Raw genomic sequence first — 50,782 nt, 5'->3', positions numbered from 1 at the left:
GCTGTTCTTCAAAAATCGAAAGTTGCCATCTTGAATACGAAGGAATGTTAAATCATTTTTTGAAACATTGCTTAGCCCTCAAAACCACAAATCACATGACAAATTTGATTCCATTTTCTTTAGCAGTTCCCCAGCTAGACGGCATCCATAAATTACGTAACGCTCATAGGGGGAAGGGGAGTATCCTCGAGCGTTACGATTTGTTACATAGGTGAGGGGGGGAGGTAAGATCAGCGTATCATAACAAAAATCTCTGAAGACACTCTCTAAAAACGAACAGTTTTATTAAGCAAATTCTTCTACAGCGTTACGTAATTTTCATGGGGGGTAGGTGTCGGGGTTACGTTTCGTATTAGGGCCCTGCCTTCCAGAAGCAGAAGGGGTTTCGAACCACTATGAAAAAAATTCTTGCTCCCAAAAACCACCACTTGCCAAATTTGGTTCAACTTATTTGATCAGTTCTTGAATTGTGGATAAATTTGTGTTTCATTTGTATGGAAGCCCTTCCTTTCAGAAGAGGGAGGGGTGTCGAACCATTATCACTTACCAAATTTAATTCCATTTGCTTGATTAGTTCTCGAGTCGTGCATAAATTTGTGTTTCATTTGTATGGGACCTTTTCCTTCCAGTGTTCAGAACTATCTTAATCACTTTTAACGGCCTCTAAAACACTTAGGTGACATCCATTAGGTTGTTACGCTGATTTTGATCAAGTTTTACTCTCCATTCTCCCCATTGTCACGTTTTATCACACATCAACGACCTCCCTTGGTGGTATCGATTTTTGGCCTCTGTGCATTATCACGATTACGAACATATCTAAATTGGTTGGTATTTGGTTATTTTAGGTTGTTTTTCAAAAACCGGAAGTTGTAACCATGGAATTCAATATTGTGGCTAAGGTCGATTTGATTTTTGAGCATCATCCAGATCATTTTTGACTGTTTTTCGAAAATCGAATGTCGCCTTCTTGTGAAAAATCAATGGCGGCTGAAGTTAATATCCGTCTTCAAAGCATCATCTTGAATCCAGAAATATCCATATTTAGCGGCTTTCGTCTAGTAAGGCCGTTTTCTATCCCAGTACTCATGTTGGATGATATTTGGCCTTGTTTTCAACTCTAATTGCTCGATATCTGCGTTCAGGACAATAATATAATAGAACTGTAGTAAGCATCATAAAATCACAACTCTCCAAGTTTTGGTGGGCGCTTAGCTAATTTTTTAAAAATTGTCTGAGTTATTGGCATTTGAAATTGGACAATTGTCGTGACGCTCGTCGTTAGACTTAATTCTACGTCAAAAAATTAAGAACTATATAGGGTAAGGAACGACTTAAGCAGTGGCGCTTATTTTAATCAGTCGAAGAAAAAAGGTCTCAAATTCCTGAATTTTGATCAATATCGACAATTTCAATAATGGAAACGATGGAAACGAAAACTTTGGTTGTTTAGCTGTCTTACGAATACAAGAAATACCGTTAATCACAAAGAAATCTGTGAACAAACAGCAATTGAAACAAATCGACCTACACTGCAGCCATTCAGGAGCCATTTCGGGTGCTGAAAAAAAACGCCTGCAAAACAGATGGAAACTGCCTAAAAGAGATTCGGGGTGAATGGAATAGTGTCCCTCGATTGGTAACTTCAACCGATTATTGTTGAAGTTTGCTAACTTAGTTTTACATTCTGAAAACATGTTCTGACAGAGAAGAAGATAGAGAACAGATTGATATACTTCTGATTGAATTTCACCCAACACATCTCGAGTATTTCGTCTCAATACACAGGCGGTTCCTAAAGCTGCTTAGAATATGTTCCCAACCCTATAATCGAGTAGCAAATATTGTGCACCCAGAAAGTGAAGGTTCGCGGTTTGCACGTACGCTAAACTGGGATCAAGCGGTTTGAAAATGCTGCCTGTTTTCATTATGATGAAACGGTATAGGAAGCAGAAATGGTTGACTTTGAATTTTCAAAGGCACGAGATTCATAATAAAGGAAACGAAAAGCATGGTAAAAGTGGCTGAATATCCTGACACTACAGGTGAAAATTACGTGCTCTAGTTCTCATTTGTCAATAAGAGGGCGTAGTATGCGAAATAGTTTTCAAAATCAAGTTACCGTGTTTTCCCTTATATTCCCTGAAATATAACATCAATTTCCCTGATATTTTTCAGAATTCAGCACAAAAAAGTGCAATGAGAATGAAATTCCACTGAAAAAAGTATTCGATCAGATATAAAACCGGACCCGAATTAGCCTTTTATGCTTAAAAAATCAGTTTTTGCGCGCTAAAGAGCCGATTGAAGAAGAAACGCATATCGGGTAAAAAAATTTCCCTGATTATTTTTAAGTTTTCCTTGATATTCTCTGACTTCCCTGATCGAGAAATGAACTCCCTGGCATAAGCTGGTTTTCCATGTTTTCGCAACCCTGGCGGTAGAGACACTGATTTTTTATTAAGTGAAATAGTTTGCTGGTTCCAGTTTTCTCCGTCGCATATTTCGCTTTGATTAATTTCCCCGCTTAGGATCCTGTGAATAAACTTTTATTAACATTTTGAGCGAGCAAATCAAATCAAACACCTTGCGAATACCGAAATCAATCGATTTATTTTTGGACAGCAATGCGATCATACTGATTAGCGTGCACAATGCTGAAAATGTTATCACAGTCTGCTCGCAACGAAAATCAATGAAAGGTCGTAAAAACGGCTGAAACGTGTGTAATGATGGTAAAACCAATTATATTCCTCTTGATCTTTTTGTCAAATAAATATGAAGGTACAAAAACGCTGGTAAGCACGCTAAAGCACGTGGAACATCTTTCTCCTGTCATGGCAACCAAATAAATAATTTTAGGAAAATTCTACTAATCATCAGTCTTTTTCATATATAAATCTTTACTCAGCATTTTTTTTCGCCAATATTTGCACAAAACCTTGACATTATCTCTACCTCTATTAGTTTTCTCACTGGAAATAAAATAAACAAAACATAAATCTCTTACCGTTCAGCATTCATCTCGGAGGTCACTGGCAAATGACTCCTACTGTGCCAAATGTGACTCAGTGGGTGATGGAGTGTGGCTAACTTTTCTCTCTATTTCACTGGATTCTCCGCACTCGTACTGCTGCTGTCTTTTCAACACTTGCACACATACGCACCGAAAAATGCACTGGGCGCAGCAGTTTCGTGTTCTTTTTTCTGCTTGGCTTCTTCTGATTCCTCACTTCACTTACCACCGCAATTGCACCACACTATGCTTTGCGACTATCAGGCGACCGCGCGGCGACGCCTGCGCACAGACACACATACAACACACACACGCACACGAAATCGATATGATTATATGCGTGAGTCAGTTAGTGAGGTACAAGTTTGAAGCTCACCTGAAAGAAACAAGAAAATAGAAAGAGAAAAAAGATCAGATCAGCGCAAAACAACCGTTCCATTGTTTGACGTCTGTGACACAGAGATAACTGCAACGAACGGAGATAAGCTTATACAAAGAAGAACAAGAAAACGAGAGGATTCCAACACAACTCCGATTATTACATTAACAAATAGAGGGAAAACAAAGTGTGAAAAATCCACACTGAAGCACAAGCGACAGCTCGTTATAAAATTGATAAACAAGCCGGTCGCAATTGGTCAGCCGTATAAATGATAACGCTCAATTGCATCATCATCATCGTCGTCATCTTCCTAGCAGGAAGAAGAGCACTCCGATTGCTGGCGTCGTAATGCCGCAGCTGTTGTGTCGAGCTAAGCTGCCTAACTTAAATGTTGACGTGAACGAAAGTTTCGATCGGGTAATATTGTACGTGAAAATAATGAAAAATTGTGCGCAAACAGTATTTGTGTTTTTCGGCATTAGAGGTAACAAACATGTCACTCCAATTAACAACCAAGATTAAGTCGAGCTTTGAGTATGGTATGGTATGGTATGACGGATTATCAAAAATCGTCAGCAAAATATTTCATGCGTGGCCCGAGAAAAATATCCGATCACATTGTTTCAGTGAATGGTAATACCGTTTGATATTGACATTTAACGTATTACAAAAAGAACACAATACCGTCAGGCTAATGACATTCTGAGGCGTCAAAAGAAGCGAAGCGTTGAGTGTATTAGAAGCGGAATAAACAGAAGCGTTGGGTGAAGCTTCCTATGACATACTGGAGCGAGCGTCGCAAATGCGTTGTGTTGTCATATTCCTAGACTACAGCAGCGGTTTCGTTTAAATGAAATATGAATTCGTCCAATGAAGATTTGTTTGCTTCTTCAAGCACGGTAAATCACGTTTTTAGTAAACATAGAGATTTTTTCTATGAAGTAGAATAATATTTCTGAAGTCAGTTGCGCTACAGACGTAGTAAGAAATACAAGAAATTATTCTGAATTTTAAACCCGCTGAACCCGAGTAACGTGCAACTAGTTTATGATATCTGTTAAGCTTTGAATAACCCCTGTGAGCACAGCTAGTTACTCAGCGGCTGGCGTTTCGCGACTAAAGAAGTTCAGTATGTTAGGCATGCAATATCAATCAAAAATACTAGTGTTATTTTCCTGACGACCTGAAAATTTTTCCCGATATTTTCTATATTTAAGACCAAAATAAGGCGAACATAAAGCACCTGGCGTTATCTGGTTTATTCTGCACATGGTGTTACTGCACTAACATTTTTTAAACATTTTAACATTTTGTAAACGAAAATGTATTCTATTTGCTTTTTTTCAATTACCAAACTAAAACAAAGCAAATGTAAAGCACCTTGCGATGAAAGATTTTGTCTGAACAAGGTATTACCGCGTAAGTATACGCGCGTCAAAACACTACTCGTTCTGTTTCGCCGCCTCTACCGACGCGTCGTTGCCGCTTGAGTATGACCGGTTTGAGCGTTTCATATAGACGTTCGAAGAAGTAGCTCGGACGCTTTTGCGACGCTTCTTGCTTCGCTTCATTTGACGCCTCAGTATGTCAATAGCCTTAGGGTAGTTTGGGGTAATTTGGACCCCTGGTGCTTTATCTTGGAAAGTATTACATTTTTAGGTTCCATGTACTACTTCATCCTTTCCTTGAACTATTAAACCCTAACTAATATAAAAATTTCATGGTTTGCTGTGACAGGTGCACCGCAGTGCCAATGTAAACAAAGGAAACATCAGAAGTTGAATTTGCTGTAAGTTTTACGCTTGTGTATTTAAGGTTTTTTGAAAACTTCTTCGATGTTTTCAGTCTAATGAGCTTTGCAGCTGTGTTTGTCTAGTAAAAGAGTACATTTTAATGAAAGATTGCGATAAGTTTGATCGAAAATAGTGGAAGGAATTGAGTATTCAGAAAGGCGTCCTATATGGGGTAAAATGGACAGTTTTTTTGGGGTGATATGGTCAGGCGAGTTTTAAGTAAATTCTTTTGTCGGACTGATGCCGCGGGCATATAAAAACGAACGGATAGACGGCGGTGTACAAACAATGAACTGTAAAAAGTATTGCAGTCAATCTGGGATGATTTATCTGTACAAAAAGTGTTTTCAATGCCCCGCAGAGTGGCGGGTTTCTGAACAAAAATTGGGAAAACCTAAATTTTTTTTTCTAAAATGCTTGAAAATGACGTGTAATGCCAGTTTTTGGGTGCTGAACTCATTTCTGATGTCCGAAAATGTTGTTCCCCCAAAATGCCGTTAAAACTTTTTTATTATCAGATTATTTTTTTGTTTAGATCATGTTCAACATTGGTATACTTGTTCTTTATCGAAAAACTTTATACCCGTATTTTTTTTGTTTGGTCCTTAGTGTGATCCATTTTGAATTTAAGTTGCCAAAAATCGGCAATCATTTTTCAAAAAATTGTGACTTTTGAGCCGTTGGACCGATTAAAAGATTTAATGGAAAATTTAAGGTATTTGATAGGCCCTTCAAGGAAAAATAAGAAATCGTACATCAACGTACATTCGATATATATTTTCCCGTTTTGCGAATTTGGGATTAACGGATTTGGAACGACGATATGCAAACCGGGACCCAAAAATTCGAAAAATACGGTTAACTTCATATAGGCTGTTGATTATCCGATCATTCCGAACTGTTTCACGAGCCTGTACGGTACACAAGAGTTCGGAAAAATAACATAAATTTCCCCTCAACACGAAACTCATTGATACAAAATCAGATCAAAATCGAGGGAATTAGGTAATCGAAGTTAAGCTCAAAATTGTGATTTTCGAACATAAAAATCATTGAAATTTTTTGACACAGCAACATTCAAAGCGCTGCCAAAAGTTGGTATATCATCCGATTCTCATGAAACTTACATCACACATACACTGACACACACATACACACACATACACACACATAGACAGACACACACAATCACACACACATACACACGCACACAGTCACACACACTCACACACGCACACACACACACACACACACACACACACACACACACGCACACACACACACACAAACGCGCGTGTGCGACATACGATCGCATACTCAGTTTCTAGTATGAATAATTGGAGAAGGGGAATTTTTTTGGCCTACTGTGGAACCACTGTGCAATGCCTAAGAATTGCAGTTATCATTCCGTATGCCTGATACCACCTTCTACTGTGTATTAAGCAACTATTGATACTATAAAACACACATTTTTTACCCTGTCCACATCACCCCAAACACTGTCCATATTACCCCAATAGCTGTTGACCAGTGTTACCATTACCATAATGTAACTGAACTAACGACAAGATTACTCGATCGTCTATAGAAACCATCTTCCCATATTTCTGCCAGAGGATCGGATGTTCGCACAAAAACAACGCTCTCGCGCGGATCACCATTGCATTCACATTGTGTGCCATAGTCTCGTAATGACTCATTATTGGGTTCAATCAACCTAAATCATAGATTTCATCTCGCCTTGCAGGGGCGCTCGGCTCTATTCGTTGCGTAAAGTTCTTCATCATGTACACGACATCTTTGCACGCCACCGCATGCATCATACGAGAGGCGAACTCACATCTACAACACAGCTTGGCTGCTGCTTGCTTGATCCCGCCATGTTAAAAAAGCCGGTCGGGTCAGCCGCGAGGAGGGCTTTGCTTGCCGGGTGCTGTTGTGGAAGTTGATTTATATGAAAGAGGATTTTTTATTGTTATTATTAGAACCGGCAGCTCTTTATTAAAGCCGGACGCTCTTGCGGCACAGTTCGATTGACTTTTTGCGCTTCATTACCAAGCGATATTGAACGTTTAAATCGCAGCGTATTTTTGAATTGAGCAATTCAAATCAACAACCAATAAGTCTGTCCAATATCCACAATAGCTGTGGCTGGTATTCTACATAAATTTAATAGAGTTTTCTCCTTTGTTTCAATGAGAAAAGCGAAAATTCAATCATTATTTCAGCTTGCTCTGCCCGAGACCTCGAAAGAATACAGAATAAAACATAACTTAACCGAATATCGGTGTAAATATATGCACGAAATCACTTCTTTCCTAGGCTTACTTTTTCAAATCCAACAAATGTTGTTACGGACTACAAAACTTGTTATTGCTTTGCTTAAAAATTCAAAAAAATATTCAGTTTTAGATCTAAAGTCCATATCACATATCAGCAACGTTTAACTCAAATCGGGAGATGGCGGCATATTTTCTTAACCGCCCTAAACATTTATTTCATTCAATAATTTAATTTATCAATAAACCTTTCTCGTAGATCGTTATTGATCAGTTTACGTTTATTAAATGTTCAGGGTGTAGTGTTCATTTGATGGTTGTTACCATTAATGGTGTTCCTTTGTTTTGACAGAATAAGTTGCTGTGGACGCAGTACTCGATCGGGTATATTAATTCTCATGCGCTCTAGCAAGATGGTACTATCGATTTCTTCACGCAAAATATTAGCACCAAATACAGCATGATTAATGCCAGTCATCAAGCGGCTCTATACCTGGTATATCGATGTTCGTAGGGTGGCAGGTCATTCAGATTTTTAATGTTTTTTTAATGCACGACGAATTACCTTGTGCTTGATGGATTCAATTCTGGATTTCCACACAATTTCATATGGTGACCAAACGACCAATGCAAATTCTAGTGTTGGTCGAACTAGCGAGCAATGAAGCGTACATAAACAGGTTGGATCACTGAAGTCGTGTAACATTTTCAATACAAATCCTGGTTGAAGATTGACTTTGTTCATGTTAGTAGAAAAACGTAGCATGAATGGGCAAGCATAACGTAGTTGTAGAGAGTTGGTCTTTTGAGTTGCCGATATGATTCCACAACACGTCTACACACTCAACTTCTTCTTTTTAATTGTTAACGGAGACTTTAAATTTTATAATTCATTCGTCTCTGTTACTTAACTTCAGGAAGTTTACCTTGCACCATTGAACGAAGTTATCCAGTAGCTTTTGGAATTCCCTGCAATCGGTTTGATTTCGTATAAGGTAGATTTTCATAAGCATAAATGAGTATTCGCAAGAAGTATTGTCACATCATTGAAAATTGGTACAAACAGCTGTGGGCCCAAACTACTTTCTTGAGGCACGCCAGAGGACGTGATAAAATTTTCATATACTCTTGATCCGACTTTTACGTAATGCGGTCTGTTGCTCTAGTATGAACGGAGCCAATTGCAAATTCTATGAGAAATTTCTGGACGGAGTAGCTTAGCAAGAAGAAGGTCATGATTAACCTAAGCTTCACCGTCTATGCGCCGATACAAAATGGTGTAAATTCGCACAGGTTAGTGTCCATGGAACGCTCGAGATATAATCTAAGTTGGGAGATCCTAATATAATTTCTACAAGAGCTGAACAGCATATCCTTGATAATGATTTGGAAGTATTTCGATCCAGCTGACAAGTAAGTCATTTCACAATAGTTAAAGATATGACAAATCTTTCATGCAGAGATAAACATTTGATGTCGGATCTTTTTAAAATCGCCTGGAAAAAAGCGCTGCACTTTTTAAAGACGCAAAGAGATTCCTCTTCGACGCAAAGAGATTCCGTCGCGTCTAGCTGATAGGACATAGACCCTCCCAGTCCCTCCCAATGTACAATGGACACTGGCCTCAAAAATAATAATAAAGTAATAAAATTAACATTGGAAGTCGATTGACATTTCCAAATTCTCATACATATAATCACACGCATGAAAAATGAACCGAAAAAGAATATGGCTCTTACCGCGGCTTAAAAATATACACCGTGTCCAATACATTCTCATACATTTTTTTAAATCATTGTTGTGATAAATTGGTAGCACATATGCACAAATATGTATTACTATATTACTGTCAACTGTAGTATTTTGAAGAAAATGCCCAGTGATGCTCCGAGGCAGCATATAAAAGTTAATGGAACAATCGTAAGCACAACAAACTATTTTATGTCAAGATATGATGCTTATAATTCTTGGTGCTCTAGAGTCACCATGAGCGGGAAAGGGTTAAGTGTCCATTGTTCATCGACGATGAAACAATTTCGTGCCGAAGTGATAAAAAGGTTTTTGTAAGGTGAGCGCCCAGGCCATAATTTCAAAAGCTTAAAAAAACTGGGAGTAAAGAGTGATTATTCCTCACTGGATGACCGGAAGGGATCCGGTCGGCCACATTCAGCTAGGACTAAGCAAGTGGTTAAGATCGTAAGAGAACGAATTCGACGAAAATCACACTGCTCTGTACGTAAAATGGCCGCTGATCTTAATGTGTCCAAATCCACCATACACAATGTGTTGAAACAAGACCTGAGATGCTAAGCTTTCAAGAAACGTAAAGTTCACGGAGTATCAGCAGCTTCGAAGACAAAAAAGTACGAAAAAACTACTCTCCTACTATCGCGGCACGCCGGAAAAGAATTCATCTTTTCGAATGAAAAATTATTTGTTCTGCAACAGTCTCACAATGTCCAAAATGGTAGATTGTGGGCTTACTCTTCGCAGAATACCCCGGACAGTGACAGAAACGCGCCTCGGTTCCAAAGTGTCGCTTCAGTGATGGTTTGGGGAGGTATTTGCAAGCGAGGGAAGCTACCGCTTGTTTTCATTGAGAAAGCCGTTAAAATTAACGCTATTTATTACAAAACGGAAATTTTGGAGAAAGTTCTAAAGCCAAGCGTAGATAGAATGTACGGAGAAGATCATTATGTGTTTCAACAGGACGGAGCACCCTCTCACACAACGAATCTGGTTCAGAACTGGTGTTAGGAGAATTTGACCGACTTTTTTGCCGAAAATGAATGGCCTCCCAGTTCATTAGATCTGAATCCCTTGGACTACTTCGTATGGTCATACATGTTGTCGAAGATAAACGTGCACAGGATACCAACATTGGCCCGATTCAAAACCGTAATCCTTCGTATATGGGACGAAATGAATGAGAAGTCGTTCGTGCCGCCTGCGACGGATTTGAGAAACGTTTGAAGCTCATCAAAAGGGTTAAAGGTGGAGTTATTCCAAAACACTTGTTGTAATTTATTAATAATATAGTACCTTTCAAATCGAACAATAATTGATAAAATCGGAACAGCTGTTGTAAAATAAATGTAGTTTCAATTTGTATGAGAATATATTGGACACGGTGTAGAAGCAAAATAATCTCCAACTGTTAGAAGACAGAACGACTAGAAAACTACATGGTAAAAATTTAGCCAAAAAGCTTACAACAGGCAAAAGTTAACACAGCCATACAAACCCATTTTTTGTCAGGCATCCATTCCATGGCGATCACAAGACCAATCTTTCTTGAATAAGTTTCCTCGAATACCTAACCAAGAAAGACTAGTCATCTGACACGGAAGAGATGGCTAACAAGTCCCGGATTGGATGGTTTAATCTCACCCCCACTGGCACAATCTCACACCGGCTGACGGTACATCAAGTTAAATTCAAAATGCATAAAAACTCTCGCAAATGTAGCTTGAAACATCTGAAAACACTTCGAAATACTTGAAAGAATAAAAAGGAATAAATTTCGAATTCAGCTCAAAATGGTTAAAAAATGTCTCGGAATGCTAGAAAAAGCCAGCGGTGAAAATAATGACTTAGGACTAGGGGAAAAATGTACTGAACGATGACAGTTTTATGATGACATCCGAGGGCGTCCCTCTATTACAGTGTTGGTATTGGCAAAATAAAGACAGCCGACAGATGAAATTTACTACATACACGAATGTTTTTTTCTCTTGGCTGTTCACCTTATTCCCATAAAGACGATAGCATGTATGGTTGTATATAACATTCGGTATGCGATACACACATCCTTCAGTGCACAGCCGCTCTATTGCCGAGTTTGCTTTTCTTTATACGAAGGCTGTTGGTAAGGTGCTGAGCAGTCCTTACGCTTCTTCTTCCCACAGTCTTTTTTAACATACGACGAACATTTTTCATACGACATTCATCATAGGCAAATAAAAAAAAGAGAGTGAAAATGTCCCCGCTGGATTCGGGCTGTTACCAAAACGCGCTGTTCGTGTAGTGCGGACACGAACGTCTGTATAAAAACAGCTTCTTCTCTTTTCTACATTCGCAATCCAGAACACATCCTCCAAATAATGCCGAATCTACTCACGGAGTACATTTTTCGTTTCCTTATGTGATGCTCTGTTTCCAACACGCTCTCAATGTGACTACTGGTCTGCTAGCGCGAATAGGTATCACAAACAAATAGCAACAGCAAACACATCCTTAGAAAACAGTAAAAAAAAGACTGTACCATTGGGATGCCTGCTTAGGATGCTTTATTTAGACATAGAATCATGATATATGATCAAAAATTAGCCAAAAAAGGCTACAAAATGGTTCTTAAATACATAGGACAGCGGTTCTCAACCTGGGGTACGCGTACCCCTGGGGGTACTCGAAAGGCTTCAGGGGGTACGCGAAAGAAAAATCAGTAATGGCGGACAAACCAATTTTTCTTTGAAATACTTCATTTGTTTTTCAATCTTGCTCTTAAAACATGACTGTAGCAATCAAACAAACCATAGTTCAATTTTAAACCTAAACAAGACTACCACAACATGATCTACCACTACTCTCTCCCACTCTGCGAAAACATTACAGGCCAGGGGGTACAATCGATATGAAAAATATCACCAAGGGGTACGCGAACAAAAAAAGGTTGAGAATCGCTGAGATAGGAAACAGAAAAAAAAATAATAATTCGTCTCAAATTATACAAAAAGTAAACTAGGTATTCTGGATTAACTGAAAATGCTTGGGAGCGCTCCTGAAATCAATAAAAAAGGAATGACCGTAAATTTCGTACAAATCAATAAATAAACTCCAATGAGTGGAAAAGACTATGAAGAAAATGATACAAATTCAGCCTAATGGTTGAAGAGCGCTTCTAAATGAAAGATTCATTTCGGCTTACGATACAAAATTTACTAACTTCACTCTAATTAAGTCAGTCTTCGACCGATGCCAACTAAGCAATTTCATAAGAAATGTCTCAATTTTATTATTTTGTTGTTCTCATTTTTGATTTGGCTAGAACTTTGCATGGAAGTTGTTTTTGTGCTAACATTATGTATTGGTGATAACAAAATTTTTGAGCCAGAACAGTTTGTTCGATCGTTACCCGAAAACCTTTTTTTTTTTGTATATTTTTATATTATAAAAATATTATTATCTCCAACTTTGCCGAGGACGTCACACCGATCGAACAAATTGTTCTGGCTTTGAAAATAGTTGAAATCATCAGTACCATTTTCACACAAACCCCTTTGAAAATTATAATTGAGATATTTCTTTTTAAACGGCTTAGTTGAAATCGATCGAAGACTAACGAAGTGAGAATGAAGTAATTTTGTATATCACCATTTTCGTTTCCAAAGTGGCTATAAGACCCCAAAAGTATTTGTGATCATCAATACACAGATTTGAAGGCTGCATTTAACCGTATTGACCACAAGATTCTCTTACGAAAACTCGCACGGCTTGGCGCTTCTCGGAAACTAACGGAATGGCTCAGTTCATATTTGTGCAACAGAGTCCTCCGTATCCAAATTGAGTCCTGCTACTCGTCACAGCTCACCGACTTTTCCTGGGTTCCTCAAGGCAGCAATTTGGGACCATTGCTGTTCACTTTATTCTTTAACGACATCATCTTGCTGCTTGGAGTCGACTGCAAGTTGGTGTTTGCTGATGACCTTAAATTATTTGTAGTAGTTCAATCAGTTGCTGACGTTCGCAAGTACTGTTAGACACGTTTGTTGACTGGTGTCGACGAAATTGGCTTGACCTTAGTTTTCTCAAATTACAAGTCATGACGTTTCACCGAAAAAGTAGTCCAATACTTTTCAACTACCAAATCGACGGGCATTCACTCAAGAGAGTGGACCATGTCAACGACCTTGGTATCCTACTTGATGCTAAGCTCACTTTTAATCAACATCGCTCGGCTGTTATCTCAAAAGCTACACGTCAATTGGGATTTATTACAAAAATTGCTCGAGACTTCGAAAAACGCCGATGCTTAAAAACGCTTCTGATCCAATGTTTCTCTAATTTAGTCTCCTCTTCAGCTAGTGTGGAACGTGTGCAGAAAAGTTTTCCTCGATTTGTACTGCGAGATCTACTTTGACGGGATCCTATAAATCTTCCGCCGTATCCTGACCGTTGTCGTCTACTCGGCCTTGACACAGTGGAACGATGAAAGAAAATTCAACAACCTGTATTCATTGTTAAGATAATAAACAACGAAATTGGCACCCCGAAAACGCTATTTATGGTCAAAAGAAGACTAAATAATACCTCACTTTTATGATTTTGACCGCACAACATTTAATCAGACATTTATCAGTTAAAATAGCTCATTTTTTCACTGTATGGACTTCTTCACTGCGACCAGAATCGTTGATCTGTTGTGAGATATGCTCGGGTGTCTGCTCTATTCCACACTTTTATTATTAGCAATACCGCTATTCAGAAGTGACATGCTAATTATTTAGACGTGCTGGTGCGTAATATGATTGTATCCTTCCTTTTTTCCGTTCGTTGCGCGTCCTTCTGGTTAATTTTATTATAAGCGTGACTTATTTTGTTAAAAAGAAATCATACACGCGTAACCACATCAATATTGCGTCTTTCTAGAGCATCCTTTGTACTGTTTCGGAACCAGTACAACGGATGTGTGTTGTTCATTTGGTGCTCTAGCATATGTTTATTGTATTGGACGGCTCAAAATCAAAACACTTTTGAAGTATTAACCGGTGCCAGTATTGCCATGATGATTCGTACTGGTAGGCTGGCAATACTTTCCAGAATGCTGCTATCGTTAAAGCAGTGCAAGCAGTAATCAATACTGATGATTTTGGTACTGACTAGGTTAACGCAAATATGAACTGATCGTTTCATTATCATGAATCCGGTCATTCGAAAACATCGTCGAATCAATAGCAATTAAAAAGACATTGGATTTTTTGAAAAAAATTTGCATTTAACGACGACTCTGGTTATATTCATATGCATTCGGTTCCACGTTACTGGCACCAGTGTCAGTAAATTCTGTTGCAACAAGGCTCGCTATTGGCTGTTTCGGTTGCTGACGGTGATTAGGGATGCACGAGCCTTTGATACGTACCGACTCGCGAAAGTTACCAGCGCCCCAAGTCTACCGAAACACCACGATTTTGTGTATTTTTTTACATATTCTGTTTTCGATCTCTGTCAATGTATTCATCACGCAACTGTTGCGTTATCCTTTTGACGCAAGATTTTTTTTGATGATCGAAAACAAAGCTGTCTGAGTTCTAGGGCATTGCTAAAACTTGTTTTTATTTTTATAGTGAAACTTTCGGTTATAAAAGATGAAAAACGTTGAATAGAAATTAGCGAAACAGAAATCAACGAAAGAGAAAAAACAAAAATCTATTTCCTTCCTGTTGTACCAATTGCTTGAGTGCTGGAAACAACGCTTTTGAAGATTGTCCTTGCAGTTGAGTCATTCACGAAGTTTCCAAATGAGTGGTTTTCATACTCGAATAAGCATCGCCTATGATATTAACAAAATCTCACAAACAATAAACATACACCGAAGTGTCCATCAAATTTTTCATGGAAAAAAAAACTTTTCCGCGAAGGTTCGTCTTTGACTAGGTTATAATAGCTACCCAACAGCATTGCAGATTAATGTTATCATCAGATTCCTCAAAGGCTAGATAACACTGTTTAAAATAATTTAGGTTTTTTTAGGATTTTTTTAGGAATGACGGTATAGCAATACACATTTCTATGAACTGATTCTTCGCAGGCAGAGAAATGCCGTACAATGAAAAAAAATCAAAGAGATTTAAAGCTCCAATCAAGGTGGCCCACTTACAACTCAAACGAACAACCAAATCACTAGTTCCATTTCGTTGCTTCGGGTCGATCCACTCAATAATCAATTCAATGGTGCATCGTGGTTTCCGCTTTTCCCGCGCTGATAAAATTTGCTGATTAGATTAGTTCGTGCTCGCGCGGCTACTGGTTATCTCGTAACAGCAAAAAAAAAAAAAAAACTTTCAATGCGCACGCCCTATGATACGGTCCAAATTCACCATTTATTCGTTTGTTCGTCAATTCGTCTGAGCATTATGGAGGTTGTTTTGGCGTTTGCAACCGGCTGTTATCACTGTTAAAACAAACTGAGCTGGTGAGCCCAGCTCGCACACTACCCTTGACAACTTATCATCATGTTTTTTGTCACCTTACTGCCGCCCTGGGATACGACCAGAACAACCCATGTGAATGGCGAGGCTTTGTCACAATTGAAACGATAAGATACCATTCGTAGATAGCGAGACAAGCAGTATCCTATGACTAGTTTCCATCCTACTTTGGTGTCAAGTTGATTATGCTGCTGGGTAAACTTATAGTCTATTGCCAAAAATTACGACCACGAGAATCGACGAGTCGATTTCAGCAAAGTAGAAGACAAAATTGTTGCTTAAGGTTGAGTCATACAAATAACAACCGTGTGCAATAATAATATCTGATACGCATCGAAGTTTTGACCTGAGAACGCGGTTTCTCGTAAGCAAAATAACCGCACGACCAAAATTTATATCCAAGTCTGACGGGGGTTTAGCGTCGCTATCAAGAATAAAGGCAAGCAAGAAAAAATCGTGTACATGTGCTTCCGGATTTGCCATTCAAAAGGGCAGTTACCTCGGAGCGGGTAATACACCAGCGTTTCGTAGCGAATTCTTTTCCATCGGCAATCTAAAATTCTGTACACGGCTCGTAGCCCACACCCTCGAAGAAGCGTTCGCCGGTGTAGATTTATAGATGTTTCAATGAACCTTACCGCTGCTGATAAGTTACGACATCCGTGAATAGTTGCTGTTGGGCGCAGGTACCCATCTCTGCCCTGGGAGGTGATAGTGTCTAAAAATAGTGCAAAAATTATGTCTACTGCGGAGAAACATCAAGACGAAGCGTCCCTCGAAGACGTCTTCTGCTGAATCATCGGTGATGCTAGTCACGTCGCTTTCCGGTGGATTCTTCTCACAATATTACTCATTGCCCACTATTGGTATGCGTACTGTCTGTGCAACTTTGTTGCGAACTGTATGGGCTCTTTTATTATTTTGCTTTGCACCCGCGTTTGTTTGTTTGCTTGCAGTCGTAATATGCGCAACAATCTTCCGTTTTTTTTGTTTTCTTCGTTTCAGCAGCAACGCAACGAAACGAAAATTCTCTCTTCTCGTCGGTTTGTGTGTTGATGCATCGCCGCTGCTATTGCACAGTCCCGGGTCCGTTCGTATTGGTTTAGTAGGCGTGAGCCGTGTCATCCCAACTAACCTGTCGGACCGTGTTTCGACTCGCTTGCCCACCAACAACATGTGGGTCCATCACCTGGAGGATGCCGGCTGTCTCTCTGCGTGCGGTGCCGTCGAAACCGGTTATGCGTCGCTGCTACAAGGTGTGTTGTATTGAGCAGGAGCTGTTCCTCTCGAAGTATAAATATAGGGTTGATCTAATGAATGAAAACCAATATGCTCAGAATCAATTTGTTTTCAACTAGATAAGATACGTTCGAAAAAGGTTGTTTTTTTAGGTGCTAAAAGCACAAATGACTTCCAATTTTCTTTACTGTGTTTAGTTTTAGTAGCTAGTATGACCCCTAATATGAACACAACTAGCTTATTAAGATTTTCTTATCATATCTCAAAGGGTTTAAAAATCCTTGTTGAAAAATTATCTCCTACAGTTGTATGGAGCAATTCGAATGCCGAGGAAATGTCTAACTTCTCCGCAATCTGACATCTCAAATTGTGGCGACAGTGTTTCCTTTAGCTGCTCTTTATAGTTGGTGTTGTTTCCCATGACGTAGAGTACGCCATCTTTGATGATTCTGATGTATGAGCAGTAATCATGTTTAGAACGAATGAACTTGTTATCCAAGAACAGCCGATTGAGATCTTCATTCCAGCATCTAGGACTCTGCTAGAGTCCGTACAGCGACTTCCCTAACATGCATACTACGTTGGTCGGAGCTTTTACTTTTTTTGGAACTGCTATATACACATCTTCCTTAAGCTGTCCTCACAAGAAAGCATCACATTTGATTGATGAGCATGGAATTGTTTTAGGATCGACACTGGCAGTGCTGTCCTTATAGTGCTCAGTTCCGCCACGGGAGCATATGTTTTACCATAGTCCACGCCAGCCTGCTGTTGGAATCCCTTAGCGAGCACACGAGCCTTATAGCGGATGGAGTTGCCTAATTCGTCCTCATTGATTCGAAACACCCATTTTGACTGTAACAACTTAGTTTCTTCTGGATGGTTCACAAGTCGCCAAACTTTATTGGAGTGCAAGGCACCCAGCTCATCCAGAATGCTGCATCTGATCGACCGAGGATTTCATCGAACGTTGTTGGGACATCTAGAGTACGAAGATATTTGACGGCTAAAACTACTTCCGATGTAGTTAACATTAATTTTGATTTACCGCAAAACAGGCGCTCCCGTTTACGAAGCCTTGTAGAGGTTTCAAAGGAACTTATTCTTCATTCAGAGGGCGAAAGGAGCGCAGAGCTTGAAGTTTCACCGGTTGTCGTTGTCGAGGATATATACGCAGTTAATAATCCTCTAACAAAGAAATCCGTAACTTACGGGGGAGCTTGCGCTCCCGTTCGCTGTGCCTCTTGGTCGCCATGTCAAGGCTATGACCATGATCTAGTTGCTAAACGCGGCTAGTGTGTTGGAAGTCGTTTCTGGTTCAACATTTACTTGACCAGCTGATTCGACAGCATCATCAAAATTTTCCCCCCTTTCGTATTGGAATCCGAAAACAATCAACGGAGGTAGGGGGGAATGGTATCCGACTTGGACATGTACGGAAAACTGTCCTCATCGAATCTCACATCTTCTGCCACGAGCAAGCGCTGGGTGTCTATGTACCAGAGTCTATACCCATTGGGTGCATAACCAACCATTACCGATAACTGACTCTTCGAATCTAGCTTTTTACACTGCTGTACAAGAACTAATCGTATGCGTTGCAGCCAAATATTCGTAGCCTCGTTCCACATACGTTTGGGTATCTTGGACTCGATTAACATCATTCGTACTTTCTCGATGAGCGTTCGGTTGAACTTTCGGAGACTCCGTTCTGTTGCGGAGTGTATGCCACGGTTGGTTCTATCTGGATACCCTTTTCAGCATAGAATCGTGCCTGGTCCTTCGAGCAGTACTCTCAGCATTGGTCCACGATGAGTTTTGAGGCTCGATGACCCGTTGCAGCCGTAACCTTTGATTCAAAGGCACCAAACTTTTCAAACAGCTTTGATTTTTTCTTCATAATGAAGAGGACTGCAAAGTGCGTGAAATCGTCAATAAAAGTGATGAAATAACTATAGTAATCCCATGCGGTTCGTGTGATTGATCCACACACGTCAGAGTGAATTCGTTTCAATGGTCTTTCGGCGCTTACTAGTGTAGCACTGAATGGTTCCTGGCACTGTTGCCTAAGAACACAGAACACGAGTATCGCAAAATTTAAGTTAACCTGGTTTCACGAAAATACCTGATACCATTTTCGTCAGCTAACACAGGTTTTGAGCTCAAGGTGACCTAGTCTGCGATGCCACCGATTTTTCAGCATTACACTTGTTTTTTTTTTTTGGAGCAAATCATCCATTTCTCATGGGACACACACGTACTGTTTCGCCATTGTGGATCATTTCAGCTTTTGCACAAATCTAAAACGTATATGACGTTTTCCACAGTACACTAAACACCGAAATTGTTTAACTCCGATAACTTTTCCTTTGTGCCAAGCTACTATTGACTGGTCGTCCTTTTCAATAAAGATGATGAAGGGTTTCTTCATTCTTTCGAGAGTCACAAAACATTTCTTCTGGTTCACGAGTTGATCACTAGCTCCAGAATCCAGCTTAACGGTTATCTTTCTTCCGCCGCTACTTTCAGGTGCTCTGCCACTCATGTACGCCACAGCTTTTCCGTCACTTACCACAGCTCTTTCGCCACTTGCGACATTCGCTTCGGTGTTGATTTTGCTTCGACAGTCCTTAGCCATGTGTCCATTTTTGTTGCACCGATTGCATTCACCTGAGAAGTTCCGGGGTTTCCGGACTCCAATAAATGCCGACAGCTTTTTTTATGCACTTCGGTTATCCAATCAGATTTATTTATATCTTCTGCCAGTAATCTTTCGCGAACGGTATCAAGAGTCAACTTGTCTTCTTCAATGTTTTTAACGCGGTGAATAACAGGTTGTAAGATTCCAGGAGCGTAACGAAGAGCTGCAAAACAAGATCGTCTTCTTCTAGTATCGCCCCGACAGACTTCAGTTTCAGGATGAGCTCGTCAAAAATTTTTCAATGGTTCTTGATTGATTCATCTTCTGATATTTTGACTTTTGCGAGCTGCTTACGTATGGGCGTTCATAATGGAACCGACTTCTTTGCGTAGAAACCTTCTAAAGTGGTCAGAATTCCCTTTGTCGTTTTTTTCCGTTGATCGAAGCCAGTAAATCGTCGTGGCATTGTCCATGTCTCGTGCCCGGAGAGGACTACCGGTCTTATGAGCGTCTTGTACATGATGCACTTGATAAGGGGGATAAGTTAACCAGACCTCAACGACTTGTGGAGTCCTTAGTAGGCTCGACTTCAAGCTACGTCTGCGAATTTCTCTGCTGCCCTCTGGTCCACGTCGTCAGCGAAGCAGATGAACTGACTGAATTTAATGAAGATCGTGCGCTTGTTGAAGCCCGAACGTTCCATGACATCTCCAATCTCAATGTTGAACAGGAGGCAGGAAAAACCATTGCCTTGTCAAAGTTTGTTTTTGTTTTAACTAGCTTGGTAACGCACCCTTCACTTAGCACCGAACACCGTTCATCACGGCCTTAATCAGTCTTTTTTAGTTTCATAGGGAAACCATTTTCGTCCATAACTTTCCATATTTCTACACAGTTGATAGTGTCGTAAGCGGCCTTCAAATCGATGAGTGGATGGTGCGTGGAGACTTGGTTTTGTGACTTTTTTGGAGGATTTGCCGCAGTGTAAAGATTTGGTCCGTTGTCGATCACCCATCCACAAAACCGGTTTGATAATTTCCCTTCTTGCTAGCGGCTAGGTGATGTAAGAGACTACTTTGAAGACTGCGTTGGGAATAATGATCGCTCGGTAGCTCTAACATTCCACCTTGTCGCCTTTCTTGCGCCCCCCCCCCCCCCCCTTACACTCCTCTGGTAGCTGTTCTGTATCCCAGATCCTGACTATCAACGGTATGTCTCACTCATCCGCTGTCTACCTCATCCACTGTGTTGACGAAATCGTTGCTCCTACCGTCTTAGTTCTCTGTCTCTACGCCATAGATGTTCATTGTAGTGCTGCTTCCACCTGTCGATTACCTCACGTTCATCCGTCAAGATTTCGCTATCTTTATCCCTACACATTTCAGCTTGTGGCGCAAAACCTGCGCGGGATGCGTTTAGTTTCTTATTGAATCTACGTGTTTCGTGAGAACGATACAGCTGCTCCATTTCCTCACACTTCAGCTCTTCCAGGCGGTGCTTTTCGTCCCGAAATAGATGGGTCTGCTGTCTTCGTTTCTGTTTGTATCGACTCACGTTATGACGGGTCCATAGCTGCGCAGCATTCTTTTCGTCTAGAATCGTTTGACACTCCTCCTAGTAAAAATAAACGAACCATAAAGTTTCATAAATTTGTTCATAAGTGAATAGCTCGAATAACTTGTTGTAACTTGATGAGATAATGAGATATACAGTAGGAAGTTAGCAAATACCATTAGAGTCCAAGGGTATAAATGAATCAACATTTTTCTAGATGAACGACAAAACTTGCAACATCAAAATACCACAGCACATCGCGTGGAAATAATTCCTAGTGTAATTCAATGCAGTCATCCTAACAACAGTTACATAGCGGTACGCATAACATAAGAAAATTCCTCCAGAGTGGAAAACTCAAACACTGAGGTGTATTATCGAACGGTAGCAATATGTATTAAATAGAAATTTCAATCAATATTTTCGACTTGGTTGTCTAAATTATTTAACAGTCACATCGTGATATATTAGTACATTTGTTTTGACTCAATAATTTGGCGCGTTCATAAACACATCGGCTCTCTAAACAAAACGAGGAAACAAATCGTTGGAAATCGGATAGGTTAGTAGTACATAGTTGTTCAGATACATGTGGCATGCATTCACCTTGTCTGTCGTGCGACGTCACGCTCGCGGCCTTCACGCTGCTGTTGTTCCTTGTTTGGAGCTTCGCGACGCTGCATTTTCCGAATTTCGATTACAGATTAAGATTTGCGAGTCGAGTCTTCTTCCGCTTAACAGTAGTCGGATTCTGTCACACACGTACGACGATCGATCTGATAGCGTTAGATTTTTTTCCCGCACACACACAGCACTGCGTTATCTGCTCGATAATACACTGTCGGGTTTTCTCATGATTAGGAATTAAACGAATATTTTTTCTCCGGCTATTTTCCTTTGCAACTTTACATATAATACAATTACTCACAGGATCTTCCTCACCAAGCGTACTGGCAACGGATTCCGAGGAAACTGTCTATATTCACTCTAGAGGCAAGCAATAACGGAACGCGATCGCAGAAGATAATATTTACAATATGATACGGTACATGTTCACTGTTTCTTTTTTTATTCAGCATTTACAATGCATGATTTGTAACACACTTAGCTCTATACAGGCAATTTATTGACACTCTAGAGAGAAGACACTCTAGGGAGAGAGAGAGAACACACGTACATCACCAGCTAAAATACTTCCTTTCCGTTGATCCTTTTCGCTTGGTTAAAATGAATCGTCAGTCGCCAGTTTGTCGCGATAGAACTCGCTAGTATCCATGTGTTTGTGAAGTTTCATTCGAGAAAGACCCACTTTCTGCGTCACAGCACACAAACACTACCGCAGGGGCGAAGAAAATTGCATCAAATAGATACACTTCACGTAAACACACCCCGCCGCGTGATTCAACCGTATCATTCATCAATTAAAGTCCCAAACACTCGCACAGCGTTCAACTTGTTCTTTCGACAGAATCACTTTCACGTTATCATGTCTACTATGCCCAAGGAATTTTTATTTGTTCTACCATCCAAAAAAATCACTGCGCTTTTCCTTTTCGAATGAATTTTTCTTCAGTTCTTTGCGCATACACCCACTATCACCGTATATGTATGGGTATTTTACCTTCCGGACACGGGCTTGTGTGCGCTGTCAAAAGTTCAGAAAACTTCCCATGTCGTCCACACGTCTTGTTACACTCGTTTGCAGCACTTAACTCGCATATTTTTTAAACCGTACAAAATAAAAACGAACTAAACTGAATTCAATACCGACCCTCTTCTGCATGATTTTCCGTGTTCATGAAATCACTCCTTTTGGTTAATTTTTCCCAACTCACAAGCTCGGATCCCCATCAGTATTCGTGAGGTGAACTTCGTCTACTGACACACAACCCTGTGCACGGTATAAGATCTTTTTTTTAATATAGTTGTGTCGTTCAAGGTGGCGGCGCTAGTGTGTGATAGCAAATTAGCATTTTTCTGGAGACACCTATGCTGTTGCAGTCTTCGTCGTCTACACACAGATGTCCTGCAAGGAAAAGAAAACGAAAAAATATTAAAAGTTTGATTAGTTATTCACCAACCAGCAAATTAAGGTGTTAGATTTAAACTTTTAACTAGATAGGTACCGAAAAAAACTCCTTTTAAAAGCTGCTTCCGCAGCCAGACACGACCGACGATCAAAGGGGTCTCGCGAGCTGCACACACGAACCGACTTGAGAGAAGTAAGAAAATTGTGTGCGTTAATCAACTCTTCCAACATCGCCCACCGTATCGACACAACGACACGATAAAAAAAATGACAGCTACTGAACTGTCAGACAGTTGGATGGAATCCGATACCAACACTACGATAAAACACAAGAATGACATTTCTTTTGTGCAAGCCTACTCTGGTAGCTCAAAATTCAACCAGAATGGCACACACAAAACTCGGTTATCCAACGGAGCACACAAACGTAAACATTTCATGCTGTTTTATGCTTTTTTGTCTACTACCAGCAATGGAACACCTAAGCAGCTTCATGGCGGACCCAGGCTGAATGGAATGACTCGCTTGCTGTCTCGGGTGCAAAGGGTGCAACGCTACAAGCAGTCAGTCCGAACTATTGTAATGACGTGTGGGCTTTTCGCCATCACATATATCGAATCCGGACGTATGGTATAATGACTCCGTTAACCATCAACTTCCCCACGGCATGGGGTTGGCAGATGAGGTGAGTGAGAAAGGACGCTGCAAATCATGACATGATGTATAATACGCTTGTGTGAACAACAGATGAGAAAACACCCACACAGATCTGATGACCTGAAGAGGAAAATGCTGGCGGATTCGACCATGCTGCTCTTCGTGCGCCAGCTTTAGCAGGCGATACGCTTTTCTTTCCTCCATTGGAACGAAAAATCCACGAAGTGGGTCATACTTTAGGTGTATGCAAAAATTTTAGGTTCTTTTACGAGTTCTCACGGATGTTTTTAGCATTCTGCGGAGATTAGATATTTAAATTGGATTGGGTGAAAGGTAGAGACAATGCGATGGAGATGCGGTTTTGGGTTGTAAGAAACCATTACTATACAAAAATATCTGAGCTGTTGAGACAATAATGAATCAACCTTGAAAACGTCATTCACAAAAACAAGAGAGAAAAAAATTGATATAAATAAAATTGTTGACATGAGAAACAGAAAACAGCCACCAACTATTGTCTTGATAGTAAAATGTTGTATGGTTTTACGAATTGTTTTGGTTATGACTCGTAAAATGTTTAGAATTAAAACTCTAAGGCCTATACCATGCTGAATGCCAACGCGAGCGATCGGACGAGATTCTTGCCGTAGGTAAATAAACAGCCGTAAGTAGAGCTGTTCATTAACCTACGGCGAAAATCTCGCCCGATCGCTCGCGTTGGCGTTCAGCCTGGCAGAGGCCCAACACTCGCACTGCAAAGCACCATTTCTTGGCTGTACTCAGTTGTATGAGATGGCGCCATCACAAATTATTTCTTCAATACAAAAATTCGTCAGAGACGGTATGAAATTAGATTTCAATCTGTCCAAGGTGATATGGATGCGAATGCGCTCCCAGCTACATAAAATTTGCATTGAATAACTTTTCGGAGTCTTTTCTGAGTTGTCTTTACTTATACCGGCCAAATAGCAACAAGCCATTTGTTCACAATGGAAATGCATTCCAAATATTTTGAATTGAACCAGTGAAACGCTATGCTTTCTTACCAACCGAAATTACTTAACAATGCTCCTTTACACCACTCAAACCGTCTTCATTTTAACCAACTGATACAAATAGATAAGCGGAGACTCCAAGCCCGAAATAGGTTGCAGAAACAATAACAAAGGCATTAACAAACTGTCATCAGCCAGTGCAAACCCATTACTATCATCCGAAGAATTTCGTCTAGAAGACAAATAATCCAGAGCAAGCCCATAACAGAACGTTCTACGTCATGGCAGCAGAAAAGTTTTCGAAATTATTTTCCTAATTTTCCCTAACATTTATAAAACTGATTTCCCCGTTATTTTTCAACATTTAGCACAAAAAGCGCAGCGTAGATAAACGCAACTCTGAAATTCCAGTAAAAAAAGTATTGAACCGGATATAAAACCGAACAGCCTTTATACTGAACATAAAATTCATTTTGACGCTATTAAGCCTCTTAACAAACAATGGCGTCTCGGTTGAAATTTTTCCCCTGATTGTTTTTCAGTTTTCCCTGATTCCCCTTACAAAAAATCAATTTCTTGACATTCCCGGATTTTCCAGATTTGTGCCTAAGCTAATTTGCTATTTGAGCTAAACAATACTGCGATGTTTCAAACAACTACAGTGCTTTTTCGAATTTATCACGGTATAAAAGAATTACCGTGGATTTGACCATATGATAAAAATCTGTATTATTGAATACCACTGAAATTTAGAGTATTTTGAGCAGAACAACGCACCCTAATAGTTCAATAGATTTTATTATAAGTTTAAGAAATATTAAATAAAAAAATAGTTCATAATATTGTTCTTCAAAAAGTTTACTCGATGCAATTATAAATTCAATGTCAATTTTATTCTGTTCTGCCCCATTTTACAGCACAATTGAGAGAATTTAATGCTTGTTTATGTGAAACTGTGGAACCGTAAGATTCACTAGCATAACTGACATCATTTTCACCGATTTCAATCGGTGGCCCATGACACAGCGACAACAGCACCGTCAACATCATCTGAAAATTCGTCGCTTGAATCTTCTATTCCTAAGACTATTTTCACGGTTTCGCTATCCATCAATCCCTTTCCTATTTGTACTCTAAAGGAATTTCTTGTGTGTCACAGTCTAATATTCCAAGCCATTTAATCGGAGAAAGGTTATCTTTGTTAACGAATCGATAAATTAGTTTCTTCCAAGATCCACTGATAAATTCATCATCACAGCTTCCCAAGATTTGTTTAACCAAATTATAACCTAGAAGAAAAGAGATTTCAGAAAAAGTTTCACGCGTTTCAAAAATCTACATTCTGACACACACTCCTAAAATCCGTAACATTTCCTGTGTAGGCTAATCACGTCAAGTTCTCAAGTAATAGTAGAAAACTAGGATAGTATTCCAGTAAAATGAAACTGGTTTCATCAAAATTGATTAAATTTTCGTGAACAATTAAATTACCAGAACAATTTAAAAATTGACAAAATTTTACCTGTCTCAATCATTTTGCTTACCACCTGTATTTTGTCGAGTCCATTTGTACGTTGGAAGATCTCGGATTTTTTTTTATCTTAAGGTGAAACGGGACGCGGTCGCGATTAACTCTAATTTTGCAATCTAATTTTTTCTTGATTTATGAAGACTACGTACATGAAACTTTGATTATTTGTTTTAACAACAGTTGCATGCCTGAAGTAGCAATTTGAGTGCTGTTTATTTAGTGGAAGCCGAATTTTTTACGATCAAAATACAGAGGTAAAAAGAACTCTAACCTCAAAATTGTATAGAAAAAGGCCACAATCCCGTTTCACCTTAAATCACTACAATATGCACTACATCAAAGCTAACACACAGACAAACAGATGTGCCTCTTCGACAAAAACCTTAAAAATCTTCGACCTTATTCGAAACGTTACACTCATGCGCCACCATGTGAGCTTATTGAACATGAGATTGACTGGGTGGCCACTCAATATCAATTTTCGATTTCCCGGTTTTCCCGATGATATTTAATAAAATTTCCCGATGTTTTATTTTTAAAACATATGAGAAAAAAATCGATTTTCACGTGCTTTGCAAAAATAGTGTTACAAAACTATGAAAAACATTTCTCCTTCATCGTGTTTAGCTGTTCTTCGACGTTAGCAAGTACCTTCATAGTGATTTGCTGCACAATTTTCGCCCTCTTTATCTTCAAATCGTTGACAATCGCCTTCTCGCGCTTTCTTGCTTCCTTCTGCTTCTTTCTCTGTCAAGCTTCTGTATCAGGACGCCAATGAAATGCATGGGATAAATTTAAAAGTTGGGGCATTGAGGTTTTGTCTTTTCGAAAAATGTCCTTAGGCAAATTTTCAAGCGAACTTTGGGAAGAAGAGTCTTAGAGTGACCAATGAAAAAATGCACATAACACTGTCAAGATGCATTTTGCAAAATGCATGAAACATTGAGATTCTGTTCTTTCAAAACAATTTTTTTTTCTCGAAAAACTTCGATCCTGGGACTGGGACAAAATTTTCGAGCTGGGCCCAATGGAATGTATAAGAAATTTTATCATGGTCCGTAAAATAAATTCAACTGACACTCTGAATAAACAATTTGATAAAATTATTATTAGCTACTGCTTGTTTTTGCAAAATGCAGTAGTCAAAAGGTCGAGCACAGAATAAGAAAAACTATTTTTTTCTGCGAAAAACTTAATGTGGAGAATGTTGAAAATAACAGTCATGATTATTTTTATTATTAACAAAATTTCAGCAGATATTGACCTAGTTTCTGCAACATGACAGACGAACACAGTTTGTTCAAAATATTTATATATATTCTCTTTAAAGTATGTCACTTGCAAAGGCAATTAAAATAATCCGCAATATAAGTGTGCTGCTTGTGAATAAAATCATATCAAAAATCGAAAAGTACAAACCGGGTAGTTCCGTTTCGGTCCGGTTCGAAATAAAATCGCGACTCGAAGTTTCCGGTCCTATCTGACTTTTGACCGGATTCTACCCGATGCGATGTCGAACACTATTCACAAGAAATTTCAAATCGCCTCTCGCGACGCTGATTACTTTTAACTCCTTTTAAAATCTGACAATATATGTTATGGAACAGTAAATTTGTCCACCTGACCAAGCCTGAATTTATTTGACGTAGATCTTGCTGCGAAGCAGCTGTCGACTTTGGCTGAAACCAACAACCAGCTTTCCCCTAACCGGCAGAATCATGCCAGATAGGTCATCGTGCAAAAAAACAGGTTTTCATGTTGACATTTACTTAGAAACTGTTGAACAATTAAAACGGGCGACATAAAGGAAGATGATTTTCCCGGCGTGAAGCCTAATTTTCCGTTTTCCCGTATTTTTTCCCGGTGATTTGAAATTCCCGGCTTTTTCCCGTATTTCCCGGTAGAGTGGCCACCCTGGATTGAGCATGAGTATTGACGACCGCACATATCGTAGTTGCATCAACGTGATTGACCTGAGCTAGTGAAGTTGCACAGAGAACCACATAGATAGCTTTTGGAATGTTATACCATCTTCAATGAACAACAATTCAGTAACTCTCACTTTAGAAAGATGAATAACGGCGCCGGCCACGTCCTTACTGTCGTTGGGAAAAAATAGGGAGGATTGTTAGTTCGACAAACGTTGTTATGAGACCGAGTTCACCTCTGCATCACTACGAATGTCACATAAAGGGAATTTGTGTTAGTATGATGGGGTAGGTAAGATCAGGATTCGCCATGGTAGGCAATACGATCAAATATCTCAAAATCCCGCGCGCGACGAATAAATTTAAAAACATATAATAAATCTACAGATACAAAAGCTCAGCGCAACACTCAACGAGCTGAATTCGGCTGATTTGCAGCCACCGATTTTGTGTCCTGCAAGCGCCACCATGTGAGCTTATTACCTACTAACTTATATTCGTAAAGCGGTTTTTGTATTTGATAATGGGTGTGCACGCTTGCTTAAATCAACACAAGCGGCATTACACTAATGTCTTTGATAATAAATGTGCAGGCTTGCTTATAGCGAAACTAACGGCATTATTGCCCACTAAGCAAAATTTCAAAAATATCGTTATTTTTCTGGTCGATGAAATCGTCATCGAGTGTCACGTCTGTTTGTCTGTGGCTAACATGTCATAGTTAAAGTACACTAAGGTCGCTTTTTACGCGGATTCCGGAATTCACGCGTTTTTTTACGCGGATTCCGGAATAAACGCGGGTTTTTTACGCGGATTCCGGAATTTACGCAGTATTTTTTTGCGCGGATTTCGGTTTCTCTTCACTCGGATTGCAGAATCAACGCAGGTTTTTTTACGCGGATTCCGGAATTTTACGCGGTTTTTTTACGCGACATGTATCCCCCGCGTAAAAAGCGACTTTGGTGTATATGAGTGAATCGTGAATCGACATACTTCGGGTGCAAAATATCTTTCCATTCACGTCCTCTGCAAGGCCCGCTCACTGTAGTGAACCGTTTTGTTCAGCTCTATAATCAGAACAGTACACTCTTATAACATGATTAGAATATGTACATTCTCGAAAAAAAAAGACAGTTTTAAAATACACAACTAAAATTTCGAAAACCTTTTTGAGTTTCAGCAACATCATTTTTGAAATGATTGCTAACCAATTTGTGTTGGTTTGATGTTTGCGGGAAAAATGAACAAAAAATTGCCTACTTTTCATTGGTTTACCTTAACACTCACTGACAAAACCACCAATGCATCATCAATCATAGTAACAACAAGTCAGCAGAAAAATCAGTCGAACTCTAACCTAACAGTCGAACTCTAACCCCTGGCCTGGAGGTCGGTCCAACCGGCCAAACAGTGAAAATGTATCTGGTGGAGGACACCTGTCCACTGGTCTCGGAGCTGCAGGTAATGGCGCAGCGGCAGCGAGACCTGTCTCACTCTGGATGGCGACGACTGGCAGGGCACTTCGTATTTTACTTCCCCTAGGAAGGAAGTGAGCACCGAGGTGAAGATCATTTCAAACACCAAGCTCTTCAAAAAGGTGCTGCTGTGGCAGACAATCAGCGAGAATGAGATATCAAAGCCGCCCTCCTTTGGTCTAGACTGGCCATGAACGAAGAAATTAATAGTACGAAGTGTCTGCCGGAAGTTGCGTCGTTCATCAAGAAATACCATGAGGCCGAAGACATGGTATTTTGGCCGGATCTGGCGTCGGCCCATTACTCGAAGCGATCGTTGGAGGAGATGGAGCGGCTGAATATCGAACCTGTCCAACGTCCCCAAGTTGCGTTCCATCGAGGATTTCTGGGAAAACCTGAAGCGTAAGATATACTCCAGCAATGTTGTCAAGAAAACTGAAGAATTGATAAATAAAACGAAAAATGCCTACACGCATGTTTTCGTCCGTCATGGTGAATGCTCCGGTTAGCTGCCGGAGGGACGCTCGCAAGGGCGTAGAATTTTTTGCAAGTAAGCCAACATAATTACCTTTCACGGGAAATTTATCAAACTTAATTATTTTTTTACCACCATCTGAAAAAGTTCATTTTTTACCGCGAACGTTAAAACGATTATTTTCGTATAACGATTTTTTTGCGTATGTTTTAATCGTTTCGGAAAAAGGCAAAGGCTTCATTAGCTTTTTATTCGCTCATAAAATGCGATAGTGAGTAGCTTTTACCGTGCTTTGCACCAATATTTGATTCCGTTTGTCTTCCTTGCAAAAACTTTCGACGTTGAAAACATCTTACGGCAACATATATAGGGGTTCAATTTCAAAATGGAATCGTTGAGAACGTCAAAAAAAAGGATCACTTTCAAATGTTTAAAACTCAGTCAGTTTCTTCCATTCTTACAGCAATCGCTTGGAAAATCATCTATGCTCTCGCACAGATGCAGTAAATTGTAATTTGATTATTCGAACTATTGTACTATTGAAAATGGTCAAGCCTTGTCGAAACGCAGATGCCTAATGCTTGCTTTCCCTAACACGGTCGCCACAATATACCTAGTTAACCGGGAATGCACTTTCTATATGTATAATTCATGCCAAGACTGTACCGGTACCATACGGACGTTAAGTGCTGATCGTGGCGAAAAAAGAAAAGCCGGATTTCAAATTTCTGGCTGGTCGCGTTGCTACTTAAGCGCCCATCTATCTGGTAGCTGCTATGGAGTTTCTGGTAGCTGCAGGATTACTGGAAATGGCAGGAAATTCTGCTAGAGATAAATTAAACGATGAAACTTGTCAGTATTGTTTCTGTTGTGAATACAATAAAATGTAAAAATTATGTAATTGCAGTAGTTAAGATTTTTCATCAAAAAATTCAACAACGTGTTTGTGGCTCTGAGAAGGGCTGGTTGTAATTTGTTGGCTGGCACCAGATAGCATTTTATATAATATTTTAGGAAGACTTAGAATTCACCATGGGTGCGCAGAACGTTCGATTTTATACTGTTTTTGTCGCACTCGAGGACGATGAGAACTGTAACGCATTTCTCAGATGTTCACAAAGCAATTTATTTTACTTATCATACGTGTGCGTGAAACTCTGTCAAATTAAGAGCGTTTATACGCCAGAGAAACTATAACTCTAGCTCCCTCAACGGAGGATGGTATGATGCACATTGAATTAAAGTTCAAAATGTGGGAACATGAAATAAAGGCGGAGTAGAGAGCTGATCACCATCAAATTGATTAACCTCAATCGAGTGTATTCCCAAACCTGTTGCAAAAAAGACATTGACATAAGACAGGCTGTCGTATTCTACGTTAACTCTGCGGTCGTGTCTTAGAAACAACCTCTTTAACTATTGTGAAAGACCTCTTCAAACCCTGTGAAAGGTGTAACGAAAAAGCCCCTTTTTATATAACTTTCTTACTTCGTCTTTTCATGTCCCTAAAACTTGTGATATACTTTTTCTAATAGGAAATAGTTGCGGTAAATACAACCGACTTGAGGAAAAAACCCAGCAGCAACCGTTTTACAATTGTTTATGACCAATATAAAGCAGATTCAAATAGCAGAAAATTTAGCACTCCGGTACGGTTGTGTACGACCTTCGAAGTGTTTTAAAAAATATTTCATGTATCAACTTATTTAAAAACATTATAAATACTACAAGGTTTACAGCCCTATGGGTTGTAAGAAATGATGACGTGGGACTTAACGCTGCAATCAGAAGAATTTTTAATTACAAAGGTTACAGAGTGCGCAGACAGCATCAATTCGTTTGTTCAGTGACCTACGTATTTTTATTCTTACACGCAAAAGTTGAAGTCTTGTACAATCATTGTGTCTTCCCGATTCGCACAAATGTTGCACAGAAATCGCACAATAAATGTGTGAAACGCATAACGCAACAGTTGTACTGCGAATACATTGACATAGAATGAAATCAGAATATGTATCATATACCGACACTTTATTTCTCACGTCGAGTGTATTAGTGACTGCTACTCATGGAGCAGTGCAGGCAGCAAGCAACAACTTGTGAACTCACTAGATTTAAATAGCTATAATACTCGATCGATTTATCTCGATGGATTTGGTCATTAAAAAGTACCATTTAATGACTTGCAAAAAAAAAAGAAACAAAATTCTGTTCACAACATTTTGTAATCAACACTAGCTTCACCGCAAAACTAGCAAAACCTTCCATTCCACAAAGTCACAAAAGCGTTGCCGATTTTTATGGCAACACTTGTAAATTGTGAATAATTATTATTTGTCATTCTGTGCCCGCGCTTTTTTCTCAAGCGACGAGAGAAATCTCTCTCTCGCTCGTAGAATTTCCATGTATGGGCGACAAGACTAGACACGTCACATACAATTTGCAGGTTGCTCTTTCGCTTCTCGCTCGGTTCGGATTGCGACGCGCAGCGCGATGTCTCGTTGCTTCACGAAATGAGCGAGACACCCGAGCTGTACATACTTGATACCAGTGTTGTTAGTCTCACTCATACTGTCGGTGCGTGCTTGCTGTAATTCAGAGGAATGCATGAAAAAGAAAAATATCTCGAAAGCGTGTGTGCAAAAGACTTGAAAATCGTAGCATATGTCTCGTCCTCAAGCAGAAAGGAGGAGAATGGTTTTGCTTCTCGCTCGCTTTGCAATGCTGCTTGATACCAGTTGAAACTGTTTAGGTGTAGTAGTTTGGAGCTGCCAAATACATTGGAGAAACGCTAGAGCATTAATTGCGTTATGCCTAACACGCAATCATTGTACTGGTTCCGAATTACATCAACAATTGTGCTAAAAACGCACAATTTTGTACTGGTTTCGCACCATCCAACTTTTGCGTGTACTCTTCTCTTAAAGTCTCTTTTTACAAATATATTCAACAACACTTGTAAGAATTTCGTTTATACTTGGCGTTATCGTGCCTGTAGTGCTTTTTTTGTTCAAATGAAATTTTTTGACAAGGTACAAGCGTATCGTTGTTTTTGAAGAAGCACCAAGAATTTCTAGTAATGCATCTAAATCAGAATCAACTTTATTTCCTCATAAACCAAATCTAACAATACTTACGTTATCATAATGACGGTTCTTTCTTATTTAACTCTGATTACAATGTTGGAATGTAAAAAAAGATTCTACATAAATCTCAGTAAATGGACAAAAAATTCACAAACATTTGCCGGTTCTTACTCTTCTATGAATTTGTATATTTGAGAATTGTTACTTTCGACATAGATAGGCGACGAGATATCAGCGGCGCTTCGCTCCACATATACTGTACGGTATTATTGCTTTTACCAGCATGTTTTCTTTCAAGACATCAGCAGGCTTAGAAATTGCTAAATAATGGGGGTTGTTTCAAACTTTTCGAAAAACCTTTACCTTCGAGACATCGAATTAGTCTAAGTTTATGGAAGCAAACATAAATTGACCTATTGGGACGGGGAAACTCTGTCATGTTTCGATATTGATACAGAGAATATCACAGGGAATGGTCCATGTCTATTCATGTCGTCTGTGCTAGGCATGCTTGCATGTGATTGGTTCATTATTCGCGTAAATTTGTCCTTGAAACTTTTTAACAATTTTTACCACTGAGTAATGAAATAACAGTGATCCAACATTTTATCCATCCAACATTATATTGGTCATTGTTATCCACCATGTGGTTATACTGTTATCATCATTTGAAATCAGACGGGATATTTGCCAGTTTCATTTCCAATTCACAGAATGCATCCCAGTATAGGAAAAAAAAAAGACGTAGTCCCACATCAAATAAATCTTTTTTTATTTTGTAGAATAAAAAGGATTTCAGTTACTAATGTAAAACGAAGCATGCAGTGCTGAAATCTACGAAATTTACTCAGCAATCATTCTATAAAAACCATAGCGGCAGTTGCTGTAGTAAAGTGGAAACTGGTAGCACATTTCGAATAATTCCATCTTCTCCCGCCGACTCATTCGACTCAAGAATGTGAAAGCAGGTGGTATTTTTTATTATTTTTATAAGCAATTTTTACTGGTGTGTGCCGCCGCTCACCATCTCCTATGTACATACACTGGGGCGCACGCTGCTCCAACCGGTCGTCGACGGTACGAAAGCAAAACGATTCAGATGGGTCCGCGCGAATCGATTTGTGCTCGTTTCCGCTTGTATCCCAAGCTTGCTGTCTTTGCGCGCTTCGATGCAAATAAGGTCCACTTGTGGTGGTGCAAAAGTATAGTAGCCGAAAACAGATGCTCGTTAAATTCGGGATAAGCGATTTTGGATGTTTACTCCGTACTTTGGTAACACATTTGAATGCTAAAATCGTTTCATAGTCTGGTAAGATGCAGAGGCAGTTTAGTACCCTTTTTAATTGAGTTCGCTTGTTTTTCTTTAATATTGAAATAAAAAAAAAAATCTTTGTTATTGGTAATGCTTTTAAAAGCATTAACATTGTCAATAGTGCAAAGAATTATTCAATTCAAACAAAAAATTGGTTTTTAATGTATAAAAATAAGCTTGAAAAATAAATAATTTCTACTATTTGAACTTCAACTAAGTTTTTTTCAAATAAAACCAAAGTACTTCTACAATCCCTGTTGTAGAAAAGTACAACTTTTGCATTTATAAGCTTCAACTTAAGCACACCACTGAGTTACTCTGGTTAACGACCCAAAGCAGATCTTTGACGTCAGTAAACAATCTTTCTCATGAAACAGTTTTGCTCGCTTCAACAACACCTCTCTAGCTAGTCCATCTTGTTCCGTCGAAACAGCAGCCATCATAGAAAACAGTACCAACAGCGATTCGAGCAGTTTGCTGTTGCTCAATATTCATTCAAATTTTCCATTTTGATCGATTTTCATTCATCTTTCGCGATATCCAACTTCCCAGCCCCGAAAGTGTCTGCTAGTTGGAATTGAAAAATTGCGACAAATTCTCGGAAGCTTAAAAATTTAATTACCTTTAAAATCCACTCAGCCACCACCTTCTATCCGCCCTAGTTTTACCGTGTTCTTACGGTAATTTTCACTACACTTCGGGCCGCACTCGAATTGGTTCGGCCCTGATCCCGTTATGTTTCTACCTCTCACGACAGGCACTTTCCGATTCACTCGAAAACTTTTCACATCTTCTGGTGGCAAATTCACAATTGGTTTACAATTTCCGGTAGCCGGAAAAAGTCACTTCTGCACTCGGACACTGCGTTTTGGATTGGGGTAAAACGTATTAACTTTTGATACGGTTAACTGCGGCACTGGCCAACTGGATCGCGGAACAATCCGACGTGATCTCAGGGCTGGCTGTATCACTTCTGCTGGCTGCTGGTGCTGGCTAGAAGAGCCCACAAAAAGTTGCGGCGATCCGCATAAAAAACGAGAAAGCTTTCATCAAGCGTACTTACACTGTACCGCACAGCAGCATTGTATGCGTTTGGCCGAAGTGTATACGCAAAGGCTCGAGTGTGTAGGCGTGGCTGATGCCGGGGTGAAAATGTGCTCGAAATTACTGTATTTCGCAATTCGAGGGGTCTCGAAATCCATGAGGAAACTTAACTGCCATCTATAACCACAAAGTTATGTTTTTTTTTAGCAGGTCTCGCAAATGATTATAAGTTGATTTAGGAACGCTTGAAGTTTTTTCGATTCAATTTCGATTAGCTAATGTTAACAAATCGCTTCAAAAAAGATGTCTTGTTTTTCAAACAGATAAAATTTATCAGAATGATGGTGTTAAAAAAGGAATAGTTTTGTCTTCGCAGCACTAAAACAAAGTCGCAACTTTGACTAGCGATGCGACGTTCCACTGGCGAACTAACTGTCAGTGAAGTTCAGACGCGAGAAAAAAACATGAACAAAACAACGATTTTACCTCAGACTCCACTGCTTGAACATTTTAAATAATTTAATTATTGTAACTGTTACGCTCTTTGTATCCAATTCTCTACAATTCTATTCACAGCGGTGGATAGTATTATTTCCTGCAACGTTCGTCGAAAACATGCTTCTTCCAAAAAGGTATACCATTATATGGTTATTATTTTCTCGGAATGTCCCGAACGGAGTTGGCAAAGGTCTATGGGAGAGCTCTTTCAACCATTTGCAAATGGTTTTCGAAATATAAAAAAACGGATACTTCTCTCGGAAGCAGCGTGCTCAAGTGTACAAAATGTATGGAAATGAAATGCGCAGTGGATCGTTGAATTGTATCGGAAGGACCCGTTACCTTTCCTCGACGAAACTGAGCATAAATTTCAGCTTCATTTCCATCAGACGATCAGTGCATCGTTTATTTGTATAATTTCACATGAAGCGGGCTTGTCATGGAAAACCATAGAGCGTAGGGCAATACATATTCGAGACGACGAAATAATTCGTTTCGTTAAAGAGTTTTTGGCAATACCATGGGACGTTTTTAATCTCATCTCTCTCAATGAAATTTCCGTCGATAGCCGAGATATTCTGAGAAAAAATGACTCATTATTGTATTCCTCTAATAAAGATTTTCACATTTCTTTTCAAAAATCACAGGAGGGTTGTGTGCAAAGCCACGACCGCAAGGTTGAAGTAGAATACTTTTACAAGAAATATAATTCGGCTGCTTGCGTGTCAGTCTTTTTTGTAGTAAATAAATGAACGTAAAGTTTTCGAACGTTGTGAAATAGTGGAACTGGAAAAGTAGTTGTGACCTAATTATTTCCAGGTATACCATTCTACAACGTTCGAAAAATTTTATTTCATATGTCGTAATACGAAAGTACGAAAAATACATTTCATTCATTCTGGTCCCGCCTTTATTTTCAGTTCCTACAGATTTTCTCAGTTTCGTAACACGGATGTACAAAAACGATTTCTTGTGGACAATATGTCGAGCCGGACCGATAGAGCTCTTATTAAGGCAACAAAATAACATGTATTGTGTCGTGTTGCGCGGCTTGGAAGAAGAAAATGTTCCCGTCCCCGTGTCGCATGGATGCAGATGGTTGCGTGTTTGATATTGCCAATGGCAGACATGAGTATGAAGGTCGAAATTCTGCTGTGATGTCAAACTATAACCAGACAAACAGACGTGCGTTTGTTGGAAATCGGATTTGTTTCGTATATACCGCTTGTTAAGCACAGTATCAAAAAATCGTAATAAACATCACACTGCTGTGCATTTGCAGCAGCATCAAACCTCAGTTGCAGTTTATTAATAACCATTCATTATGCTCTTTCAAATACATTTAGTAGCCTTGAAAAAGGCCGATGGCTGCAATTGCAATTTTCATTCAATTATTGCATAAATGCTTCATGGTCAAATATACCCGCTGCAACTGCTACGCTATCCGTAGCCATGCCACAGTTGTGGCCGCTATACGCTGCCATTTGTATCCTCTGCCCCTGCATCACCTGGCCCAGCTGCTATCGATGCTGAGATCCGCTGCAACTAGTGCGCTATCCATTTCTATGCCACATCTGTGGCCGCTATCCGCTATCGCTGGTATCCACTGCACTGCTATTGCTGATGCTAGAGGATGACTGCTGTTGTCGCTGTCTAGAACTATTATGAGCGGCTTCGGCTGAAACAGGCTCTTATATAGGCCAAATAGCATATTTTAAATTGCAAAGTATATTATTCTGTCGACCGTGCTTGGGAAGCAAACATATAACGACCAATCAGAGGTCGAATTTTTCGTTTTGACAAGGCTTAACTATTTTCAATAGTACAATAGTTTGAATAATAAAATCACAATTATCTTCGTTTGGGAAGAATCTTAGAAGATTTTCCAATCTATTGCTGCAAGAACGAAGGAAATCCATCGAATACGATTTATTAGCATTTGAAATTGGACATAGTTTTCACTTTTTTCGGTTTTAGATTTTCATTTCACATCCCTATGTAGCCGAACTTACTGAGAGAAGTATTCTACTTCAAAAAAATTTATTATAAACATTTCAGATAAATATATTTGAGTATAGTTTTTTATTGTATTTTTAATTCTTTCGTATTATTCACACACCAAGATACCAACCGTTTAAAATAATTATTGATCATCAAAATAAAACCAATGCATACGTCTAGTTTTTGTTAAAAAGAGGAAAAATAAAAATGTCTATGCATAGACCTTTTTACGTACGAATGTGTTAGTGCCATTAGTTGAGGAAAATATATACAAATAGCTGTTTTGTTTGCAATGCTATGTTTTTAGCAGCTGGACAAATATTCAGTTGAACACTCATTATATGTTTTAAACTTGTTTTTTAATAAGTTTTTTCATTCGTGATCAGAAATCGGAAGAAACTACTAAACATATTCGACCAAAAATGGTAAAAAGTGATCAAAGTCGAAGCAACGAGATGCGATGAACTACATTTCGGAGGAAACAAAAGCAACCTTACACGGGTTTACATGTTTACTAGTGTGTGTAGGTGAAAAGTCACTTATCTCTATGGTCGATGTCTTGGCAATCGGTCACCGTAGACGAAAGACTCCCTTTAGTTTCATCGCATTCAGTCTGTTGGAGACTCCTTGGAGAATGTTCAAAGCACGTGAAACATCCTTCTCAAGCTCCACCACTTCCATCGTTGACAGCATTTGCCACAACCATCCACCGAAATGACACAGTCATCTACCGAAAATGTTTTGCCAGCTCCAGTGGCGGTGAACTGCACTGTTTCAGCTGCTCTTGCTCATGTGCAGGTGCCGAATTGATGAAGTTCGTCCAGAGCAACCATGAGCTGTAGTGGCCCTTAATGTTCGAATGTTTGCAACGCAATTCTTCTGCTAATGCTGCATCGTCGAGCGTCAAATGTGCTCCGCATCTATCAGGATTTTGAGGACAAATCAGTGTTCGTTGCAACTTTTGGTACTGCGAATGTGACTCAACATTCAGTGAGTACACGTAGATAAAAACATTTATGTTTCGTACTCGCCACGATTGAAGTAACCTGCTTGCCACCGAGTAGAGCTTTTTCTTGGTTTGATCCTGCAGCATTAAGAACTGATCGATGTCTTCAAATCCAGATCGTTGCTCTTCACTCCAGGCAGGTGTTTCGTCATTGAAGATTACCTTCCGATTGATCTGATGTTGTTCCAAATGCAGCGGAGAATACTTTCCACCGAATTTCCTGCGACATCTTTGAAAGTGATCTGTTTCGGACGTAATTTTGAACAAAAATTCGCTTTTAACTGAAACACACTTCCGGTCAGATCAATAAATAGTCAGATCTGATAAAAATATTTTTGATTCATTATATGGCAATAACAAATTAAAAAAATGACAGTCGAATGAGTGATATCTACTACAGATACTCACAGAGCGATAAGCGATGAAAAAACGGCTGATTTGGCAACTAGGTTTCACATATCAGAAGTACAAGATCTCTTCTCAAAGCACTATGTTGACTAACTTTTTTATTCGACTCGTATAACTGATGGTGACGATGGAAGTCCTGCACTGAAAAAACTGCGCACGCTTCATCCAAGTGTTTTATCAATTGGATATGAAAATGACTCCGCATTGTTCTTTGAAGAATTTTTTTTTATCGAATTCAATCATTTTTCACTTTCGTTTCAAGTTGTCGCACACATCAACTTACATCCATGTGCCGCACTTCATTTACGTATGATTCCAACATCCCTTTCAAGTGAATTTCACTTGAATCTGCCCCACTGTTTCATCACAGTGATTATCATGTGCGAAACACTTTCGGTTGATTTGTTTTGTTTTTATGTGTCAAATGAAGTGCCAATTGTGCTGAAAAGTATAAAAATGGCGACAGATGAAAAGTCAGCGAGTGTCATACGGCTTAGAAGCTCGACGATTTTCCGGGCTAAATTTGTAAATGTTTGCAAGGTAAGTTATTTATGTCACGTAAAAGAATCCAATTCTAATCTTATTTCGTTCTTCTAGCACAAGATCACAGAGATTCTGATGAAAGCATCTTTACGCTAGAGGCGAGTATTTGTTTACTTAAACATTGATTAATACAATCAAATTAATTGATTTTTTTGTTTGCTTTACAGGCTTCTTCAACAGAGAAGTAAAGTTTATATTTGATAATGAATTATTATAGATAAAATTAAATTTTAAATTTTATAAATAAAACAAAGGTTGCATTATATGCAACAATTTCCATGTAAAACTGTTTTCATTTTGAAATCGAATATAAATCATTCGAAGCTCGGTAAACATTCATTTGAGATTCAAAATCCAAACACTTTATGTCTATATGTCATAACACGAGAATTGAAAGTGTTTTCCTTTTGGAAATGAGGTGTTGCACGATAAATAATTCTATGGTGTTTTGCATATGAATTCTATATGTTTTGACTAGTAGGGCGAAATCAAGTGCAAAACACTGCATAATGTCGTGTCGATTTCTTTGAGTGTGGGGAATAATAAGGTGCATCATAAAAACCGTTAAGGTGTTATGTTTTATGTGTATGTTTAATTTTATATACTTTCTTCATAATTTTGTAGACCATACAAAGAGTTTGTGAACCACCAGTTAAAATCACTATGATGAAGCAACTTTGAAGCATTCTCAGTTCATCGTTTAGCAATAGAACATGAAAAACGTGTGAAAATAAATATATTCTTTGTTGAACCTTATTGCAATACCTCTCAATATGTTATCTTTCTTGTTCGTTTGGCTCAGATTTTGACATGTTCGTTTGGCTCACAACACTCTATACCAGTGATGGCATGAACTCGTGCAAAGTTGAACTGAGTAACACTTTTCCAGATTTGAATCCAACTTGAATTTGCTTCCTCTCGATAGTTTGAGTTTTTCCGCACCGCACACTCTGATCGATTGAGTTTAAATGCGTGCAATGCATGCAGTGCACGATGTATCCAGCGATGCAGGCGATGATGTAAAGCGATAAGTTTTGTTTTTAGATCGAATTTATGCTTTCAAAGGACAATGCAACAAACTGTTGCAGCAGACGCAGCGCGAATTTCATCGCATTTCGATTTTTATGCAATTGTTGTTATGCAGGATTAAAACTCAAATCCAACTCAAGTGTAATGCACTGTTAGTAGGGTTTACGTGCAAACCGAAAATAAATGTGCAAGCATGTTTTAAAACTCACTTGGATACGAGGGCAAAGTCACACTGCCTACTCTGCTCTCTACGCATATCTCTCCCTCTGAGTATTGCTAATATCTACAATTGCATACAAAAAATAACCTCACTTTTTTGAAATTTCCCACGGGTTTGTTTACAAGATGTTAGATTTTTTTCCATTCACTGTTTCTAGATCATTGCACGGTGACGTCACAAAAAAGAAAAGAAAGAGATTTGACAGTGGTCGCAGGTTTGTTTATGTGGACTCGTAAAATTTTCGGCTCGAGTGAAAATGCGGAAGTGTGCTGTTAAAAATTGTTTCACTGCCTGGTAGTAACGAATTCGCATAGGCGGAGAGTTGTCCGATCTTTTTCGTACTCGTATCATTCATTTTCACTCGTATCACTGAACGATGAATGGAAAAAAAATTCTAACACCTTGTAAACAAACCTGAGGAAAATGTAAAAAAAGTGAGGTTTTTTTTTTGTATGTAATGATACGTACATTGAAATATCCGAGACATTTCATTACGTTAGTGTTAATCGTCAATGTTGTATGATAGAACTACATTGAAATGAGACGTAAGTTAGTTCTAAACAACCAGTATAGATTATAGACACTATATATAGACCTGCGTAGTGAACAGCGTTGCCAGGTATCCAGATTTAGCTGGATTATCCAGATTTTTGGACATGTATCCAGGTAAACAGCTTTGATGTCCAATTATCCAGATTTTTCATGGATGATCCAGATTTTATCCAGATTTTATTTCCTCTGTTCCGCAAAAAGGTCATCACTTAAATTTTGGCGCGAAATTTTGCAATTTTTTCACCTCAAATTTTGCGTACCCCAAGACTTTTATCCGAAAAATTAACCTTTCACCCCACGAAATGACTGCCAGATTTTTTCCAGATTTTTATTTTGCCTTTTCCAGATTTTTAAAAAAATGACCTGGCAACGCTGGTAGTTAATGACATCAGCACTGGAATCGCTGGTTTTTTATATTCTTGTTATTTGTTTGATACAAATTTTTCGTTATGTTCATTTGGGCTCGCACGTTTGACAGTTATTTTGGCTCGCTGCGCTTCAGTCCGCAGGTCTATATATATAGTGTCTATAGTATAGATCTATTGTTGTCCGATTTCTTATATAAGAAACTAGCTGAGCGTTCCCGGCGATGCTCGGGATCAAAAGTTTCAAAATTAGAAATCATTTTTTATGATTCATTGCATTATTAGCACAGCTCACTTCAAAAATATTTCACATCTTATACGTCCATCATCTTTTTAAGTATTTTAACATTCTGAGAACGCACAGAACGGAAATACGGATTTGGGGATGTTTTACAGAAACTGTAAGTCGCCGTTTCGGGTTCCAAAATGACATATGTAGTTTGGAAGTTTCGGAAGTATTGAACTGGTTGGCCAAATACCACTTTAGATTATTTTCCTGAAACCAGAAGTCATTATTTTGGAAAATGTTGTGTGGGGTTATCACAGTTCCGAATATATCACACTCGGGTGATAACCGGATTTTCGTCAATCGTTCACAGTAAAACCTCTTTTTATGTAACTTTTAGAAGAAAGAAATCAAAGTAAGAAGAATTTAGCGTAACCATTCATGCTTAGTTCTCCTCTATAATCATATCTAAAGAGATAACATATGAATTCTTGTAACGAAAATATTTGTTGGTGTCCAAGGAACACGTCTGAGAAGAAGTTAACGTTTTGATCCACATAACTACGTAGAAATTAAAAAAAAAGATTAAACCAATGAAATGGGGCCTTTTTTCCAGCCAAATGTCCCAAAATCTAGTTTTAGAAAAAGCAAAAAAGTATTTCGAATCCCGTAATGTGATACTATTCACAAAACTACGAAAACATCAGAAATTGTAATTGTGTAAATTAAAACATAAATTATTCTGCAAGAAAATATTTGCAGATGTTGAAGGAACGACGAACAATTCATTGAAAAAAAAAAATTACAGGCGAACTAAGCTCATGCTAAAAAGTCAAAATTTTGCATGTATTATTTGTATAATATTTATAAATTTCAGAAAATCATCTTCAAACATATGTAGTTTTTAAAGTAATATCTTAACTTTTAGCAATAAGATACCTATTATTTTTCCTCAAATGTCTTTCCTGAACATTAACAAACATTTCAATGAAGAACAATTACATATTATAGCTTTGAATTTCGATTTAGAGGCAAATTGAGTTCAAATATTCATGAATTTGCTCGTTCAACGTAGTGTTGTGAATAATATCTCAATTTTCAGTAATCAAAAATCTTCTAATATTTTTACTCAAAAGTCTTTCCTCACCAAAAACAAATATTTTAAAGGAACAAAATCATATATCATAGCTTTGAATTTGGATTTAAAGACAAATTGAGCCAAAATATTCGTGATATTGCATGTTCTACTTAGTTTTGTGAATAATATCTCTATTTTCGGTTATCAGATAACTATTATTTCTTCTCGAATGTCATTCCTGAATATCAACGAACATTTTATTGAAAAAAATCACATGTCATCACCTTGAATTCTGATTTAGAGACAAATTGAGCCTAAAACATTATGGTTTTGCATTTTTCATGTGGTTTTGTGGAAAATATTTAAATTTCAAATAATCAGACAAATAATCAGATACCTATTATTTTTCCCTAGAATATGTTTCCTTAACACAATGAACATTTTATTATAGTAAAAATCACAGATTACTGTTTCGATTGATTTAGAGGCAAATTCAGCATAAAAGTCATGATTTTGCATGTTTCACGTAGTTTTGTGAAGTATATCTCGAGTTTGATTACCAGACAGATACCTGTTATTTTTTCTCAAATGTCTTTCTTAAACATCAACGAACACTTTAATGAAAAAATAATCACATATCATCGCATTGAATTTTGATTTGGAGACCAATTAAGCAAAAAAACATAATTTCGCATGTTTTACGTAGTTTTGTGAATAATATCGCAAGTTTTAGTGATCAGATACTTGTTATTTTTCCTCAAATGGCTCTCCTGAACATTAACAAACATTTAAGTGAAAAAAGAATCATATGTCATCGCTTTGTATTTTGATTTAGAGGCAAATTTAGTACATAAAGTCATAATTTTGCATGTTTTACGTAGTTTCGTGAATAATATCTCAAGTTTTAGTAATTTGAGAACTATTTTTTTCTCGAATGCCTTTCTTAAACATCAATGAACATTCCAATTAAAAGAGAATCACATGTCATCGCTTCGAATTTTGATTTGGAGACGAATTAAGTATAAAAAGTCACAATTTTGCAGGTTTAACGTAGTTTCGTGAATAATATCTCATGTTTTAGTATTAGATACCTGTTATTTTTTCTCAAATGTCTTTCTTAAACATCAACGAACTTTTTAATGGAAGAAGAATCACATGTCATCGCTTCGAATTTTGATTTGGAGACGAATTAAGCATCAGACGAAAAAAGTCATATTTTTGCACGTTTTACGTAGTTTTGTGAATAATATCTAAAGTTTTGATAATCAGATACCAGTTATTTTTCCTCGAATGTCTTCCCTGAACATCATCAAACATTTTAGTGGAAAAAGAATCATATGTCATCGCTTTGAATTTTGGTTTAGAGGCAAATTTAGCACAGAAAGTCATAATTTTGCATGTTTACGTAGTTTTGTGAATAATATCTCAAGTTTTAGTAATTAGATACCTATTATTTTTTCTCAAATGTCTTTCCTGAACATCAGCGAACATTTTCATGTTAAAAAACCTACATTTCATCGCTTATTATTTTTGATTTAGAACGATTCAAAATGATGATGAGTACTGTACACCTCAGAGACTGAGGGAATAATATCAATAAGATCAAGCGTTACGGAATTCCATTTTTATATAGTAGATTACTGATACAACAGAAATGCTGAGCGACGAACTCTGATTCTGCAACTAGGACGTGCAAGGTTAGGTTTTTTGGTCAATGCCCAAACACTTCAAATGAACCGTCAAATTGAGACTGTAGGTGTGCAGAGTAAACAATCTCATGCATGGATGTTTGCGATGTTGTGTTGCGATCAGGGATGCCACATGTACAGATTATTCTGTATTTTACAGATTTTTGGCCGAAGTAACGGTACAGAATCTGTGTATACAGATATACAGATTTTCGTCGAAAAGTACAGATTTACAGATTTTTCGAAATTGACATTAATTTTTAAAAATAATCCAAATTTTATTCAATTAAATTTTAAGCAAATTGAACATATTTTCAACTCCTCACACGTTTTAAGCTAAAAACAAGTTTTTATGTACCATAAAAACTTGAAAAATACAAAGTTCTTTATGTTTAAACAATACAGATTTTTTTACAGATATTTTTGTTCCAGATACAGATGCTCAGATTTTTTCAAAGGAAAACACAGATTCAAATGTGGCAACCCTGGTTGCGATCAGTAAAAATTTATGAACCACTTGGTGCAATTATGTTTTGAACGACTGGAAGAGCTTAGTAATGTGAATGCTGCGTTGCGTTGCGTTTGCTGGTTGCGCCCTAACACGATTCACTCTAGATATTTTAGTTTCCTTCCCCTCGAACAGCATTTGTTTATGTTAGGTTTGTTTTGGTTGCGTTTTTTTTGGTTTTCAAATTTGATTTTACAATCAAACAATTTGTTGGCGGTTCGTGATTTTAACTTTTATTTTAAATTTTTGAGGTTTATTTCCAATTTAAATACTGTTTATAATATACCTAACATAACTTAAACTGTGTTCCAGATTTTATTTTCTAATTGCATTTCAATAAGGTCATCATTAACGTCCAGATAATGGAGCAAACTGACGAGCCACTGATAATAGTTTTACATGTACACGAAGGTAAAATACCAAAGCATTATACTACTTCTTGATTTTACCGTTTTAATATGCCCCTTTAAAGCTATCAACCTTTATCGATCAAAAAACATACCGATTCTAATTAGTGCCTCGTTAGACAAAAATACACTGCAAACAGACAGTCGCCTTCCAGGCATCGCTTCCACCAGCTTTGATAGCAATATGGTATGGGAAACCGATCGCCGTTCTGTAAAACGCATGAAAACAGAAAATCTTCCCGTTAAGCTGGAATGCTTTTCGATTGACCAAAATGCGAACCAGCAGCGCGTTCAAATTGGCCATCTAGTGCTTCCGCTTCGTTCCGTACCGCTAATTCCATCTATCAAAGCTGATACTGTAAAACCTCGGTGGTACAGATTGATAGGTTTGGCAAATCCCGAATGGAAGAGCCAGAAACCGGAGTTGCAGCTAACGGTTTTAATCACTGATAAAAGATACCTACTTCCTGACCGAAAGAAACCACAAGAGGATACTGAGCTGGAAACCGATCGTTGTTTGGTTATCTTCGCTAACCCGCAAGCTACTCGATTAGAATCCCGTGAAAATCTTCCCATCCGACTACTAGAGGAACGTGGATTACTTCAGATTGGCAACGGTGAGCAGGAATCTGATATATTTCTAGTGAAGATAGTGTTGAAGCATGTCAAACAACTTTTGTCGTTGCTTTCGGAAGAGGAACGACACGGAGAATCTTCGTCAGATGGGATACAAATGCGATATGATCTGCTTGGGGACACCTATCCTTGTACGATGGAACGCAAACCGAATGGTGCTTTTTCAATGCAAGAGAAAATTGTACTCAATTTTAGAACAACACTTCATTCGCTGAAGAGATATTTTGCTGAAATTTTCTCCATTCGCTTGGAGATTTTGCTTGGGGAAAGAGTTATTGGTATGTGTTGAGCTGCAGTTGTATAGTATTATTTTTTCTTTATAAAATATACATCTACAGGGCGTTCCACTCTACGATTTGATGGCATCATTGAGGACGAACCGTTAGTAAGTTTTCTGTCTAAGTACGAGAATTGCTCCGCAACGCAGGAAGTGGAAAAATACTATCCCATCGAACCGGCATCTGTTAAATACCAGGAAGCTACCGAATCGCTCTCGGATCGCTCAGCTGTACAATGGCCAGCAATTAAATGTAAATTTAGCCTCAAGTACCTTTCATCGGACAGAAAAGTCAATACTGACGACAAAATTGACCGTGCCTTAGAACCGGAAAGAGATGTACAGCTAAACTCAATGGACACTCCTGCGGCTAGTCCTGCTATCGATCCAAAGCCAACAAGCTCATATGCCGCCATGTCATCTAAAATTGACATACAATCGTTACTAAACTGTGAAGATCGTGACCTTCGCGATGTTCCGCGCACATTCGGCTATCATCTGCTGGTAAAAAGTGTTCGATTCAACGCGCGCCCCAGTCCTGGTATCTGGCAGTTTTCATTATACCATCCAAAGGCGGATACTCCCCTCACCAAGGTGACGATGGAGCTAAATACGATTGGATCGGAGACGTTGGATTTTGCTGACCTTCAGCTGAAGCTGTACTTTTCCGCTCTTCCAGATCGGGTACTTGAATTAATCACTTCCGATTGCTCCAAGTTAACGATAAGCGGTCCACATGGACTGTTTTGCTTCGCCCGAGTTGACAATCAAAGCTTAGTTGTTGGTAGTAAGGAACAACAGACTGGAGTGTTGATTCTGGAAAATCCTAGCGGGGAAAGCTTAGGTATGGCAACAGTTTATTGCCACCTGGACGAGGTAGGAATAAACTATAACAGCCGAGAGCCTCCTACAGGACCAGAAGTGGGTCCTACTTCAAAAGTACAGATTGACGATCAGTTGTCGTATAAAATGCTAGAAGAGCAGAAACAATGGATGCTGGAGCAACGGGAGTTGTTTTTGTTAGAGTTAAAAAGAAAAGAAGCTACCTATCTTGCAAAGTTAAGTAACGAATGGAAAAAACGCCGTGCGAAGGAAAATGCGGTGAGTGACCATGAAGAAAAATAAACATTGTAGTTTAATATTTCTTGTTTGTTTTAGGAATTTGCAACGCGTCTTGAGCATGTATCCGCGCTAACAGCTGCTTTGGAAGAAAGTCGAAAGAACCTTGCTATTCAGAACAGTGAGCGCATTGAGCAGAATAAAACCGTAGAGGAAGTGAAAATCAAACTGGAAGCATCCTTTCAACAGCAGTTGGAAGGAATACGAGAAAAAACTAAACGAATGGAAGCCGATTTACAGCACAAGGAACAACTCCGTTCACTTCGTTGTCAAGAACTGGAAGCTAAAAATGATGCACTGATTCGGGAGAACGAACAGCTAAAACATACAGAACAACAGCTTCACGCCAAAGTAAATACACTAAGCCGGGATGTCGAAAGCTGTGTAGGTCTGCGCCAACAGGTACAGATACTGGAGCAAAAATTAACGGAAATCGAAAAATCCAAACTATTCTACAAGCAACAGTGGGCAAAACTTATCCGAGAGATGAACAAGATGAAGCAGGAGAACGAGGAGCAGCTCATTGAAGCATTGCGGGGGAAAGATCGTAGAAAAAAAGACTACTGCTGGGAGCAGACGGGATGCCCTCAGCACTATTCTGGGGATGTGATGAACGAAGACGCAGAATTAGGTAAAATTCATCGTATGATTTTCGATGAAAGGCAACGGCAGCTGTGCTGTAAAACCGATGATTTCTGTTGATCCCCAGGATAGCGGATCATGCTTACTTTCGTACTAATGATATTAAGACTGTTAGATTTATTACCTACGTTGAAATAACGATTTTGGGATGACGCTTTTAGGAATTTCTATTGATAAACTTAGTTAGAAAATACACTGTAACTTTTTCCCGATAATATTGTGTTATAAAGTGCTGCAAATTCTCCACCACAAGCCATGGTCCATGGCAAGGTTTTTACTTCGATTTCGCGGAGTCATTGATTGATGCTACTATCTGGTCGTTAACGATTTCTACACGAAATAGACAGAAATTCTGCAAACTGACAACCTGAACCAATTTTGATTTTCTCCAAGTATGTTTTAGACCAGTTCTGGACTACCAATGGTATAGATAACGAAAGTCAACTCAGAAGGAGATACATAAACCACAATAGCACTTTAAATGTTCCTGAATATCCTTATGGATCAACACTGTCTGTCGATGGAAAGTTACCGAAACTCAACCGAAGCAGCATTTCGGAAATAGTTAAAAAATTCCGACCAGAAGCGGTCGACGAAATTGATTTACAAACTGAGTTAGATGCTCTGAGTGAAATCTGGCTGGCTTTTTGCAGCGTCCATAAGAAAATTCAAGACTTGTGTAGAGAAGAAGAAAGTGCTAACATGTCTGCTAACATTGTTTCACCTTTAACGTGACTATTCCTTCCTTAAGTGGAGGCTGTCTCGAGTGACAGTCGTTCAAAGATTTGTTCGATAGCTTGGTCAAGCAAAATCCAATGTGGAAGCCGATCAACGCAAGCATGTGCAAGTTTAGAATAAAGGACCGGGTCTTCAACTACAGCATCATCAACGTGCACTACCGACCGCAGTTGGAGCAGGTCTGCGATAACTGCCCGCGACAGGACCTTTTTTTTAAGGTGGCGGGGAAATCTGCGGACAGCCACCTGAGAAGAGAACTCAGGGTGTGGGGATGAGACTAGGGGAGAGATGCTGGGGTAGTTATACTCCCCCAAGCACCTACTGATCCCTGTCCCGACTCACTAAAACCCTCCAGTCTCCAGCCCTGATCTTCCCGGAACGACGGTTAAGTATTACGTCGGGGAGTGGCTTTTGTGCGTGATGCACCCTCTTTACTCTATAAAAACTACCTGGAGACTGGTAGTTAGCTACCACTGGCGTGTTGGTGGTTGACCCGCCACACACGTTGTAGCTCCAGGACAACCTGGGAGGCGACCGCACAGGCCGCGTTCCAGATGTCCAGGTCGTCGCACATCCTCCGGGCAAGATTGTCCGGAGTAGTGCCAGGCCCGCTCACAGCCATCATGTTGCTCCTCGCTCTTACGAAACGGGGGCATACGAAGAAGACATGCTCTGCAGTCTCCTCCTCTTTCACGCACTCGGGACACATGGGGGACCCCGCGTGCCCGAACCTGTGCAGATATTGCATGAAGCAACTATGGCCTGACAGGATCTGTAACCTCGCGACAGGACCTGAAAGTCGTCATTGGAGACATGAATGCCAGGGTAGGACAGGAGGCAATGTACAGACCGGTAATCTGGCCAGATAGCTTGCACGCCGTGTCTATTGATAACGGACATCGGGGCGTGAACTTTGCAGCCACCCGTGGTATGGTAGTCCGAAGTACCTGACGTAGATCATCTGACCTACACACAGTGAATCAAATCGACCACGTTCCAATCGACGGCAGTTCTTCTCCGACATCATCAACGTTAGCATCTACCCAAAGCGAATACAGATTCGGACCACTACCTAGTAGCTGTGTGCATGCACTCAAAACTCTCGACGGTGTATAAAACCCGTCGAAGCCAACACCTGCGACCATATATAGAGCAACTGCGAGAAGCCGGGGTTGCTCAAGCCCAGGAATACACGCAG

The 50,782-nt window shown here is 39.1% G+C and overlaps 1 protein-coding gene and 1 long non-coding RNA gene across 2 annotated transcripts; one reads left to right on the top strand and one right to left on the bottom strand.

Annotated features, from left to right (window-relative positions):
• Positions 1-3,016: 3,016 nt before the first annotated feature.
• Positions 3,017-35,665, bottom strand: LOC129731979 (uncharacterized). Its single transcript, XR_008729132.1, has 3 exons — positions 35,222-35,665; positions 21,718-23,137; positions 3,017-3,392 (listed from the first exon to the last, which is right to left on the bottom strand). It is a non-coding gene; the product is annotated as an uncharacterized LOC129731979 (long non-coding RNA).
• Positions 35,666-45,921: 10,256 nt separating this feature from the next.
• LOC129727818 (centrosomal protein of 120 kDa) lies at positions 45,922-49,061 on the top strand. The gene is made up of 5 exons (XM_055686022.1): positions 45,922-46,016; positions 46,078-46,176; positions 46,238-47,086; positions 47,147-48,186; positions 48,244-49,061. The coding sequence occupies exons 2-5, from the start codon at positions 46,128-46,130 to the stop codon at positions 48,904-48,906; spliced, it is 2,601 nt and encodes an 866-aa protein (XP_055541997.1). The 5' UTR covers positions 45,922-46,016; positions 46,078-46,127; the 3' UTR covers positions 48,907-49,061.
• Positions 49,062-50,782: the final 1,721 nt, after the last annotated feature.

Source organism: Wyeomyia smithii, chromosome 3 (genome assembly GCF_029784165.1).
Source record: "Wyeomyia smithii strain HCP4-BCI-WySm-NY-G18 chromosome 3, ASM2978416v1, whole genome shotgun sequence".
NCBI lineage: Eukaryota > Metazoa > Arthropoda > Insecta > Diptera > Culicidae > Wyeomyia > Wyeomyia smithii.
Note: the sequence above shows the minus strand (reverse complement) of the source record. Positions and strands in the feature narration are given on the sequence as shown.

Bases quoted from the DNA above. Each gene is read 5' to 3' on its own strand.
- LOC129727818 (XM_055686022.1), top strand. From the start codon at position 46,128: ATGGAGCAAACTGACGAGCCACTGATAATAGTTTTACATGTACACGAA. The intron at 47,087-47,146 runs GTATGTGTTGAG...ATACATCTACAG, and splicing joins GCTTGGGGAAAGAGTTATTG to GGCGTTCCACTCTACGATTT. The intron at 48,187-48,243 runs GTGAGTGACCAT...TGTTTGTTTTAG, and splicing joins GCCGTGCGAAGGAAAATGCG to GAATTTGCAACGCGTCTTGA.